This window comes from Chenopodium album, chromosome 16 (genome assembly GCF_948465745.1).
Source record: "Chenopodium album chromosome 16, dcCheAlbu1.1, whole genome shotgun sequence".
Taxonomy (NCBI): Eukaryota; Viridiplantae; Streptophyta; class Magnoliopsida; order Caryophyllales; family Amaranthaceae; genus Chenopodium; species Chenopodium album.
This window is the reverse complement of record NC_137849.1, coordinates 51,030,216-51,091,163: the sequence shown is the minus strand read 5'-3', so window position 1 is coordinate 51,091,163 and position 60,948 is coordinate 51,030,216. Positions and strand designations below refer to the sequence as shown.

The 60,948-nt window shown below is 34.6% G+C and overlaps 6 protein-coding genes across 28 annotated transcripts; 3 read left to right on the top strand and 3 right to left on the bottom strand.

Annotated features, from left to right (window-relative positions):
- Positions 1 to 953: 953 nt before the first annotated feature.
- On the bottom strand, positions 954 to 3,574 carry LOC145585889 (uncharacterized). Its single transcript, XM_081642599.1, has one exon. The coding sequence runs from the start codon at positions 3,455 to 3,457 to the stop codon at positions 1,274 to 1,276; it is 2,184 nt and encodes a 727-aa protein (XP_081498725.1). The 5' UTR covers positions 3,458 to 3,574; the 3' UTR covers positions 954 to 1,273.
- Positions 3,575 to 4,885: 1,311 nt separating this feature from the next.
- Positions 4,886 to 12,389, top strand: LOC145585887 (protein-tyrosine-phosphatase PTP1-like). Of its 3 annotated transcripts, none has more exons than XM_081642598.1 (9): positions 4,886 to 5,299; positions 8,310 to 8,406; positions 8,544 to 8,626; positions 9,015 to 9,152; positions 10,068 to 10,202; positions 11,040 to 11,188; positions 11,275 to 11,416; positions 11,866 to 11,951; positions 12,101 to 12,389. In XM_081642598.1, exons 1-8 carry the CDS (start codon positions 5,087 to 5,089, stop codon positions 11,947 to 11,949), a joined length of 1,041 nt encoding a protein of 346 aa, XP_081498724.1. In that variant the 5' UTR covers positions 4,886 to 5,086; the 3' UTR covers positions 11,950 to 11,951; positions 12,101 to 12,389. The 3 variants fall into 3 exon arrangements, with proteins under 3 accessions (XP_081498724.1, XP_081498723.1, XP_081498722.1); XM_081642597.1 differs by having other exon boundaries at positions 12,050 to 12,389; XM_081642596.1 differs by having other exon boundaries at positions 4,887 to 5,299; positions 12,059 to 12,389.
- Positions 12,390 to 15,931: 3,542 nt separating this feature from the next.
- On the top strand, positions 15,932 to 27,534 carry LOC145586955 (protein-tyrosine-phosphatase PTP1-like). 20 transcript variants are annotated; one of them, XM_081643943.1, is made up of 12 exons: positions 15,932 to 16,107; positions 17,083 to 17,168; positions 17,284 to 17,338; positions 23,637 to 23,723; positions 24,089 to 24,177; positions 24,615 to 24,684; positions 24,818 to 24,949; positions 25,192 to 25,326; positions 26,120 to 26,265; positions 26,347 to 26,488; positions 27,062 to 27,148; positions 27,248 to 27,534. In XM_081643943.1, the coding sequence occupies exons 7-11, from the start codon at positions 24,893 to 24,895 to the stop codon at positions 27,134 to 27,136; spliced, it is 555 nt and encodes a 184-aa protein (XP_081500069.1). In that variant the 5' UTR covers positions 15,932 to 16,107; positions 17,083 to 17,168; positions 17,284 to 17,338; positions 23,637 to 23,723; positions 24,089 to 24,177; positions 24,615 to 24,684; positions 24,818 to 24,892; the 3' UTR covers positions 27,137 to 27,148; positions 27,248 to 27,534. The 20 variants fall into 20 exon arrangements, with proteins under 20 accessions (XP_081500069.1, XP_081500058.1, XP_081500056.1 ...); XM_081643932.1 differs by having other exon boundaries at positions 24,089 to 24,197; XM_081643930.1 differs by lacking the exon at positions 23,637 to 23,723 and adding an exon at positions 22,247 to 22,455 and having other exon boundaries at positions 24,089 to 24,197.
- LOC145584532 (uncharacterized) lies at positions 19,022 to 19,855 on the bottom strand. The gene has a single exon (XM_081641356.1). The coding sequence runs from the start codon at positions 19,853 to 19,855 to the stop codon at positions 19,022 to 19,024; it is 834 nt and encodes a 277-aa protein (XP_081497482.1).
- LOC145584531 (uncharacterized) lies at positions 21,334 to 23,465 on the bottom strand. The gene is made up of 2 exons (XM_081641355.1): positions 23,429 to 23,465; positions 21,334 to 22,049 (listed from the first exon to the last, which is right to left on the bottom strand). Exons 1-2 carry the CDS (start codon positions 23,463 to 23,465, stop codon positions 21,334 to 21,336), a joined length of 753 nt encoding a protein of 250 aa, XP_081497481.1.
- Positions 27,535 to 30,312: 2,778 nt separating the features above from the next.
- On the top strand, positions 30,313 to 45,286 carry LOC145586954 (protein PSK SIMULATOR 1-like). 2 transcript variants are annotated; one of them, XM_081643927.1, is made up of 14 exons: positions 30,313 to 30,667; positions 30,826 to 30,872; positions 31,139 to 31,666; positions 33,435 to 33,760; positions 33,867 to 33,959; positions 34,047 to 34,134; positions 35,014 to 35,107; positions 37,057 to 37,154; positions 37,849 to 37,918; positions 39,438 to 39,541; positions 39,655 to 39,771; positions 43,902 to 43,978; positions 44,304 to 44,348; positions 44,439 to 45,286. In XM_081643927.1, the coding sequence occupies exons 3-14, from the start codon at positions 31,325 to 31,327 to the stop codon at positions 44,956 to 44,958; spliced, it is 1,974 nt and encodes a 657-aa protein (XP_081500053.1). In that variant the 5' UTR covers positions 30,313 to 30,667; positions 30,826 to 30,872; positions 31,139 to 31,324; the 3' UTR covers positions 44,959 to 45,286. The 2 variants fall into 2 exon arrangements, with proteins under 2 accessions (XP_081500053.1, XP_081500052.1); XM_081643926.1 differs by having other exon boundaries at positions 30,313 to 30,872.
- The last annotated feature ends 15,662 nt before the right edge of the window (positions 45,287 to 60,948 follow it).

Below are 60,948 nucleotides of genomic sequence, written 5' to 3'. Positions count from 1 at the left end.
TCACAATTGATAGTGAAGTTAGATTCTCCAGTATCTTTCTCGAACAGACCAATAATACTAATCTTGTCTTAGATATCTGTCAAACAATAGTAATTATAATTATACAAAGATCATAAACTTAATTTCTCAATAATGGATCAGTAAAAGCAAGGAAACAGACTTGAACCTTGAAGGGACAAAGAGCATGAACATCATCAGAACATGTGTTCAGGTTCCCAAGTCAGCTCAGCTAATTTGCACACACATTTAATTGATTCCATTATGCAAAACCCAATGTGTCTGAGTCTCACTAAATATGGCAATTCTGACTAGATGCACGCCAACTGACCCACCAATAAATTTACTTGAATTGGCTCCATGCCATGAAATAATAACATCAGTGAGGAACTAAAAGTCCATACCATGAGCAGCTGAGTACCTATAAAAATAGAGACCATATGCAGATAACAAAGAACCACAGTAATAACACCTGGGATGCCTGCACAGTGCACACATTACACTTTATGGAGCCACTCAATAACAGTAATGGACTTCGCGGAAAGCTTCTCCCAATAATCATGCATGAATGGAATTTATCTGTGAACAGCATGGTCTGGGCAATTAGAAAGAGCACCACTACAATGCAAAAGGTGGCATTCTAGCGCACTTAGTGGCTTGACAACTTCATCACCCATCAGCAAATATAATTAACAATGTTATCACCGCTTTAATAGCAATCTATATTATTTGGAAAAAATGGATGGTAAAATAAATCAGCAATATGATGGATTGATGGTTTATTGGTGTATCATAGACCACATATGTTTTAAGTCCAGCTAAACTAAATAGTAAGTACCATTCTATAGGCACTCTGACATTATTAATCTTCAGAGATTAATAACCCCCATAACGCAACAGAAATTTAGGATACTGTAGTTTTTCACAAGGAGCAAGACTGTTCATACACTTGTGATTATATTGCGTATAGATTTAAATAACATCAACACCGCAATGTAAACAATAATAAACATTTCAAGGATATAAATTTTGAAGGTGGAATGATATGGAACAACCAAGTCACAAAACTGGCTGGTTAATAACCAAAAAAGGAATAAAATACCGTTATTCAAGACTTCCACATTAGACACTGAATCATTTACAAAGCTATGTGTGATACAGTGACAGTAAGAGTGCTTTCTCGATGATCTTGATATTGGACTTGCTATCAGCTTAACGCATTCTTTCTGCAATGACTAATGAGTATGACCTATTTTTCAAGTTCTGGTGGATTATTTTAGGCCAACCTTTCACGAGAAGAGTTTCTCCCAGGCCTCCCCCCACCAGATCCTCTTCTTCCATTACCGCGGCCACCCCTTGAGCTCTCACCTCGCTCCTTATTATAGCTGCCACTGCTACCACTTTCACCCCTTGAAGCATTACTCCATGGCCTCCCCCCACCAGAACCTCTTCTAACATTACTGCGCCCACCCCTTGAGCTGTCAACTCGCTCCTCATTATATCCACCACCATTACCACTTTCACCCCGTGAAGCTTTACTCCATGGCCTCCCCTCACCAAATCCTCTTTTTCCATTACTGCGCCCACCCCTTGAGCTCTCAGCTCGCTTCTCATAACCACCACCACCACCACTTTCATTCCGTAAAGCATTAATCCATGGCCTCTTCCCACCCTCTCCAGGTTTTCTCCTGCCCTCATTTACCACGCCAGATCCTCTTCTACCATTATTGTGCCCACCCCTTGAGCTCTCAACTTGCTCCTCCTCATCATCACCACCACTTTCATTGCGGGAAGCTTTTTTCCAAGGCTTCCCCCTACCTTCATCAGAATCTCTCCTGCCCTCATTTGCCCTACCAGATCCTCTTCTTCCATTACTGCGCCCGCCTCTTGAGCTCCTAACTTGATTTTCCTCTCTAGCATCACCACTTTCATCCCACGAAACATTTCTCCAACGCTTCCCCCTACCCTCTCCAGGTTTTCCCTTGCCTTCATTTACCTTACCAGATCCGCTTCTTCCATTATTGCGCCCATCCTCTGCGCTCTCAGTTTGCTTCTCATCATCATCACTATCACTTTCCTCCTCCAAAGCATTTCTCCCAGGCTTCCCCCTACCCTCTCCAGGTTTTCTCCTTCCCTTATTAACCTTATCTATTGAGCTTTCAACTTGCTCCTCCACTTCTCTCTCTTTGTCCTCCTCACCATCACTGCTTTCATCCACATCAGAACCAGATAATTGCATATCCTCTTCAGTCTCTTTCTCATTCTCTTCCTCATTTTCTGCTTCCCCTTCCTTCACTGCTTGTTGCTTACCAGCATTAGGACTAGCCACACTTTTTGACTTCTTCCCTTCCTTCACCTTGTGCATCAGATGTATATATTTATTTCTCATATCTATCAATGGATGCTTGTCAATCAACAAACCTCTCTTAAACCCGTCCCTTAAAACCACAGTATGAGTCCCAATTTTACTTGAACGGTAAAATATGCCTGGATGATGAGCCAATGCACGCTTAAGCCTTGGCTTTATACCTAAAAACTCTCCAAGACAAAGCATGTTATCTCTCTCTGTCTTCTTAGTAACAAGAATATGGAGCAATTCGTGCAAAACCGCAACCACCCACTTATCAGACATATCAGTATTAGGCTGAAGATGAGTTGCATTCTCATAAGGTGATACATAAGGCAACTTTTGCCACTCATCCAACCACCTCTTCAGACTCTTATCCATCTCAAACCCATTAGAAAACTGCAAAGGAAAAGCGATTGGCATCCCTTTTTCATATTTGGGGTCCCCCTTCTTAGCCATCTTTTCAATAGCCGAAACCGCCAATTCATTACTCCAACACACCAATTCCAGCAAACCCTCAACCCTTTTAGGCCGGGTCTGATTAATCCTTTTCACTTTAAAATAATCAGGGAATTCAGGAACTAATGTATCAACATAATTATCAGGAAGACCTAAATCCCATTTAAACCTATCAATCAATTTCAAAGGAAATTCATTAATTCTACACAACATCAAAAGTTTCAACAACCTATCAGCAGCATCTTTCCTAAATGTATCACTATCATACATCAACTGTTCTTCAGCATCAAGATTCAAACTTTCTGGGGTTAATCTAACATGTGGGTGGACCCCAATATTAGCAGGAAAATATTCTTCAAAAAAATTAGGGTACTTACGAATAAAATCAATTGTTCGACATGGGATACTGAGCTTCTCTGTATGGTCAACAATGGAGGACAGAGGAAGAGACTTTGAAGGCTCTGATTTAAGCAAGTTCTTGAGATTAACCACATATTTTAGGTCTTTTTCTTTCTCAACAGCATGGTCTAACCCACGATCTGGAACAAAATTTATCTCAATGTTATCAAGAAAAGTTCTTATACATTGAAAATTGGAGGGATTTGGGTGGTGAGATATAAATATAAAGCGTTGAACTTTGGATTTTATTAGCATTTTTGTGGTTAAATTTGCAGAGTTTTCAGGGTTTGGGGGAAGTGAAGAATAGGAAATGGTAGTTTGGGGTTTAAGGAGGGTTTTGCCTGTTTGGCTGCTTGGTTGAGGATTGAGGAGTTTAAGGTTTGGGGGCTGTGATTTTTTGGACCAAACACACCCCCAAATTAGTTAGGTCACTCTAGACACTTTTACACCTTTTTTTTTTTTGGAAAGGTAAAATACATTTGTAAAATTATGAATGTTTTCTCACAAGATCATACCCTAATCTGTCTCAAAGTATAAAAATAAAAATAATTAAGGGGGCCAATATTTTGATGAGTTGGAGTAGAGTAGCCAAGAAGGGCAACATAATCTGCTGCTCGATTTCCTTCACGATTAATATTTCGAGATATATTAGCCGTAAAAAATTGTCTTCACTTTTACATCAATATTGCCTTGATAATCAATATACTACAAAGTATATCGCAAATTGATATATACTGTCAGTGTATCACTTGTAATTTAACATTCCTATCCCAAACTCATTCTCTAGACTTTAAAAACTAATTGGTAGGTTTATTACTAACACTTTTATGGCCACAAGACATTCACTTCAACTTTCAAAAAATTTGGTGAAATTAATTCAAAATTGTGTATTAGAACTGTCGATTGTAAAGATTTTTTGACTTTTTTAGACCCATAAAGTATGTAAGATATGAATCATGGTGCTTCTTATGGACCTCGCGATTTCGCGAAACCATGGGAGACCATTTAAGTGGTCGAAACCAATTTCGCCAGTTATAGCACATCTCTCACTATTGACTCAAGGTCATCGCGAGCCTTTTTTTTATCGGATAATCGTATATTGGGTGTATAAGGTTCCAACAAAAACCTTGTTAGTACTTTCGAATGCATCCCCACTTTTACTTAAGTTATTGATATTAAATTCTGAAAATCTCTGACTATATGCCAATATTGTAAATATAGCTAGTCTCCAGTTTAGTTTTCGGAGAATATTTTTGGACTCGAATGATTTAGTCTTCAAGTTAGACATCCAACAATTGAAGTAAATTTCATAGACTGCATGAGATCTTTTGAGACCATCTAAGCGGTTGAAACCATTTTTGCCTCTAATTAATCCATACATCCTATGATGATCAGTTGATCACACATCCCGTTATTAACTCATTGAAAAAAGCTCAAAAGGTCATTACCATGATGTTAGCTTAGCTTAACTAGTACTTCTAGTACTCGTTATTAATTAGCCAACTATGTTAACCATATTTCTTTACACAAAAAATGATTCAAAAAGCACACACCAAACACACCCCACAACACCCATACAATAATCTCCCACCATAACACCAAATCCACCAACACAAAAATCAAACAAAAAGAAAAGAGTGCGAAATCAAATTGACCCGCATAAATAAGTAGATAATCTATCTCTTTCGAAAATATCTCTTCCAAATCACAATTTTACAGGAACAACAGCTCACACTGTCTAAAATTTTCAGAGTTCCCACAAAAAAAAAAAAAAAAAAAAAAAAAAAAAAAAAAAAAAAAAACCTACAAGTTTGATCTTTTTTCATTTTCTCAACAACGGGGAACTCTGTTTCATCCCGGATTTGCTTCCGGAAAAAACCCAAAATGTCTGCTTCTTCTCCAAAACCTGCTTCACTTTCTCTTCATTCTTCTTCTGCACCATCTCCTCTTCCTCCTCAATCTGTCGATTTTTCAGAACATTCCCCTGCATTTTCTCTCTCTTCTGACCAGTTTCATAACTGTTCTCGTGCTCTTGACCTCTTCAAACAAAAATTGGACAATACCCAACTCATTCAACGCGAGTTCGATTCTCTTCAGGTACTTCTTATTCATTAATTTTACTCATTTCCCAGAAAAATAATTGATTTTTATGAAGTGGGTTGTGATTTATTTGGTGGGATCAGCCTAAATGTTGCAGTTTTAATTAATTTAGGGAGATATTTGATGTACTGTTGATTTTAGTTCAATGTTGAATGTTGGGTTGTATGTACTTGTAGGTTATTGTTGTATGATTAGAAGATATTTTGGATATATAATTAGAAGGAAAAAGGAGTTAATTGATTTTAATTTTGATAATGTTGCCCAATTCAGATGCTTAAAACCTAGACATAATTAGTTGATGATCGGCATAAAGTACATTGTTAAAAGAAAAAATGCTCCTAATTTTACCAAATATACCCTTATTTGTGGGGTGTCATGGTAACATCTACAGTAATTTTGCTTCTTTAGTGTCTTTTCGTTGCAACACTTTATGGAGTTAGGTATTAACACCATTGATTATGTGCCAAATAGGGGACTACATATACTTCTTATCTTCTTTGAGAATATAATCTACACTATGAATGCTAGGTTCTTTTGGTATAAGCTCCTTGAGACTTTGAGAGCAGGGTGAGTTAGGTCGATTTCTGTTAGGTACACCTGCAAGTTCTGTATTTCGATCTGTATTGGTTGGGATAGAGCTGTTACATATATACATGTTGTGGCATAGGGCATGATATGCTCTTTAGTGGACATTGTGGTTGAAAAGGATTGAATTGATTTTTGGGATTGCGAGTTAGCAAGTGCTTATGGGATAAAATTGTCTTAGTGGTATCTCTAATTTTCACTGACTTCAAGCTCCAGGGGCTTTCTCAGGTTTGTATTTTCTGATTTGACCTATACTGTTGTTAGCAATTGAGGATTCCCTACTTCCTTTTCTGTTATCTAATGTAAAATTAGTGGGAACGATCATGGAATTTTAATCAAACTGAGAAGCTTTATGTAGTACGAATTCTTGAAATAAGTGGCGGCATATTTTGATAGTATGAGTGTTGCTTGGAGAACTAAGTATTAGAAAGTATGAAACCATGCTGCCAACTGAGTGAGCAGTTTCTGCCTTTTGTGAATGGGGGCATGGGAATTGGTGGAGAGAATGGGTTGATGAGAGGGGTGTAGTGTTTGAATTTGTAAATATTTTTTTGGAGCAGGAAATATGTTTGCTTCAAGGATTTAACTGTTTTTTTTTTTGGAGGACATTTGCTCTAGAAGTTGTTAATAAAGTGTGCAGTGGCCTTTGTGAAGCTGCCAAGTAACATCAACTTTTCTCAGTGGCCATGTTTCTCCCATTCCAAGAGGAACTCCTTTCTGGATATTATGTTACAGAGTACTTCTTTCTCAATTGTAACGGTCATACATGTTTCTGTTGATAAGCTATTAGCTCAACCAAGCTCTACCTTATTAAACTAATTTTCGTTGCTTAATAAGAGAGTTAATCTATAGGAGATAATATAGTTATGTAGGATCTTGTTGAATTTGTCTCATTGTACATTTTATTAATATCAAGTATTTAAATGTTACGTACTTACGTGTATAGAACTAGAGATATATACGATTTAAGAGATGTCTTGGTGACCGTGAAAAGTCAAATAGGGAAAAAAATAGGGAAGAAGGGAGTATTTAATATTTACTATATTAGAATGGACTACTCATATCTTAGTCAAAGAAGGCACTTCTTTGATCCATGAATGTCTCATATCAGAATATCCAGTTAGATAGTCAGCCAGGTCAATGCATAAAAAGGGCTCAAGGCACACCTAGGCTTTTTGGAGTTCCTTGTGCCTAAGTGTGCCTCATTGAAGTGAGGCGCATATGATAAACAGTATAAAAAAATTTGAAAAAAAAAAAATCTTTGTGCGCCTCAAGCTGTGCCTCTTCACAATCGCCTCTCCTAGACCATAAAAAAGCGCATGACCCCTAATGCCTTGTGCCTCAGCGCTTAGGCGCGCTTTTTCAAAAACTGAGCCAGGTTGTCCAAGCGTGGACAGGAATGTTTGTGTTAGTGTCATAGATACAGCTATACAAGTAAGGTTCCGTTCTGACTTCTGAGTGATGGTTCTCCACCTAATGCTGTGCCTGTTGAGGGAATAACATGATTGTCAGTTTGTCACAGATGATGATGTGGTAAAAGGGGAGCACTGGACCAGCATGTTGCTAGAAATTCTTCTTCCTGTAATTGTGGTTTTGTTTATTTTAAGAGAACATGATGCCTTAAATGATGGTGTGCTTTTTGTAAAGCTTCAGCTTTTTGATGTCTTGAAGATGCAATATTACAAATGTTATGTTGGACTTAGAAGGCACCATTGTTTGATAAAGACGAGTCTGTCCTTGTTCATGTATCAAAGTTGAGTTTGGGCATTAGCCAAGATCAAGTCAGAATAATAGACAAATTGTTCCCAATATGAATGGTATGCAACCTTAAAGCAATGGCATATTACTTTCACTAATGGATAAAATCACTCATTTGTTAGATAAAGGTATTCAATTTGACAAATGAACAAGTTGTCATGATAGGCAAATTTGTTCCCATTGTGAATGGTTCGATGGTATGCAACCTTAAGGGTATGTGAATTTTACTCCATAGTTTTTCTGTGAACGGATATTATAAAATCCATGTTGCACATTTATACAAGGGTGAAATACTAGAATTTGAATATTATGTTGCTTGAGTGGTTCATTTCTATTTTGTTCTGTTGTGGCACTTGGTGGGACCTCATTTCCTCTAGTTGTATTTCTCGTTTCTTATTAATAAATAAATAAATAAAAATCTCTTTTTACTTGTATAATTTATTTATTATGGAGTTGGTCAAATGATTGTAGCCAGAAGATGAAACTTCTTTGCCCACTCAGAGGGCACTTTTTTCATCCAACTAGAAATGGAATAAGAGAGTAATATTTATTTTTGCGAATTATGTTATGCTGTATATTGTTTGTCCGCCAAATTTTGTTTATCAAATTCTGTTCAGTTTGATGCAGTTCCTATTCTGAGATCTTAAGCTTTTCTTGGGTGCAGGACAAAAGAATCAGATCATCTGACATGACAAAACTCTGTAGGGTGGCCCTTGACCCTGTAAATTTGAGCAAAAACCGCTACACTGATGTTATACCATGTAATTTCTAATCCAATCAATCTTTTTCTTTGAAGGTGTCTAGTTGTTTCATACTTTCACTGACTCTTTAAATCAGTTTGAATGTTGTTATGAATGAATAATGTGATTGACTAGCTTGTTTTTGTCCTTGTCTTCAGTTGACAGCAGCAGAGTAGTTTTGACCTCATGTAAGGACTATAGACCATCAGCCAAGGGTTACATTAATGCGAGCTTTATAAAAGTTAGTATGTGCTCTCCACCACTGAATTATGTAACCCTGGAGTAGTTGTTACTAATTTGTTTTATTACTCACTCCTTCCATCCAGACTTGATTGTTGTGTTCTGATTATTGAATGAATCACTGAATATAATATTTGACCATTTATATTTCGTACGAGTAATATAATACTCATGGAAGTGTTATCTTTTTATTTCATTTTTTTTGAAATTTTTTTTAGAGCAATTCAAACACTTTATTTGCATGAATAGGTGCATTTTATGTTGTAAATTGGCTTTCGAAATTGCTAAATTTTTGCAAATATTTTGTGTTTGGGACAGTCATTCATAGATGAATGGTGTCATAATAGTTTAAATTCTCTGTTTGACATCTGAATTCATATCAAATGTAGACACCAGCAGAAGATGCTGCTCAGTTTATAGCCACACAAGGTCCATTGTCACATACATTTGAAGATTTTTGGGAAATGGTGTTGCAGAATCGCTGCCCTGCGATTGTGATGCTAACACGGCTGGTTGACAATTACAAGGTACTTCACTGTGCCGTACACCATCTTATGTGAGTTGTGAGACCATACAAGGAAAGTCACTTGTGACTTTCCAAACTTTTCTCTAATCATATGCTATTTGCTTCTTCAACTCATCCATGTCTTCAGTCTTCATTAATAAGCAGAGCAAAAACGAATTAAAGTAAAATACACTTGACTGTTGTTTGTTTAGTGATACACATGTTGCAATTCCATCTGAATGTGTGGTTTGTGTGAAAATGAAAACACTGTTGAGGTTGCACTCCTATGCCCATAAAATTATCTATATATAGTATCCAAGGAGGCAAATACTTAATAAGGAGATAACTTTGATGTTAAATCAATGACAAACTTGATGTCATGGTGAATTAAAGCTTGTATGAAAGTTACCTATCTTAAACAATATGGCAAATGTTCAGTTAAATCTGATTTTAAATAACTAAATATAAGCTTATATGGATTGTTTCGTATAAAATTTATATGGATTAGAAAGGAAGCACATCTCTAAAACATCAGTAACAGAGATAATTTTAAGTGCCTGTGTTTGAAGTATATAATGTGTGAGGAGAGAGAAAAATCAAAGTTGGTTAGTTTAAGCTGCTTGTATTTCATTTGAGTATATGTTTTATTATATGCAGTGTGTTTATGAGTATTTTAGGCCTGCCACACACAGCTTTTGTAGCTTAATGCTGTATTCTGGGAAGTTATTGGTTCTGGATTATATATTCTCAATATCTTTTTTTTTTCAACGTTATTCTTCCATATATGTGATGGCCTATATTTTTGTAAAATGCACGCAGTGATTTATTCCTTCTTGTACTAGTTTGGGAGTGTGGATATCTTAATTGCTCTCCACGATTTTCCGTTCCGAACTCTGCTCTAATAGTGTGTATCTACATTTTTGGATTTTATATGCAGACGTTGAAGTGTGGTGATTATTTTCAAGCAGAGGATGGTCCTCGGGAATTTGGTAACATATCAATTGTCACAAAATGGATCAAGATAACTGGGAGCTCTTTAATTTTGCGACATTTGGAAGTGACCAAGGCAGAGGTAAGATCATTCTAAGTGTCCAAAATTGTTGTTCATTGTTGAATTATTGTCTTGAAAATTGAACTAGGAGGAACTAGAATAATTTTAAAGAACAAATATGCTAGGCTATGGCCTTATCTATTTTTTTAATTGATCTTTGGATTAGGAGAGAAATCCAGTGGAGTTTTTAAAGACGATCCAACCTGAACCATCCTTTTGAATTAACTGAAAGAGCTTTGTGATGAGTAATAAGAGAAAAGAGCATAATAAAATCATAGCTCTAGCCCTGACTACCCAAACTTTGTAAATAGTTCTCAAATTAGAAAGCAGATGATTAAACTACAAATAAGAAGGCTAATGATAAGCCAAACACTCACTAAACTATTTTATTCATCTTCATGAAGCAGAAGCACTAGCCATTTCATAGCTAATACAAGTTTCTTGTTTGCAATAATTGAGGAGAAATTGTTTCATACTCTTGGTGGGAGTATGGACTATGGAGTATGGATAAATAGAAACAGAGCAAGGAATGCTGAATAATCATGAATGATGAATATTGGATCATTTTGCTTTGCATCAAAGTGCTATTAGGTAATACTATTTGTAAATAAACTGAGAATGTATTGGAAAAGTCTACTTCTATTTGCTTCTTGAATTTGTTTATGAAAATTTGTGGATTAAAGACCAAGTACAATTATCACCTCATCAGATTTGTTCCTTGACAGTTATACTGGCAGTCTGGTAACTAAGCTGAATGCTTTTTAGTGTGAGCTTGTTCTCTGTAACTTGATGTACTTGATGAGACATTGATGATACAGTGACCAGTAACTTACTGTTGTGCTCATGTGGTTATTGCAGTCGGAAGAGGCACCATTGTCTGTTTTGCATATTCAGTATCCTGAATGGCCTGATCATGGTGTTCCCAAGGACTCAGTAGCTGTTAGAGAGATTTTTAAAAGAACGTATCATCTGCCACCTGGTTTAGGGCCTTTAGTGGTACATTGCAGGTATACTTCGTGCTCAGTTCCTAGTTTCTGCTCTCTAAGTTAATCATTGACCATTGATCCTCACACATCCTATTTTCTTTGCTCAGTGCTGGAATTGGTCGCACAGGAACATACTGCACCATTCATGACACACTCCAAAGGATTCTTGCTGGAGACATGTCTGCCTTAGATTTGGCCAATACTGTTGAGATTTTTAGATCTCAGCGAGTTGGAATGGTTCAAACACTGGTACTCTCTCTCTCTCTCTCTCTCTAGAAGGGGTAGGTGTGGGCACAACAGAAGGGGATATGGTAATTTCTAGTTAGCTATTTCGGGAGGAACATCCCCTATGAGCTTAAAAGGGACTCCAACCACAGGGAAACCCTTCCCCAAAATAGGAATCTGGATGTTACGGTCAATGAGAACCCAGTAATACAACCCAACCTTGAAGTTGGAAGAAGTGGGAGCACTACCATTGGATTTCCAAATAGTGGCTCTGCCACTTTTTTTTTTTTTTTTTCGTTACTGTTGACTTTGTGAACAAGTATCTCTTAGGAAAGAAACTGGTTTTACTATAATAGGATAATAATCTCTGCATTTCTTCTAATGCTGAAGTGTATGTTAATTGTTAGGATGTGAAGTAATGTCCTATGTCTATAAACTTAATACATTTTTTGATTTTTATGTCTTTTTTTTAGGATCAATATTACTTCTGCTACAAGGTGGTGGTTGATGAATTGGAGGAGCTGATATCAAGTTACAATCCTGAGAAAAGTGCTTGATGGTATGTATATCCAATTATTCTCATAAGATTGCTTTTATGTAAATTTTGCATCACAGACCAATTATTTTCTACTTCAGCTCAGAATAATGTTATTGCAGACTCTGCAGGATAGATCCTGTCCTTTTTATTTGGTTGCTTCGTTGCTGCAGCAAGACTGGCGCAGGCACAAAAGAGCAGCAGTGACTTCTCAAGGTAATTATTTCAACATGGGTATCTACAGAAGGAAGAATGAAGATTGCTTGATGTGCAACGTAATACTAAGCAGACTGTATTCAGAGTTTCTGTTTTTTAATCCCTGGTAGCACCAACCTTGGAAATTCGGATTCTTATGTACATTTAATTTCTGTGATTGTTCTTGTATCCATACTAATTAAGTATATAGCTATTCTTGTACTTGTATTGGTACATTTAACCTGGGAAAGACATTTTTAAATTTTATTGTTGTGAGTTTGTGACGATGCTTGTTTTTCTCAAATTTTTATAATCCCCCAACCCAAACAAATATTATTGGAAGTGTGGACATATTGCGAGTTTTGTGACTATTGTCCCTGTATATCAGTATTATCAATCACCAGAATTCAGTGTATTAAGTATCTTAGATTCTTAGATAAGGTTGGGCTTAATAACAATGCTGTTAATATGTAACAATCCAAATTTGATTTTAAGAGGCGTGCTTTATTAAATCTTCAATTAAAACTTTGGCCTTAACGTTAATTATGAGTCAAGTTTGGTTATTTTACCCATTGTTTTTACATATTAGTATCAATCATTGTGAATTTGTGATTATAACCTTTGCGATTGAAATTATTAAGTTACTAATTGATTATTATTAAAAGAAGGAAATTTGTAAAACCCACCTCTTTTAAAAAAATATTGCAAAAGACCACCAATTTTAAAAATTTTGTTGTAAATTACCACTTTTTAAGGCAAATTTATCAATTGTGTTTACATTGAATTGGTGGTAATTTTAAATTGTGAATTTTGTTACGACTCCGGCCACCCAGCCCCCAACGACAGTGTCGGCGCCGGCCTCGATCCCAACCCCTCCCCTCGAAAACCCGTCCTAGCCCCAATCCTGGCCCCTCCCCTCAAAAACCCGATCCCAGCCCCATTCCAACCGATCTGTTCTCCCCTATCCCATATTCTGAACGATCCTTTCTCCCCCGATCTCGATTCATGTTGTTTGGTGAGTTTGAAGGAGTTCACGCCCACCAATCAGCCACAAATCGCAAACCAGCCGCGCGAAGGAGTTCCTTAGCCACCCAAAACCACCATAAGCAAAACCCTAAAACCCATTTAAGGTGGTTTCGGGCTGGTAGGGGTGTCCATTTGGTTTTCGGTTTGGATTTAGCCCAAATCCAATCCAATCTGAAATAAATTTTGGTTTTTAATTTTCAAATCCAATCCGATCCGAATTACTTACCAAATCCAATCTGAATTATAATTCGGTTATTTGGATCCAATCCGAAAATCCAAATTAAAATATGTTGCTAATTTTTTTGGACCTAATACAATTATAAAAATAAACTTGCAATAATAAAATTTCAATTCTTGAAAGTATAGTAGTATATGATTCATACAAGCATTGAAAACATACTTTAACTTGAATAATATTAACAATATTGTTTTGTAAAACAACGCTTTTATAATTCGGTTATTTGGATCCGAACAAGGTCAATCCGATCCGATCCGAAAATCCGAATTTTCAAAAAAATTCAATCCGATCCGATCCGATCCGATTTGAAGTTTGAATCCGATCCGAATTGATAATTCGGTTTGGATTGGATTGAATTTCGGTTTTTATCCGAATAATGGACACCCCTACGGGCTGGTGGTTTAAGGTTAAGGTGTCGGTTTTTGGGTGGGGGAAGGGGAGGGGTTCGATTCCGCTAAAAATCGCCGGCGCCGACCGCCGGCAGGGGGAAATTGGCTAACGGGAGAAGCAAGGTGTTTTAAGGGTGTAACACCCCCGATTTACTATTAATAATAAACAATAAATAAAAGAAAAATAGACAACCTTTGAATAAAATTGCGGAAGCATACACCTAAATCGGAGGTATTACCGCCACACTTAACAACTTGTCAAGTGTTAAGGCTTACAAAAACCCAATAATTACAACCCAATAATCTAAGTGAGCTATTTATACAACTCTATAAATTAAACTGGTTATAACAAATTAATCGAAACACTTGAGCTTCTTTAGCTACGATCATCTCTTGATCAACCTATTACAATCTTGACTGCTCACCATTAAGGACAAATTCCAAAATGAATCGTCGTAGGGCTGCCATAAGAAAAAGACATGGCCGCAAACACAAGTAGCACAACAAAACAATACACACACGTCAGCAAAAAGTTGAGTAATCACCACACATCAGAATACAAAGAATAATATAATAATTAACATCACTAGATCAATTAAACAATGTAGTTCGAAACTACATTACACATTGTACTTTGAAAAAAAAATAACCTTTATCAACTCAACCTCGAATAATAATACAATCCTTCACTCAATTAACTCATAACCAATAAGTGTGCCATGCTCTTTGTTTAATACCTAGTCTTGGACATGAGTAATTCGAATAAATAAACCAACAAGTATAAAAACTTGAATACTCTCAATAATCAGAAAATACCTTGAACCAGACCACATACGGGCCAATTCCCACTGTAGGGGACCATAGAAAAATAAATAATAAAGATTGTACCTCATTCTTAACTCATGATCATTATCTCATTACCAACATGCCAAGAACCAAGGTATATAACGCTGAGCCTCAAACCAAGAATAAAATAATAATCTCAACCTTTTTGATCTCATACATCGATCAAATAATTATTCACAAACTAATACATAGTATCTCAATAATGGCACGAGTTCCCAAATTACATGATAATTCGATTCATAATATCTCAACTCTTAAAAAAAACACTAATAACCCAAATATAATCAAATCTCAACCCAAAAATAATAATCTGCATTAGCAACCCAAAAACCTCAATAAAACAATACTCTCTATAGCAACAACATTAAAACCCTAGAAATACTCAATCAATGCGACAATTAAATCATATAATACCACACACTAATCATATACATATAAATCATGATCATAAATAATTCACAAATTATAAAATTTACACATAACAATACGGAGTACAATTAATACTAACAATTTATAATCAAACAAATCAAAAAAAATTAATTAAGGTGGTGTGATTACCATTCTAGAATTGACACCCAAATATTATAACTATAGGCAAAACCAGAGCAACACCATCTCCGATCCACTCAAAACATGAGAAACCATAATGGGTTTGTAAAGTAATGATAATATATATAAGTATGAGATTGATCATCAAAGAATTACATTGGAAAATTGGGTTTGGTGATGATGCGATGGTGTATCAGTGATGAGAAATTGATATTGGCTAAAAAGCAAGATCTTCTTTGCTTGCTAGGAATACAGGATGGAAATCACGGCTATTATACATAAGAAAGAATAATAATTAAGCTAGGTTAACAAGTATTTATAGTTTTGTAAACAAAAATTCTATTAGATATAAAATAAGGTTTCAAACTTTCCAAAAATAAACTATGTATATAAGGAAGGTTACTTAACAATTAAAATAACTCAATTTATCAATAAAATATTATACGTATAATATCATAAAATATTCGAGTATTACAATCTACCCTCCTTAAAACAAGTTTAGTCCCCGAAACTTAAAATACAAAAATTTTGGGTATTACAAAGGGTGACTTTTTTTTAATAAGCTCAACGGAATTAGAATAAACAACGGAACAACGGATTCTATTAGGTGGTAGTGATTTTTAACAAACTCTGATTTATGTGGTAGCAGGATGAAAAAAAAATAAAATTAAGCCAATAGCAAATGTAAAATGATTTTTTTTTTATTTTTTTTTTTATAAGACCAAAAATAATTATCCATTTATCTACTGTACAATATTGTCATTCCATGTTGAAGATCAACTTGTACTTTCTCCAATCATTCATTTTTTTTATTCTTCATCTTGAAGAGAAATCACTCTTTTGGTTGAATCATCCATAGTTTGATTATCCAAATCCCATAATTTCTTTCATTTATATGGTTTTCTTTTTCTTCAAGCTTCCTCTCTAAGCATGGATGGTAAGAATTTGATTTAATTTGCTGTATTTTACTTATTCAGCTTTTGCAACTCTTTGATTAGTGATAATTTAGGGTTCCAATCATCTCAATCAAACTCAATTATTACATGACTGAGATTTAGGGTTTCCGTTTTATGCGATTAAAATTTTGAATTTTTAAGTAACTAATTGCGCTCAATTGTAGTGTTGAATTTCCTGAGTTGATTATTTTTAATTGCGTCAAATTGTGATAATAAATTGATAATTGAAATATTATTGCTAAGTTGAATTTAGGGTTTTAAGCCTGTGCTGTAATTCGCAGTGATTGTGATCAAACGAGCAAACGATCATGGATGACTGGGGTATGATTTTGACGGTCGTTTTGTTTTCCCCTTACCATTTCGAGTTTGTAATGCTAGCGATCATGGTTATTGCGTTTGTCTTGATTAATTGGCTATCTTAATTTTCTTGCTGAGTTTTGTTTTTTTTTTTTTTTTTAAAAAAAAATCCTCCATTATACTGTACCATTTTTACCAAATAAGAAATTATTCTGTGTGGTTAATTTAGGCTATGTAAAATTTTCCGAAGTTCGGTATACTATATCGCAGTAGAGCAAGCGTGTTGTCAAGGCCTTGCCGGGGTTTGAGTAGGGATTAAGAGGGAGCTTTTATCAGGTTATTAATTGAAAATTGCCACTTGATAAATTGTTATGTTTATCAAGGAGATAAACTTGGACTTTCTTGGTATGTTTGATGAGGGTAATATATAATAATTAGGTTTGGTATAAGAGTGAGTAAGAATGACCTTGAAGTTGTGGGAGTGAGAAATGACCCTAACCTCACAGATGGAAAGTGTAGAGGACAGAAACTGATTTTATCAAATTAGGATAATAATCTCCGCCTTTGTTTTATGCTAAAGTGTTTGTTAAGAATTAGGATTTATGAAGTAATTTTCCTATGTCTTGTAAACCTATTACATACATGTGCCCTTTATCTAGGATTAATACTACTTCTGCTACAAGATGTTGGTTGATGAATTGGAGGAGCTCATATCAGGGTAGGATCCTGAGAAAAGTGCTTAAAGGTATATCACCTTTATCTAGCTATTCTCATAAGTTTATACACATTTCGCACCATGTACCAATATTATTTTTTGTTCAGCTCAGAATTATCTTATTTATAGAATGTAGACTCTGCAGGATTGTCCTTGTTCTGCCATTATGTTGCTTCTTTGCAGCAGCAAGACTGGTGCAGGTATGGAAGAGCAGCAGTGACTTCTTGTGAAAAGTTTGAAGCTTTATTTCATTTTTCTGTAAAACAGAGAATTTTTGGGATTTGGTTTGACGGCGCAGCCACAATAATCACCTGGGCTCCTCACCCTAGATAGTATTCTCCTTTACTTATATAGTGTCCATACACCAATTACATCATACCAGCAAAGAAACAGACAAAAATTACATAATGCCAACACACACATAATGCCAGCACAACAAGAATAAAAATATCATTTCTCTACACTCCCCCCGCAAGTTGAGCTTGGGATAAATGACCAAGACCCAACTTGGAGGCTAAGAACCAGTGTTGTTGTGCTGGCAGAGACTTTGTCGTAATGTCAGCAACCTGTAAGGATGATCTGACATGCTGGGTGACAATCAATCCTTCTTGAATCTTTTCTCTAACGTAATAAGCATCAAGATTGAGATGTTTTGTACACTCATGAAAGGCTGAGTTATGTGCAGTATACTCAGCAGATTTGTTGTCACAAAAGAGTGTGACAGGCAGCAAGCATTCTTGTTCCAGATCTTCAAACATTCCAGTCACCCAAGCAATTTTTCTCGTAGTTTGAGACATGCTTCGTAATTCTGCTTCACATGATGACTTTGAGACAACCTTTTGCTTCTTTGTTTTCCAAGATATCAAGCACTTATCCTGTCAAAGACCTTCCACTATAAGCACACATTCCCAAATCAGCATCAGAAAAAGCCGTGAGCATTTGATCTCTTGTCCTTGGATAGAACAACCCAATGTCTACGGTTCCTCTCAAATATCTTACAACATGTAAAGCAGCCTTCATGTGTGGCTGTCTAGGATAACTTAAAAACTGACTGAGTTGTTGAACCGAGTAAGTTATATCAGGTCTTGATAGAGTCAAATAGAGCAATTTGCCTATTAATCTCCTGTAGCTTTCTGAATCCTCCAGATGATAACTTAACCCCCTTTGGAAAGGGGAAGCTTGTTGCCATGCAATCAGACATCCCAGAATCTCTAACAATGTCGATGGTGTATTTTCTCTGGTTTATCATGGTTCCATGTTCACCTCTAGCAACCTCGATCCCTAAAAAATATCTCATGTGCCCCAAGTCCTTCGTGATAAGAGCTTCATCAAGTCTTTGCTTGATATTTTTAATTGTTTCCTCATCATCTCCTGTCACCAAGAGATCATCCATATACACCAAAATGATACAAATCTTTTCATTTTGCTTCCAGAAGAAGACAGAGCAATCCATCACACATTGTTTGAAACCGTTTCCTAGTAGAAACCTTGTCAATTCAACATTTCATTGTCTAGATGCTTATTTTAATCCATACAGGCTCTTTTTTAATCTGCATACATTTCCATCTTCATGTGTCTTATATCCTGCAAGCATCTTTAAGTATACTTCCTCATCCACAAAGCCATGCAAAAAAGCATTATTTATGTCAAGTTGATGTAGGTTTCATCCCCTCAAGGTCGCTAAAGCAATTAGCAACCTTACCGTGGCGAATTTTGCCACCGGTGAAAATGTCGATTTGTAGTCTTTTCCTTTGATTTGCTTGTCTCCTCTAGCTACTAATCTTGCTTTCAATCTTTCAACATTCCCATCTTTATCAAACTTCACTTTATACACAACTTCACTTTATACACTCACTTGCTGTCAATAGCCTGCCTGTTTTCCTCTAGCAAGTCACTTCCCAAGTTTCATTCTTTTCAAGAGCTTCTATTTCCTCTTTCATTGCTTGAACCCAACCCGGGTGTTGACATGATTCTTTAGAAGTAAATGGCTCTTTAACATTAAGAACATTGTTCAAGGACACTACATAATCATCATCATAATATTCCTGATTCTCCAAACTGCAAATTACTAAATTAGTAGTTGCTCCTTCCTCTTCACTGCTTCTCTGCCTTTTTGTATCCATGACAAAATCATGGAACTTGGCTGGAAGTCTTCTTTCTCTTTCGGGCCTTTTTGGATCCGGTTCAACTTGATTGCCAACTGGTTGTTTTTTTTGGGTGAGATCATCAATCTTATGCCTAATTTCCTTATCTGATCCTTCTCCATATTCCTCCTGGTTGTTGTTATCATCATCTTGAGCATCAACATTCTCAAGAGGACTTTGTAATTCTTCTTCCATCTGTACACGCAAACTAATATACTCATCTTGAGTTTGTTTGAAAGGAAAAATCTCCTCTTCTAATCTCACATTCCTGCACACAAATATCTTGTTAGTTTCAAGATCATATACTCTGTATCCCTTTTGATTAACAGGATATCCAAGTAATATGCATCTCGTTCCTTTGTGAGCAAATTTGTCTCCTTTTGTGTGACTGTTTGAAGCATAACAGAGACATCCAATCACCCTCAAGTGATTGTAATTTGGCTTTCTATTCATAAGCCTTTCAAAAGGAACTTTCCATCCAATCACTGAAGTGGGAAGCATGTTAATAATATGAGTCGCAGCCAATATACATTCTGCCAAAAATTTGTTCGGTAATCTTGCATGAATCTTCATTGCTCTAGCTATCTCAATGAGATGCATGTGCTTTCTTTCAACACGACCATTTTGTCGAGGATCCTCTGCAACGCTTCTTTAATGTAAGATCCCTTTCATTCTGAACATCTGCGAGCACTCTTCTTGAAAGATTTCTGTACCATTGTCACTTCTTACTGTTTTCACAGTAGTTTGGAAATGGTTCTCTATATAAGCTAAGAAATCAGCTAGGATATATTTCACTTGCTCTTTGCTGTGTAGCAAATGAGTAGTCCAAGTGACTCTTGAATGGTCATCGAGAATAGTAAGGAAGTACCTTCCACCTGTTACAGCAACTTTACAACAACATTACAGCAACTTTTCTGTATGGACCCCAACGGTCAATATGCAATAAATCAAACACATTTACAGCAATCGAGTTATTAACGGGAAAAGGTAATTTATGATGCTTAGCCACACAACAAGTATCACGAAAAAAACTCATTCAAACCCTTACAGTCACATACTGATAAATGTTTCATCTTAGACAAGGAACCATGTCCTAGTCTTTGATGCATTAAGTTCAAACAAGGACTTGTTCTGGAATTTAATACAGTACTATTACATTTCACAAATCCACCTTGCTTATTCAACTCTATTCCTTGGTTGATCACTTGCTTCTCATTCCCTTGCTCGAGTTTGTATAAACCTCCCACCTTTCTTCCTCTTCCAACTATTCTCTCATCAGAACGGTCCTGAAACAAACATTCACCATCAATGAAAGTTACTTTCACTCTGTTTCTGCTCCATCAATCTACTCACTGAAAGAAGATTATGTTTGAACTCAGGAATATGCAACACATTCCTTATTGTTATTTTAGGACTTAAATTGATAGTCCCTATTTTCTTTACATATCTTACTGTTCCATCTGGAAGTGTTTCTTTATAGTTCTGAGCTCACTGAACATTGATTTACAGCTAGCCATCAACCATGATTGTTTTCCAAACATTTTATAATATGAGCAAGCATTATAGGATGAAATAATACCTGCAAAATTGCTCATTTGTTGCTTGGTTCCGGAACTTCCAGCAGCTTCTTGTTTCTTTGCATTCATTACTTTCAGAACTTGTTGCACAACAGCATTTGGTTCACCAGGGTCATCCATAGGTGTGTCCTGCACATAAGTTCTTGTGTGTTCATTGCATTTGCAGCATGACTAGTTCTTGTACCTTGGGAATTCTTTCCTTAGGTTTAGGTGGGTTCTTGAACCAGTCGGGGAAACCATGTAACTTGAAGCATCCCTCCAGTATGCCCCTTCATTTTACAATGTTCACAGAAGTACTTCCTCATTTTTTTCTTCCTTAACTCCCTTTTCTGAAAAATCTGACCTCCTTTGTTGTTCCTTCCCTGTACTGCAATTATTCTGATGGAAACTTCCCCCACCTTGCTTCGTTGCAGCCATGGCACTCACATCTGCTCCCATCTCCATAGCAACAAAAATTTCTTTCTGCTTCTCAGATTATTGAATCATATGAAATGCCTTGTTTACACTTGGCAATGGATCCATTGCCAGTATGTTCCCTTTCATATTATCATACCCTCTATTTAGACCCATAAGAAAGTCTATCACTTTGTTCTTGGCATCTCTCTCAACCAATTTCTTCAACATATTACAACTACATTTACTCATTGCATCACAACTACATTCAGGAAGAGGTTCAAGATTGTTTATTTCATCCCAATAACTTCTCAACTTTGCATAGTAATCACCAACACAGAGTTCATTTTGCTGTAAACTATTTAGTTCTTTCTTAAGCAAATATAATTGTGGTGCATTAGTTTCCCCATATCTTTCTAACAGTTCATCCCAAAAACCTTTAGAAGACTCACAAAGTAGTAGTTGTTGTGCTGTACTAGGTGAGACAGAGGCTGATAACCAACACCTTATCATGTAGTCATTTCTGATCCCTTTTTCATAATCATCAGATTCGGGAGAAGGTTTTGAGATCTTACCATTGATAAATCCCAGCTTGTTCTTGGCCCCTAAAGCCATTTTCACGCTTCTGCTCCAGTTCAAGTAGTTATTGCCATTGAAGATGATGCTTCCCAAGGTAGTGCTAGAGTGATCTGAACTTCCGAGGTAGTAAGGATCTGCATATGGTATTATCGTATCTTTGCTCATGCTGAACAGATTCTTGAGTCCAAAATCTGACTCAATATCTTGAATATTTTTCTCTTCCAGATTCAAGTAATAAAGATGAGATCTTTACAGATTTTGAGAGGGAATTTTAGAAAGATTAAAACTTTATTGTTTTCTCTAATTGGTTTCAAGATTTAAAAAAGTTTTCTTTGGTTTAAAAGATCAGAACCTGGTGATTGCTCTGATACCATGTGAAAAGTTTGAAGCTTCATTTCATTTTTCTGTAAAACAGAGAATTTTTGGGATTTGGTTTGACGGCGCAGCCACAATAATCACCTGGGCTCCTCACCCAAGATACTATTCTCCTTTACTTATATAGTGTCCACACACCAATTACATCATACCAGCAAAGAAAAAGGAACAGAGAAATTACATAATGCCAACACACACATAATGCCAGCACAACAAGAATAAAAATGTCATTTCTCTACACTTCTCAAGGTAATTTCCTTACATGAATATTCACAGAGGAAGAATGATGATTTCTTAATGTACAACGTACTGCTAAAATTTCCGGACTGTAATCAGAGTCTTTGCTTTTATTATTTCTTTTTCTGATTGCACCAACCTCGGAAAATTGGGTTCTGCCTTCTGCTGCAGTTTTAATTCATGTTCTTGTATGTGTATCTGTGTTTAATATATATTGTTTGTTCTTGTGCCCGTATCTGTACATTTAACCCTGGAGAGGCATTTTAAAGTTAACTTTGTTGTTGTTAGTATTGTTACTGCTGCTTCGTATTTGATGACTCTATATACATACAACATAGACCAGTAGATGCAAAGCAAATCGATCACCAGATTTCCCCGCCCCCCCCTTCAATGGGATGTAGCCTAGCTTATTTAAATGAAAATGTATATGTGTACATTGCGAATTTTATGATGGTAATAAATGACTAGAGATTGCTTTGTAAGTCTTCATCATATTGCTTTAAATAATTGATGAAGTTTGATCCTTTGTATTATTATATTCCCATTATAACAATGAGAGCGGCTAAGCTGTTGGTTATTATATAAATGGAGGTAAAGGCTTAGATTTAGTATTGTTTCAATAAGGTACGATGATTATATTGGGTAGAACATGAGTTGTTGTGGGTTGTTAGCATGTGATGATCAAGTATGTATTCTTTTTTTCTTTGTTTTGTACTGTAATAATAAAGATAGCATATTTTGTACGATACGAATTAAAATGATCAACTATAATAAGCAACTTGCTTAATGTATCAATTTGTTTGAATATCAATAATGCAAAATTCTTCACATAGCCATTAATTAATGGTACTTCTATATACTCCGTTTATAATAATGTAGAAAAGTTTGGGATGTCCTGATTAAAAAAGAAAAGTAGACAGACTATCTTTCTTATTTCCCAACTATAAATATGTTGAAAATCAAACATTAGAATAAGAGAATTTACCTGAAGACATTGAAAGAGAAGTAGCAATACCTTTCATTTTTTTTTTCCTTACACTCTCCCTATCCTTAACTTCTTAAGGATAAATATGGCTGCTCTTGTAGAACCTACTTCAGTTTCAGCTTCTTCTTCTACCCCTTCTCTGTCTCACCCTCCCAAATCCTTCGATTTCCCACAACATCCTCCTCAGATATCTCTCTCCCCTGAGCAGATAGAATATTGCAATGATGCTCTTCACTGTCTCAAGGAGAATTTGGGGCACCCTGATTTCAAAGAACGTGAGTTTGATCTTCTTGAGGTATTATGTCTGATCCACTACTTCATGTGACACTTTACAGATTAACCACTGTTTGATCTTTTTAAACATGAGTTTTTACCGATTTCTACTTCACTTTAAATAATTGCTGTTCACTCATTTTTAGTAAGTAAATGTCAGTTTTTGCATCAATATGAAACTTGCAAAACAAGTTTTTGCATTATGTTAGTAAACCTATAATTATTCCGTATATTTGTTAGGGTGGGAAATACTTGGTCCATCGCACCTTGCAGATTATGCTGTATTATGTGTGATTCCTCTCAATTTTTCTGCTCATTAATATTTTCTTCATTATTAGGTGGTTCCTACAATGAGATAGATGTTAAGCCAGCTCTTCTCTGATGCAGGTAGAATCAATGAAAGAATCTGATGTGGAAAAGCAAAAGGAAGAAATCTGTCAGGTGGCTATTCATGTTGACAATTTGAACAAAAATCGGTATCCAAATGTCTTACCATGTAATTCCTAATTCAATCAGTTAACTTTATTTAAAGATCTTAATCTGTCATTTCTCCAATTATAATGGATCAAACATGTACTACGTACTAGTTAACATTGATTTTTGGAATATAACTTACACAATTAAGATGGTTAAAGTAAATGTCTAAAGTTCCTATTCATTTTGACGTAGCAAACAGTTAGTGTATGTCAAATTTAAAGTTTGATGGGGAATAATCCCTCCATTACTGTGTAAGATTATGAGACTACAATACTACATTCATTCAATACCTCTTGAATCGACTAGGTTAGAGCCTCTTCAGTAGTTCAGTGGCATTGGGGTAATATTGATATGATCCGAATGTGTAATTACTGTTATATACTTGTGAATTGTCTAGCTGCGTTAAATATCTTTTTTTTTTTTTATTATTTTACAGTTGACAGCAACATAATTGTCCTGACAGACGGGGGTTACATGACACTTACATCAATGCAAGCTTTGTAAAAGTAAGTGATGTGCGCATTGCACTCTATATCTTACTAAGTAACCAAGCATGATCACTAGATTCACTACATACTTTTTTCGTAGTTTAATCTTTTTTTTTTTTTTTTTGGTCCATGAATTTTATGTCAAATTTAGTCTTCTGCAGAACATGCTCCTCAATTCATAGCCACACAAGGTCCATTGCCAAGCACATTTACGGATTTCTGGGAAATGGTGTTGCAGTATCGCTGCCCTGTGATTGTAATGCTTACACGGTTGTTTGAAGGGGTAAATTGCTTGCTGTCACCTTATAATTAGCATTCTATGTGACAGATATCTGGCACTGATGTACTTCTTCCAAACTCCCTTTGAATCTTTTGCTAATGCTGCTTTCAAGGTTCAACTCTTGAATTTAGGTTTGCATCTCAGGAGTAAAAAAACAAAAAGAAACTCTTTGTTGAACAGAGTATTTGTACTAGTAATCTATTTATGTGTAACTTTTGATTTCTGGAATGGAATTTCGAATGCAGAAGTTGAAGTGTCATGACTACTTTCAAGCAGAGAATGGACCTAATGAATTTGGCAACATTTCTATCGTCACGACTTGGATGAAAGAAACTGGGAGCTCCTTGGTCTTTCGGCAATTGGAAGTCACCAAAGCAGAGGTAAGGTCATTTTAATAAAAGAAATTAATTGGAGCAAAAAATAAAATAAAATGAAGACCTGCAGCATGAAACTTTGTTTTTAAGTTTTTTTTTTTTTTTTTTTTTTAATATCCAGTCTATTTTATTATGAACTAGTATGTTTTTTTAATGTATCTTTCTTTCTATGCAGTCTATTTTGATATGTAGCAAATTTTTTTATGTATCTTTTTTTATATTCAAGTAATAGGATAGTGTAATACTTGTATATAAAATAAGTGATTAAAAAAATTAAAAATTCATAGTTAGACCTGAGACCCGCTAGACCCAGTGGATCTGGTATGGGTCTAATTTATTTAGAGCCAGTGGATCTGATCTGGATCCACCTCCAAAAATCCGGGTCTGGTCTGGGTTTGGTTCTGGGTCTTGTCAGATTCGACCCATTGACATCCTTAGTTTTGTTCCTTGAACTCTTCATTTTACCTTAAGGACTCATGTCAGCTCTTTGATGATTTGACATATGGTTGTGGATGCTTGACAGTTTATGCTGGGCCAAATAAAGGAGTTTTATAGCCAAGGGCCAACTGGCCAAGGCTAATGCTTGGGCACAAACCTGAGTCCAATAATCATGAAAACTCTGGAACATTGAAATGAAAATGATTAGTACGCCTATGAATTCGCTGTTTGATAGTTATACAGTACTATGTTAACTGAAATTCTGAATTCATCCATATATGAGCTTTCTTTCTCCGGCATTTTTAGTAACAACATCCCTTGATGAGATGGTACCTCACTGTTCAGTTCACATTTGTTGCAGTCGAAAGAGGCATTGTCGGTTTTGCATATTCAGTATCTAGGGTGGCCAGATCATGGCACACCGAAGGACACATTAGCTGTTCGAGAGATCTTCAGAAGAATTTTTCATCAGCCTCCCAGTGTTGGTCCGATATTGGTGCACTGCAGGTAAGTAAATGACTTTGTTCTCCGGGGTTACTATTCCCTGGATAATTTCAGACTTTCTGACGTATTAGCTACTTTTCTCAGTGCTGGAATTGGCCGTACTGGAACATACTGCACCATTCATGATACAGTCAAAAGAATTCTAGGAGGAGATGAGTCTGCCTTAGAATTAGCCAAAACTGTCAAGGCATTCAGATTTCAGAGAGCTGGAATGGTCCAATCACTGGTATTGTCTCTTCTGAGTGTTGACGACTCTGTGATATTGTGTTTGGTCTTTTGGTTATAACTATTGCTTGGGTTTGTATGAAGCTATAAGATTGCATGATTAGTTATTGGAAATGCTGCAGTAGTCATGTTGAATAGTCCAACCCTTTGATGTTGCATTCTCTGTACAGAAGAATGGTCACTTATACATAGTTTTTATTTCTAAATAAGGATGTCCGTTAAAAGCTGTTTACATTTTCTGAAAGTGTACTTCATTCCTTAACAAGGAGGCACCTACTATTTTAGGCCTTCTCAATATAATAGTGTACTTTCTAGGATTAATATGTTAAATTTGGACTTCACTCCCTTGATTGTTATTGATGGAAAAGAAATTTAACATTACTGGTATGATGAAAACGTAAAAAATTATTCGCAATTAGTTCTCCTAAGGAGAAAGGCAGGTGAGTCAGACTTTCCAATAACGATCTTTATGTATTCTGTTTCTATCCTAATGCTGGGATCTTATACAATTAGCATGTAATTCCTCTGCTTCTATTATTCTATTCTTTACGTTTATAAGTGTGGATTTATCTAGGATCAATACAAGTTTTGCTACGAGGCTGTGATAGATGAACTGGAGGAGCTCATATCAAGAGGAAATAATCCTTAAGTGCTCAATATGGTATAATTTAATTGTTTGCATTATCTTTTCTTTGTATTTTCATCAAACTTCTGTCTTTTAGACAAAACTAGCATTATGGATCGTCTCTTTATGTTTCAGCTCAGGATTTTGAGTGATGTTCCGCCCTACAGAATCCATGCCTGCGTAGCCATTTTAAGCCTCTGCACCTGTTTCTTGGAACGCTGGTTTCTGCTGCAAAATCCAAATGGAAAACTCATGTTTTTGCTTTTAGAGTGTGTTTGTTAGATGGCTCCTATTTGCTTTTTCAGTGTGTTTGTTGTTGTATTGTTGTGTCGATGAAGTTGTGTATTTCAAGCTTTCTAGAGTGATTTACATTTCTTGGAAAATTAATAATATGATCTGCAAGAAAATTTCTTCTTTAGGTAGCTTGCTGAATCGGGTGATGATTGTTAATACTGCTGACTGAAGTAATAGTACTTGGCGCAAACTGATTATTTCAACTTGATTTATCGCATCTCTAATCACATTAAAATCCCACAATATACTCAATTAAGAAAATTGGCTTATAATCATGAATATTACCCTGTATAATTGATGAGTATAATGATTAATATATTCATTATTGGACACAAATTAAACTTATCATATCTACATCTACTTGTTTAAATTTATGCTTTATATCCTGCAAAAGGGGGTCCAAATTTTGACTAATACTTGCTTCTAGGGACTAGGATGATAGAGATTTCTCCAGAAAATTTATACTTTGTGCCAATTTGTCATACTTGACTTGGTCAGTTGGTCTTGTTTCAAAGTTGAGGTAATCGCAACAACTTGAATGAATTATGGATATGAATCAGAGTCACATCATAATGATTTATAATTTTTGTATAAACAATTATCAAACCTGAGAAGTAGGGTATATTCACATGCAAGTATGTAACCATTGACTTTGCAAGCATGTAAAACTGTACTAAATGCTTTGGAGTTTCGAACACCATGATAATCAATCATCGAATGATACTCATTTCTAAGAGTTTGCACCATTCTCTCTTTAAATTTACTACTCATATCACGTTTCAATTTGTCACTCTATGATTTTCAGACGCAAGACCTGAATACATATATCACCATAGTCATTTATCCCAAGTATAATTAAAGTGTGTATATGCCCTTATAAACATATGACCGATGATACAACTGCGCATCTAAAGCATCGTTGCAATCAATTTCTCTTCACGAGATTAAACTGTTTAACTACTACGGAGTATCTCATTTTCTCCACACGGGATTGAACTATTTCTCTATGCAATAGTCATACATCTTGTAAGGACCACTAACACATTGCTAGTCCTATACAAACTCTTCGAAATTGCAGGACAAATATTCCAGATCAGATCATTGAATACTAATTGGACATTAGCTCTTTGTGTGTAGTTGGAAATTGCTTGTTAGAGGCATGTTACTACTTACTCTAGCAAGTGGATCATGTAGTATGAGCCATCAAAATCTTCACGTATTACATGAAGGTATATCCAAATCTTAATGTCTTTATTACTACGGAGTACTTGTATTAAGATCATGAAAATATATATTATTGGCCCTTTGAAAAGTCTTATTCGAAGTACTTGATTACTTGTATAGATTTATATTATGGGACCTACGTATGAATCAGCAATTTGACCATTGAAATTCCATCATTAACAAACCGCTTAGTACTCACTCCCTCCGTCCCCAAAACTTCAACCCTTTTGGGTTGATTTCGCAATTATTAAGAAATTTCAATAAAAAAGAAATAAAAACATATTGAAAAGATAAATTTACATGGGGTTTGTAAAAAAGTAGAGAGATAAAACATTAAAAATACATGAAAAACAAAATTTTATATGGAAAGCTAATTTTGCACAAATGTTGTTATAAATTGGTGGGTATTTTATTGCAAATGGGTTGATCATTTTAAGACTAAAATAAGGCTAAAAGGGTCGAAGTTTTGGGGACGAAGGAAGGAATATATTTGTCTGTAAGGATTTGTATGCAATTTTTATGTTAAGACAAAAAATTATGCGGTTTGATTGTTTGCATTGCTTGTTCATGGGGTTGGACTTAAGTCTAACTTGGAGAGTACTTCATGCTTATTGATTGAATGAAGTCTTCATATAAAATTTGGGTGACTCAACATCCCTTATTTATACGGGGTAATAAACGAAATGGCGCAATAACATACAATGATCGATGAAAGTCATGGAACGGTATATATAATTAAGTGTTGAATGAAATGATGAGAGATGGTAGAGTTATAGTCATACTAAATAAAGAGTTAAGAGGTTAATTGTTGTTGGTAAAGATATAATTATAAAGGTTTTAGGAACATATTGAGAGTAGTTTAATTGATAAAATTATAAATGAATATGAAAGTATGGACTAAGGTATAATGTAATGTCAAATGTGAATTAGTTCATAGATTGATCTCAGCCGAACTTTTGTAAGTACTCTTTGGATTGATATGATCAATAGAAGATTTCAAAGTGTATTGACTTGAGCTTCTTGATTAGGCTGTGATTTTCAATTTGAACTAACCTACCTATTTACATGGTAACGATGAGAGGTATATGTAGAACTAGGTAGTTACTTAACATTAGTCTATTGAACTAACATTGTTTATTAGCAAGGCTAAAAGAATACCCAAAAAAAAAAAAAAAAAAAAACGAAATTCACATACTTTATTGACTATTGCATTTAAAATATGACGAAGATTAAAAACAGACAAGAAAGTGACCTTACCCATAGATTAGGGTTGAATAATTTCTAACTTGTCCGAGGAAAAAAAAAGCCGCAATAGATCGATCAATATATATAGTCCATATCCACCCTTTCAAATAAATTGTTTCACATATTCTATTATTCAAACATTCATACGAGTTGAATAATTTCCAAGGAAAAAAAGAAAGAAAGTCACAATAAATCTATATGTAAAATCCATATCCATCCTTTAGAAATAAATTGTTTTACATTTTCTATTCTTCAAACATTTATAAAGGCACTTAAACTTATAGTTCTCTTCTCTCTCTTAAAATCTAGATTCTTCGGTATCTCGAAGTATTTGGATCATAGACTCATAGTAAAGTGTAATATTGCATCTAGTGTACAACTCTACACTTTACTATGATTCAAATAAGTTGAAGGTTCTACTAAGGATTACTACAATGAAAAGAGGGGTTAATGGGTTAAACGACACGATCCAAGAAGTGCGAGTGGGAAAAGGAGGAAAAGATGTGAAAATGGTCAAAGGAGGGTGAAAAAAGTCTCAAAAAGCTTAACCATAGTTGCACAAAAAAGTGATGAATATACAGTGGAATTGCTCAAATTTTTGGGTTTGCTGTTTGACTCTCTCTCTCTCACCCCTTCTCTCACTCTCTCTCCTTCCTTTGCTTTGCTTTTGGTTTAGGCACCAGAATTTCTAGAGAGAGAAAGATTTTAGAGAGAGAAAGATTTTAGAGAAGTGCGCCTCCTTGCAGACCGTGTGACCTGGGCTTGGGGGCCGTGTTAATCTCCATTTTCATTGTAATAATTTCTTCTTAATCAAAGTTTTCATCTTTATGTTCTCACTGTTCATACTACTCTCTTTACAATCATTGTCATCATCATCATCCATTGCACCCCCATCAATTTCTTCGCCGTTTCTTTTACTCACTATCTTTCTTGGAATTTCAAAATTTTAGAATTTCTTGGTGTTCTCACTCAGATCCACACTCTCTACTTTTTCTGGGTATGTTTCCTTTCTCCCTTTCTGTATGTTATTATATCAATTTACTGCCTTTTTTTTTTTTGGGGGGGGGGGGGGGGTTGAATTTTTAGTTTAGTTTAGTTCCCTTTTCCTGCTTGCTGAAATGGGGTTTAAGTTTTATTAGTTTATGAACTATAGTTTGCTTAATTAGTTCGGTTTCTGTGCTTTTTTATTTTCTAATTTGGGGTTTTGATTGGGTAAAAATGGTATTTTAATTAAATGGGTATTGTTCGTTTTATGATTTGCAGCTTTGGACAACTGGATTTTTGTGGGCGAATCATTATTAAGAGTATTGTGGTAGATCAGTGCTGTGGGTTCAAGTTTTTGCTGCTGAAATTGGTGTTATAATCTTGGTTGTTGTGAAATTTGGTTGAGGTTTTATGCAAAGGGATGTATAGAAATTAGAGTGTAGTTTTTAGTTTTATGTGAATAAAATGGGAGGAATATGCTCGAGGAAGGCTACTGTTGATAATGTCCCGAGTAGTGGTTATTCGCAAAATGGTGGTAGCAACTACGGTGCTGGATTGGTTTTGGACTCTCATGCATTGCCTGGTAAAGATAACAGTGTATCAATGCCTCCCAATGGTGAGGAAAATGTTGATAAGCATACACGGGAAGACTTTTCGTTTCCGGAGATGGATGCTAATGCTAATGGGATCAATGAGAACTCTAATGGGATGTATACGGATGCAAATGATGATGGAATTCCGCGGTTCTCTAGGGTTTTATCACATAAGTCTAGGTCAACCAAGTCCAAACAGGTTGCCGTTGCAAAGGTGAATTCCTATCATGTGTTATAATAGCATGTTTTAAAGGTTATTATGCTGATTTTTTTTCCTGCTAATGTATGAATAACATTGATGCATCCACTCATATATCATGATTATTCCACCTTGAGTTTATCTGTACAGTGTAGTATATTTCATCACTCATCTTCATCTCAATTTATAAACTTGCTTCAATGAAAGAGAACATTGTAGCAGAGAAACTCTGGTAGGTACAGACATGTTTGGAAGACTGCTTCAGAACAAAAACATTCATTTTGTTAAATAGGAAAGCAGTAGGAAGATAGAGTTTGCTCCTTGTGGAAATTGCTATTTTATTTTATTATTATTTTTTTAATGTTTGTTCATTGGTATTATGGCATGCTTTTAAATTTTTTAATCAATTGCTCTACTGTCCCATATGCCTGCCTACTCTCCTTCAATGATGTTTACCTAACTATGATGTGGAACATAAAATTTAGTGCAACAAACTTGGATGGAGGGAGCTAGGAATGTTATGAAGAAGTTGGCCTTATAGGAGAGCATATAGCACTTTATAGAAGGGGAGGGTCTTGGTTGACGACTACATGGTATATTATGGCTGTGCTCTTTTCACCTGAAGAGCAAGGTTGTAGTGTACTAAAGTTAGGGCAATAAGGATGTGCTCTTTTCAGCTGAAATCCACTACTTGTCTGAATTGAACTAATAGATCTGACATGACCTTGTTATCTGGAAATTGCTCTCAATTTGTGAGTTGAACTTTCAGTTTCTTATCTGAACATTTTAGCTTTTATATGTACATAATATACTTTAAAGATATCCATTTGACGTCATTATAACATAGCCTATTAACACTTGCTGAAGGCTGCATTCATCTTTCATACCACTCCAGATATGAGATTTGCACGTCTGTTACATATATCGATCACTATTGTAAATATCTAGTTTATGTCCTTGAACTATCTTGAATGATGGAGGAAACATTACATTTAGCTTGAATTTCTGATAAAGAGAATTTGACTAAATGTACAGGGCAAATTCTTATTAAAATCCTATCACGTGTTTATATAATGTTTGTCCTTTTCCTGTGTTAACGAGTAATTTGAAGTCTTTGTGAGGATTGTCTCCATCCATCTACCTAATTTGTGAGACCAAGTGTGTAACCTTTGTTTACCTTTACTATTTAATATTTGATTTATATACATGTTTTCAGGGATTGCTTACTTGACAATTGAAAATTAAATCTGAAAGCTACGGGCTCAAGACCTCTATTTAGGGAAATAATCACATGGAAGCTAGCTTGCAAATTTACAGGGCAAATTCTTATTAAAATCCTTGGTGTTTAATGGTTTGGTGCCCTTGCATGTAGCCTGCAAATTTGACTTCTGAATTTAGATTAGATTTATAAATTCTTGAGTGAAAATAATCTTGTTTGCAACTCAAACTGGCTTTAAGTAGATTGATAGATAGCTATAATGAAGGGTATACTTGGAAGAGTTGTGGGTGCACCCCTGAATCCTTATATGTTTCTGTGGTCATTTTGGAACAAAGGATACTGTTTTTGTTTAAAAGATTTTGAATTTTTTACCTTAGTCTTGTATGTTTGACTTCTATCTGACATGATGGCATTTCACATCTTTGCATCAATTATAAAAGGCTCGAATCCCGTGCTCCAAAAATTCTGTTTAGAACTTAAGGGTAATCAAAAGTCAAGGTCTAGGGAATAGCTGCTGAGTGTTTTGTTGTTGAGGTAATAAAGAAATATCTTTTTGGTGAGCAGGTGTCTGAGGTGAGCTCTCGTTTAGGTAAAGCTGGCTCTGCTGGGTTTGGTAAAGCTGTAGAAGTTTTAGACACACTTGGTAGTAGCATGACAAGCTTGCATCTCAGTGGTGGTTTTGTCTCAAGTGTGACGACCAAAGGGAATAAGATTTCCATATTGTCGTTTGAAGTCGCCAACACAATTGTGAAGGGTGCAAACCTTATGCAGTCGCTTTCCAAGGAAAGCATTAAACACCTTAAGGAAGTGGTACTTCGCTCCGAAGGCGTGCAATGCTTAATATCCAAAGATTTTGATGAACTCCAAAGGATTGCTGCAGCTGACAAGAGGTATTTTAAGAACAGCTAGTTGTTTCTGCTGCAATCAACTTCGTTTCTTGAACCTGCTCTTTGTATATGCTTTTGCATGACACTTGTGTACTGATGTATTTCTTAGGGAAGAACTGAAAGTGTTTTCTGGGGAGGTCATTCGCTTTGGAAATCGCTGTAAAGACCCTCAATACCACAATTTGGATCGTTATTTTGAGAAGTAATGCTATTTTGATTTCTTTTATTGTTGTGATCTCTATAATTATCTGACATGCAAGATAATTCTGTACCTTTCTGTTCATCTTAGATTGGCTTCTGAACTCACTCCTCAAAAACTGAAAGAAGAAGCTGAGACAATAATGCAAACTCTGATGACATTGGTTCAGAATACTGCCGTGAGTAATCTTTGATTTTAGATCTGATTGCTTCATTATGGCATTGACCATGGGTCTTTTCAATTTTTATGCTAGCCTATTGTATGTCATGTCCTTTTCTCCTTGCTAACAAGTTTTCTCTTTACTCTTTACTTTACACCATCTTGAGTTATTCTAATATCTCCCTAGGATAAGAAAAAACTAGCTTTTCTCAAGCTCAAAACCTAATGGAAAGTTGAAGGATTATCCTGTACCTATTTTTCAGCTTGCAGCTTGCTAAGAAGGAAAAGGAGGATTGTCCTTGGATGTGGGACATTTTTATCACTTTTGTGGACGTTTAGATCTTTATTTGCCTTGTGCTGATCTTCTAGTATATGCAATTGCTAATGAACAGTTCTGCAATCAACAAATTCTTATTGCAACTATATGCTTACAGGTCTATAATATCCTGTTGATTTCTGTCAAAAAGAGATTTTTTAAATCACAAAATATCGTCATTATTAAGCATAATCTGCTGTTAGCTCTCATTATATGGCCCTATGATATGTTGAAGGTGCAAAGTAAAACTCATGAAGTATCAGTCTAATTGGAATTAAAATTATAATTTAGTATGTCCTGATGTTAAATATCGTGTTCTTTCATGCTAGAATTGTGTCTACTGTCTATGTTAATGCTTGAAGTGGCTTACTTGGTTGTTAAATAAGTGATTATCTTATACTACCGATATCCTGAGCTCTACTCGCTTTCTGTTTTTATCATAGTTTCTACTCACCTTTAATTTATGTACTCTTTTTTCATCTCCTATCCCACCATGTGAAACCCTGTGAAATCTAATAATACCCTATGAAAAAAAAAAGCTCATAGTTATTACTTTTACAATCAATGTTAAACTTGATGCAGGAGTTGTATCATGAGTCACATGCTTTGGATAGATTTGAACAAGATTATCGGCGGAAACTACAAGAGGAAGATAACCCCAGCACAGCTCAAAGAGGTATTATCAATTAGTTTGTTTGATATCATGAATTTAACCTTTTTCCAATTGTGGATGTTTGTACACTTATAATATTTTTTTACTTGGTATGTTAATCATGTGCAATGCTGTTCTCCTAGTAGAATTTAGAAGATGCTGTGCAAGATGATTGTTTGGATTGTTACGAATATTTGTTAAATTGCATTTCAACAGGTGTTAATTGTTTTATGACCTATATGCCTTCCTGTTTTCCCCTGCTGGCTTCCTGTCCAGTAAGCATAGGGAGAAAAAAAAAAAAAAAATACAAGACCTATATCTTGAGCCCCGGGGGGGGGGGGGGGGGGGGGGAGGGGGGCTGTAAGAACTGGTCTGTTTATGTTCACTGGATGATGATAAAAGTCGAAAATTGAGATATCATTTGCATTCCTTGCTAGCTTGAAACCTCCATGCTATCTGGACCTGAAAAATCCCTGGTTCTAATCTGTCCATCAAAATCTATCACAACTGAGAAACTTATCAGATTTTCCCATCAAAATCATGTCTGATTTATCAGGTCTATCACATCTATAGATTAAACATTTATACCCAGATGGATCTACCACTTGGAGGCAAGAAATAAAAACTAAAAAGCTGTGTCATATACGCATGGGATGGGCGGGCAGGCCAGCATTCTGGCCAATTGTCTTCTTTAGTGACAACGACTATTTCCGAATCTTCTCTCCTCTTACATGCACCTGACCATTTTAATGCTGATTTTATTACTATTGTTAATCCTCTCTAGTGAAGCAAATGGAGTTGCATGAGAATTAGGTATTTGATCGTAAAGGGATGGAGGAGGATTTTTGTGGATGACTATACGGAATAATCACTTTTGGTTGATGTAGCCGACCATGCTTATGAGATTAAGGCTTTGATTGATTATTTTTATATTCCTCTACCCTCTATAACACGGTAACAACATACTTTTTTTTTTTTAGAAAATAAAAAAATTTGATGTCCTTTCCTCTCTTTTGTAGTATGTTGGTTTTAATATTTGCTTACAATAACAACCACAAAACCTTAGTCCCAAAAGGTTTTAATATTTGCTTAATGGTTTAAAAATTAGAGCATTTTATCTTAAGGGCATGCTTGGATATGGAGTAATATATTAAGGGGGTAATAGAAGTCAAACTTGTAAAAACATATGTAATTAGAGGTATTGTTGTAGGAGACAAAGTGTTTACAAATGAAATAAGATAGTTGTGCCATGAGGAAAAGAGGGAGATAGAGGAATTATTATCCTCATAATGAGGGTAATAGTTACCCACCCTCCCCCTAGTGTAACTCTTACCCCCAAAATGAGGGTATTAGTTCATCTTTCTTCACCTCATACTACACCATCACTACATATTTTTCCTTACAATCACACCATCACTATCTCCTCCTTCCTTATATTCACCTTCATTTTGCTTAGTTTGACTTTTATTACCCTAGTAATACATCTTCCTCAATCCAAGCATGCCCTAATAAGATAGTGGAGTTTGGTTGATTAAGTGTGACTAAAAAAGGAAGATGGTGGGGTTAAGTTGATTGAATGATTTGATTAAGTAAATAGATAGAAGTAAAACGAGAATTATATTTGGGGATGGAGGGAATATGTATGGTCCTACCCCCTACGCATATCTAATATTGGGTGGTGTCCCTGTATCTTATGATTTTAAAATTACTGTATCTGATACTGGGATCTATTCCTGTAATTGACACTGATGCTTGAGTCCTGGATATTGCATATTATTTGTTCGGATATATCATTTCGATGCTCATTGATGTGCCTTACCCTTCTCAATATGTTGCCTTCTTTTTGCCTGTTACCACTGTCATATCTGGATATTTGTATGATGCATGTAATCTGTAAGTAGTTCAGTATTGATTTTCTTGTCTAGTAAGGCTCAGTGTCCATGAAAGTCATTTGCGGTGTTAATTTCTTGCAGGAGACAGCCTGGCAATTTTAAGGGCAGAGTTGAAGAGCCAAAGAAAGCATGTCAGAAGTTTGAAAAAGAAATCGCTTTGGTCTAGGATTCTGGAAGATGTAAGCAGTTAGAGCTTATGATTTATACAACATAATGCTTTCTTGGTGCATGTGTCCTGGGTTTAATGCATTCAACTTGCAAGTGTCACCTTGGTCTCTGGATCCCTATTAGTAAAGCTATATTACACTGAAGTTTTGTTGATCAAGCAAGTATTAATTTTATAGGGGTTTAGTTGTGTTCAAATGCTGCAAGATGATGTTAGAATTTGGTATCTTGTTCTTGCGTTTTGTATGAGGTGTTTGAAGAAAATTAAAGGGTTGGGCATCAGTAGCTTGAATGAGGATTTGATTCATTGCATCATTAGGTGTGGAGGAAATAAGTGAAGGTGATTTTTTTTTTGTCTGTGTGCGCACGTGTAAACTTTGTCTTTCTCTGTTTTTTTCACTCCTATGTGATTTGTGAGCTCTATGAAAATACGTACAAAGATGACAAATTTGTTATTACAGTATTATGTTTGTTACTCATACTGTTTATTCCTTTTTTTTTTGGGTTTCAGTTTCAGGTTCTTGTAGTGTAGTTTTATTATAAGTTGCTTCTCTGATACATTATGATTTGCATAAATGCATTAAAAAGAATGAAAGCATCTTACTACTCACCTTCCCCTACTCTCCTCCCAAAAAAATGGAAGAACAGAAAAATGTAACTTGTGCTGCTCGCTCTTGTCTGATTGAGTTTGTCTCTTGATTTGTGTAGGTGATGGAGAAGCTTGTGGACATAGTTCACTTTTTACATTTGGAAATTCATGAAGCCTTTGGAAGTGCTGGTATGTATTGGTAATTTTAAAGCTCATTCAGATGTCGTTTACATTCCTGCCTGGACATTTAATACGAATAAAGTGGATTGATCAGCAACTGATCCTCTTTCTGGCCTTTGCTCAATCCCTGGTTGGGAATCCAAATTCTAAACTGTGCACTTTGTTACCTTGTTAAAAGACTTTCATATCCTGGTCTGATCTTCGCCGTTCGAAGCCTGATAAAGTGATTGTGCTGCAGGAAACCAATGTAAGAAAGATTAATAGGACATTGTAGATTTATGGAACAGAAGTTCTTTAGAGTCAATCACAAAGTCTCCTAAATGGTATTTTATCCTCAGTCAGGTCATTTGTACTGAATGACCCCCCACTCTCCTGCATGCGCCTGATCACCAGGATCTTTGATCCGTCTCCATAGCTCATATGGCCTTGACTGAGGATCACCAGGCCCCCCCTTTGCACAGTTTTTGCTTTTTAGGCAAAAAGAGAATGGATGGATTTAAAATTTTAGTTATGAGGCGGATTCAAGATCCTTTGTTTGTAGCACCTGTTTTGTGCCTAAGGGCATTTCCGGTCGTTTTTAATTGGGGTGGCAATTTGAAGTAAAGAACTGCAAAGGAGTGCAATTTTTGTATTGGTTTGAAACTTTGAATGGGATCAAACTATGAAAGATAATCAAGTTAAAAACATACATTCATTCTTAACTGTAATCAATCAGCCACGACAAACAATACTGAAATCACAAAGCCCCATCTTGAAATCTGAAAAAAAAAATAAAAAAAAATAAAAAAAATCCTATTTTCTTCTCACTTTGTTTTTAAATTAGGAGGGAGGGGGGGGGGGGGGGGAGGGGGACGGGGAGGGAAAGAGAAGAAAGATTATATTCACTTTTATCGTTGTCATTTTGTTCTAATTGTGAAAAATTAATACAACATAAACACTAGTTACACAACACTTTTGTAAATTTGGACTGACAATCTTCACTTCAAAAGCTCAAATTACTACTTCTGCAGATGTCAGCACTCAGCAGCACTATTACTCCAATCAACTGCCTATTTCATTCTTTATTATATGCCGTTTTATATATCGATGCACTATTTTTTGTTTGTTTAAAATGCCAATGTACTATTACTTGTTAGTTTTAAATACCAATGCAATAACTAATACTTGTTATAAGCCTGTGCAAAATCTTAGACGACAATTTAAACTAGGTTATTTTAAATTTTTTATTATAATGACAATGGATTGTTAACGCGACCATGTATGTTATCATAACTTTTCATAAACTTTGAGTCAATATTAGCTTTTAATTTGTCTAGGGACTGGAGCATTGTCGTTTTTTGGATTTTTTTTTTCTTCCCAGGTTTGGGTCTTGCATTGCAACTTTAGTAGTACAGCTAGTTCATTTTGTATTTTGTGAGATTTGCTTACGAGGTGACTTTTTTACAGATTAATTAATCTATATTTGCCAAAGAAGTACATGGGTTTATTAGTAAATGCTGATCTAGTGAGCTTCAATGTGATCTTGCAGATGGAGATAAGTCTGTTAGGACATCTTCAAACAATCATCAAAAGTTGGGGTCAGCTGGCCTGGCCTTGCATTATGCAAATATTATTACACAAATAGATACTCTTGTGAGTACCCCCCCCCCCTCTTCTCTTAACTGGTTGCTCTCTTAAGTATATATTAGAAGCCTTGTAGATATCGTAGATCATTTCAAGTTTTCTAACATTATCTTCATAAACAGTTCTCTCGCTCAAACTCTGTACCGCCGAACACAAGGGACGCTTTATACCAGGGATTGCCGCCTAACATCAAATCAGCTTTAAGATCAAAGTTGCAAGCATTTCAGCTCAAGGAAGAGGTACTGTGCTTTGTTAGAGGACAGTTGTATTACACTCTTAATTCCCTTTCCCTGTATGTTTTTTAACTACCCTACTGTGGTGCAACTAATCTACCTGTGCAGATGCATAATTTTTTACAGCAAAAAGGAAATCATAGGGTGTTCGTCTACTACCCTGCTCCACGACATTCTTCTGTCTTCATTTTCTAGAAAATCCACACCCAATATAGTTTACTTTCTCCAAGAACAAATAAAATTGATAAACTGTTGAAGGCCTTCATTTTGTACAATGTGTTGAAGGCTGGTGAAGCTACATGTCAATCAATCAATCAATCAAAGCCTTAATCCCAAAAGTGGGGTCGGCTAACATGAACCAAATTTGATTATTCCGTGTAGTCATCAACATAAATCTTTCTCCTCCATCCCTTACGATCCAAAACTTCATCCTCACGTAAATCCATGCACTTCATATCCTTCCTCACTCCTTCCAACCAAGTCATCTTTGGTCTCCCTCTTCCTCGTTTAATCCCTCCATGGTCCCACTCTTCCACTCTTCGCACCGGTGCACCCTCGGGTCTCCGTCTTACATGTCCAAACCAACGCAGACGATTTTCCCTTAATTTATCTACAATGCCCGCCACACCTACTTTCTTGCGAATAACCTCATTTCTGATTCTATCTCTTAAAGTGTTTCCACACATCCACCTTAACATGCGCATTTCCGTAACCTCCATCTTTTTAATATGCTCTTTCTTAGAAGCCCAACATTCTGTACCATAGAGCAACACTGGTCTTATGGCAGTCCTGTAGAATTTTCCCTTCAACTTTAAGGGAATGCTGCGGTCGCATAGCACTCCCGTGGCCGCTCTCCATTTAAGCCACCCTGACTTAATCCTGTGGGTCACGTCTTGATCAATGTCACCATTCTTCTGGATGATCGACCCTAGGTACTTAAAACATTCACTCATGGTCAAATCCTTTCCATCCAAACTCACCACTTCATTGCTTGTCCCCCTCTGAGTGCCAAAACGACATACCAAATATTCAGTCTTACTCCGACTTAGCTTAAACCCTCTAGATTCCAACCTTTGCCTCCATTGCTCCAACTTGACATTAACCCCATCCTTAGTCTCATCCACCAAAACGATATCATCTGCGAACAGCATACACCATGGAACCTCATCTTGAATTGGTCTAGTTAATTCGTCTAGAACCGTTGCAAAAAGAAAAGGGCTTAATGCAGACCCTTGATGCAATCCGATTGTAATAGGGAAATCTTTTGTCAACCCTCCGCATGTCCTCACATTTGTTGACACATCCCGATACATATCCTTAACTAGGTCTACATACCTTCGTGGGATACCTTTCTTCAACATTGCCCACCAAAGTATCTCTCTTGGCACCTTGTCATATGCCTTCTCTAAATCAATAAAGACCATATGAAGATCTTTCTTCTTTACCCTATAAAACTCCATCATTTGTCTTATCAAATGGATTGCCTCCATAGTAGATCTCCCAGGCATAAAACCAAATTGGTTATCTGAAATGCTTGTGCATGCCCTCAACCTTTGTTCAATCACCCTTTCCCACAACTTCATAGTATGGCTCATAAGCTTAATTCCTCGATAGTTAGAACAATCTTGAGCGTCTCCTTTGTTTTTATAAACCGGGACCAAGGTGCTCTTCCTCCAATCTTGTGGGATCCTTGTAGCCGTCCATATCTTGTTGAAAAGGTTTGTTAACCAATCAATACCAATCTTACCCAAACACCTCCACACCTCTATCGGTACCCCATCAGGGCCAACCGCCTTCTTAGGTTTCATCTTCCTCAGTGCAATCTCCACCTCTACTCTCCTAATCCTTCGCACATACTCCATGTTGATTTCTTCATCACTCATAGAGGTATCTCCTATCACAACTCCATTACTTCCATTAAATAATTCATCGAAGTACCCCTTCCACCTGTCCTTGATGCCCTCCTCTTGCCCTAGGACCATTTGGTTCTTATCTTTGACACACTTCACCATGCCAATATCCTTCCTTGCCTCTTGTCTTCTCTTTGCCATCTTATAAATGATCCTTTCTCCCTCCTTGGAATCAAGCTTTTCATAAACCTCCTGATATGCCTTTTCTTTTGCTTGGCGAACAGCTGCCTTTGCCTTACTCTTAGCCTCCTTATACGCTGCAAAGGTTTCATCACTCCTACATTTTCCTAAGGCTTGATAGCATTCCCTTTTTTGCTTAATTACTGCTTTCACCTCTTCATTCCACCACGAAGTATCTCTCTGTACCGAAGTTCTTCCCCTTACTTCCCCTAAGACCTCTTTGGCCACTCTTAGGAAACAGTTCTTCATTCGTAACCAGGTCATGTCCGGATCCACCTCTCCATCCCAATCCGCTTCTTCAATTACCTTTTCTGTAAAAACCTTAGCTTTTGCATCCTTTAGGGTCCACCATCTTATCCTTGGTTCTTCTTGTCTAACTTTTTTCTTCGCCTTCTCTTTCAGACGAATAGTCATTACCAATAGCCGGTGTTGGGTGACCACACTCTCCCCTGGGATAACCTTACAGTTTATGCAACTTTGTCTATCTATGCTCCTTGTGAGCAGGAAGTCTATTTGAGTTGCATTTGCTCCATTCCGAAAAGTTATCAAGTGTGAATCCCTCTTCTTAAACCAAGTATTAGCCAAAATTAAATCATATGATTGGGCAAAATCCATAATAGCTTCACCACCGGCGTCCCTCTGCCCATACCCAAAGCCTCCATGGACACTCTCATAGCCATCTCGGCTCGCCCCAACGTGCCCATTTAGATCCCCTCCAATATATAACTTCTCTGAGTGGTGGACACCCTGCACCACCTCGTCTAGGTCCTCCCAAAATTGTCGTTTCTCTTCTGCATCTAAACCCACTTGGGGAGCATAAGCACTGATAACATTCACAATCTCCTTGCCACATAGCAACTTCAGCCTTATCAACCTATCGTTCTTCCGATAGACCTCGATCACCTCTTTTGCCAACCTCTCATCGAGAACCACACCAACTCCGTTCCTAGCTCCACCATTCCTTGTTCTGTGGCTCGTTTCTTGCCCAACATACCATACCTTATACCCCAAAACCAAGCCTCGAGCTCCTTCTCCTGTCCATCTTGTCTCTTGGTTCACGCGTCGTCTTTTCATTACTTCTACCAATTCTGCTGATTTTCCCGTAAGAGACCCCACATTCCAAGAACCAATCCGCAAACTAAATTCTTTTCTCCCACGCTCCCTCCTGATCCCAACTCCAAGTCCTTGATTATTTGACACCACAATTGGGCAATATGGCGCGTCGCTTCTGGGCGACGACCTAGCAACCCTTACATACTTATCACTGCACCCGGGTCTGGGAAGTGCAGCGCGTCGCTCAGTAGGGAACGCCCCAATGGCACGCCCTTGCTCATTTGACACCACACTCGGGCAATGTGGCGCGTCGCTTCTGGGCGACGACCTAGCAACCCTTGCATACTTATCACTACACCCGGGTCTAGGAAGTGCAGCGCGTCGCTGAGTAGGGAACGCCCCCACGAAAATATCTGTTTGGCTCATGTCATGGGATGTGACGAAGTTTTATACTGGCTGTCACTGGCCTACCGTAACCCTCCTCCTTTATCCAGGCTTGGGACTGGCAGCGGGAAACCCACTGGCGGAGTTCTGGTGAAGCTACATGCTTTTACCAAAATACAAAGTAAATATTTTCTGTAAAAAATTATTCTGGTGGAAAAGCTTCAATTCTTCAACGCAGAGGATTGTTATGGTAATGAAAGAGTTTATTATGGATGTACTCTTTGTTGGGACATCAAGATTTTGTGCACTAGAAACACTACCCAGTGCTGGTCACCAATTAAGGAAGTCAGTAGTCTTATAGCATGAGCCGAGCAGATGATAAGCAGCCACAATCTTGTTTAGTTCATTTTCCACTTTTTTAGAGCATAATTACCTTCGATATGAGAAATTGATCAATATGCCACCCATATGGACTAGGATATAACTATAGCAGCTTATGTTGTCATTTGCGCAATTGGTTCTACAACCTTGAAAGTCAGTACAGCTGAATATTGGTCTAGTTATTCTTTGCTTGATTTTATGTTGTTTAATATTTTCTATCTCTTGCAGCTTACAGTCCAACAAATTAAAGCCGAAATGGAGAAGACGCTGCATTGGCTTGTTCCTATTGCTACAAACACAACAAAGTGAGCCCTTCATATCTGCATTACTCCCCTAGCCTCCCCACCTTTCGTTGTAAAAAAAGTTGTAAAATCACGGTGATTCTGCAGTAGTTTTAAGGATTAAAATAAATTATATTTTATTTATCTATATATATTGTTAAAAAAAATGTGTTTAAACTGTTGGTTATTTTAGCGTGAAAAATAATAAATTGATTTTGAAGTACAAATAAATCACCTAATAATACTTATTGTTTCTAACCAAAAAAATTATTTTCAAGAAGACTTGTGACATCTAATTTACAAGTCCTAATATAATCCTAACCTTGTTTTCCGCAATATGAATTTGTAGAGCACATCATGGATTTGGTTGGGTTGGTGAATGGGCAAACACCGGGTAAGTCGAATACTGAGACTCCTGTTTCTTATACTTGGATATCTCCAATAAAATAAAAATACAGTTGTCTAAACTCTTTAAGTTTCTCAGTTCGGAGGTCAATCGAAAACCAGCAGGCCAAAATGACTTGCTCAGAATTGAGACACTATATCACGCAGATAAAGAGAAAACCGAGGCTTACATCCTAGACCTAGTGGTGTGGCTTCACCATCTCATCAGCCAATCTAGGTCTGCTTCGAATGGTGGCACACGATCTCCTATCAAATCTCCGATGAGGTCCCCCAACCAAATGACCCTGCAGTTGTTTCCCCAAAAGACTAACTGTCCATCTCCTACACTCTCTATTGAAGACCAGCAAATGCTATGTGATGTGACTAGAAGGAAACTTACTCCAGGTATTAGTAAGAGCCAGGAGTTTGACACTGCTAGAATTCGCTTGAGTAAGCATCAACGGTTGAGCAAGAGCAATAGCCATTCTCCCACAAGAGAAACTAAAAGAGAAATTTACTCCACAAGACGACCATCATCTGTCCCAATTATTGATTTTGATATTGACCGGATGAAAGCCTTGGATGTTATTGACCGGGTGGATACTTTAAGGAGTTTGTAATTATGGCCTATATAAACAAGGTGAGATACGAGTTGTGGAGGTTTAATATGCTTGTGATTTTTGAAAATGATGGCACGCCTTCAGACTACTCTGGGAAAGCCGGTATTAACTATAAAGCGATCGAATCCCAATCAAACGTGTAACTGAAAACAAGAACCAGATTCGAGGGAGAGGAGGGGAAGGATGTATTGTATGCTTCAGAGGTTTCAGATTTCTGCAGAGGTTAAGGCAGCATGTTTTTTGTCAGTTCAAGTTGATGTACAGAATACTTTGATCACACCAGAATAATTGAAAAAATATATATTGGTTCATTATATTCCTTTTTGCATCTTTCTGAAACAAACTATTCCCAATAATTTTGGGCATCACATCCCAGCAGGTTACAGATACAAATCCTTTCTAGTTGATACCCTGTTACAGTCTTATCTAAGGATGCAGACAATCTCTCCCTATCTTCGGATTCTTGTTCTTGGATAGACATACACAATAGCCATGTTTTAAGGCCTAATCCGTGATCAAACCAGTTCCGTACTCATTGTCCTAACCTCTTGTAATTAACGATTAACAACAATCATATTACAGGTTCCCCACGACTCACATATTGATGCTCTTTAGTCTTTACACAAACTTTACGAGGAAAGCGAATCGTACAACGCAATCTACACAATGAATATCGTCCATCCAGGTAGTAGTAAAAATGGAAATGGGCGGACCAATACTATGTTGAAACAAATGCTAAATGCCCAACTACAGGAGAAATTGATGGCAAACAAAGGCATGTTCAACTGTTTCAGGAGTATTGTTAATGGGAAGTCATATCATAAAAATAAAAGTGGTTTTCACGAATTTAGCCATCAATTACATAAGCATCACACCAACGATTTGGTGGGCCTTTTTTCTAGAAACAATTTTGTCCATGTTTAGTGTTAATCTGTCCCCAGTCTTCAACTACCAAAACTGGAACTGCCATTTTCACATTTATATTTTTTTAAACCATATTATAATTTTTTTTTAAACTGTGACCACTAAATTTGGTAAGAAATAACAAAAAAAAAAAAAAAAAAAAAAAAGTAATTAATAACTATAAACCATATACTAAAATTTAAATTTTAAACTATATTTGGTAAGAAATAGTAATTATAACAATTGTAACAATTTTGATTTATATATTTTATAATGGGCCCTTTATAACGGAAATTATGGGCCTCTTTTCCTGGGAGAATGAAGGTGGGCGGTGGATTTTGTGGGTCTAAAAGATGATGTGTTATTATTTCTATTTATCAGATTAAAAATACTAACTACCCACTTTAACCTAACTAGAGAAAATAATACTTTGTATAATATTTTTCTACGTGTAGTTTTCGTGGTCGTTAATATATAAATTATCATTATCATTTCTTTTTGTTTAGAACGGTACACATGGGCCTAGTCCTGGGCCATTCTAACAATCTCAGGTATCAAACCGTGCTCAGTCGGCAAAATGATGTAAGGCTTTCGGCTTGCCATTTGCCACCCAACCATTTCTCGATTCTCTATTGATAGCAACTATGCAATTCCGTACATTAACACGAATACATTTGATTATATGCATTACTTTCTCTTCGAGTCATGTCAAGTATACTACTATATGAGTATCTTTGTTTATAGAGGGAGTAGGTTTAAAAGATGGGGGTTCTTTGAGTATATTGTTAATGATGTTAATTAAAAGTGTAATTTAAACCATTGTCTTTTCATTAATAATATTAGATTTGGTGTTATTGTTTGCACCTAACAGTAGATTTTTAGGGGTACTAAACTTTTTTAATTTTGAGTCAAATTCATTGTACTTTTTTGTAAGTAGTAATCACAAAGATTATAAAATTTTCTTGATTGATAGAAAAATACAAAATTAGGAATGCGGAATGTTTTATTTGTCTTGAGGTAATCAGGCGTAAACCGCGTAACTATCACTTTGTAAATTTTACTTGTAGTATTACAACTCTTTTTTTGTTTTTATTAATACTTTTAATTAGATTTGTACTTTAGCATCAAAGAAAACTTGCTTCATAATCTTGCTTCTAGAGATCGTGTTGCATAAGATTTAGGAAACATATTGCAGCGAGATTGGCTCCTCCTAGTGGATCGGAGTATGTAATTTTTGATTCTTTCTCCCAAGGTATCTTGGCGGAACTTGATTTGCTTTGATCAATAAAATGCCGATCCCGTTCAAGAAAAAGATTTAGGAAACATATTTGAATGTTCCTGACTAAATTTACCGGTCACTAAAAGCACGGATTTTTGTAGTGTAAGCAACCTCAATGCTGAGGATCCACCTCGGCCATATATAACTTTGCCTAAAATTATACAGTAACTGTTACGATCATGTTATAAGTTGAATTAAACTTTTAAAAAAAACGGGTGTATAATAATTATCGTACATCCTTTTATAAAAATAGTCTAAAGTGATCAAAAGTTACCCCTGAAATGAATAAAAGTTACTCTAATATGCATAAAGTAACCCAATACAAATAAAAATTATCTACGCTTTCTTAATAAAGAATCACATCTTAAGTGACTAAAAATCAATTATTAGTGATTGAATGTAATTAAATGACCTTTATAAAACTTTTCTTGTTGTCTATTTATATAAAAATTATATTATGTTTAAAGTTACTCAAAAAAGGCAAAAAGTTACTCTAAAATTAGCTAAAAGTTACCCTTATATTGCTCGATATACACTAATATTAGTGTAAAGCGGGTGTATACAAAAGTTTTACTATACAATAATAGAAAAAATAAATAAAATTGCACTCTTATGTGAATGTGTTCACCAATTTAATGAGCTGGATATAGGATAAGATTTTATTGTAACAAGTTTCAACCTTGAATCTAAATAGTAGAACTATTTAGAATGTTAAAATATAAGAAGTGTTATCTTATAGACTTTCTGTATCATAATTTCTAATCATGTTGATAATTGTCATCCTCTAGTCAGACTTACGTGGACTCCTATTAGTCTTCTTAAAGATTGGTTTAATTATATGACTTTTATTGCTTGATTTGAATGGTCTCACTATTCTTACCAAATTTCTCACTGTGCATTTGAACTTTCGACCCCCACAGTAAATTGAAGTACATGTAGTACATATAATTTAAGGGGAAAAACAGTAACGATTTTATTTAGTGGGATAAACGTGAAATTAAATTCCCTATATATCTATTCTATTTACTATTGTTGGAGTGTATTACAACTATTGATTCACTAGCTTATGCAATATGTATACCATGCACATGAGAGAATTGAGAATAATAATTTTAAGATGTCACGCCATCACATGAATCACAGGCACGTACAACACCAATGCAACTAAAGGGGTGCACACAAGATGGTGTACATGGTCGCTACGACCCTCTAGACTACATATATACGATAATATGATCAATGATTTAATTTGAATAACGACAACATACATGATATATATGTATATATGGCTAGAGTTGAGGATATATCTAGGTTCATGGGGTTGCACCTCTTTTAAATAGCATACCTCATGTACATGTCCACGGTCCACCTGCAGCTCATGTCCTATGCTAATTAAGATTCAGTAGTTGTCCTCTCTCTTTCTTGTCAACTTGATAAGCACTAATGTCCATGTCTCATTATTTCCAATCGATCATCGAAATTTAAAGAAAAATAAAGTTTAAACCTTGAATTGATCACAGCCATATAATGTATAATGTACATGAACATCAACAAAATAATGATCGTTTTATGTATCGAGCAATAATTATATTGCAGGGACATAAAAATTAAAGTGATGAAAAATATATCATACGAAGTATATGGTTATATGCTCACAATCTTTATCAAATGATGAAATGTATTTACTTATCAGAAAAACACTAAGAAAACCTTATTGTAAAGTTAAGGCCAAATGTCATGTGAATATATGATTACAAAGAGAGAATGTTGGAAAAAGTATGGGAATAATATGACAAGTAATGGTCACTTCACGTCTACGTATAAGGCCAAACTTCATGCCCTTTCTCACGCCCAATTTTTTTTACTTGCCATTAAATTTTTACATCGATCAAGTGTTGTTTTGCCATTTTTGGTGCTTCTATAACTTTGTTTGACAGGCACAGCTACGATAATTCAAGCAATATATTAGTTTGTCAATAAATATTTATGAAGATGAAGCACTCGAGGCACGAACCCGGGGCATGGCCATAGGATTTAGAGTAAACGTCCATGGACTGATTTCATGCTGCTAGTTTTAATTTAGAACCTCTTTATGTCATCTTTAATTGTGTGCATGCAAAGCTAGAATTTTGTTGACTTTAAACTTTGGACCATTGGAACCTTGAATCAATAATTGGCATAAATTCAATTTATTATAGAGAATTATATTTTAAAAGAATATATTTATCTATGAAAAAAATATGTTGGTCCAATGCTTTTGAGATTGACAATATAATAGAATTTAAGTTGAGTATATTATTTTGTTCAAAGAAAAAAAAAATGTATACTATATTATTTATATACATCGTACTCAGACTTTACTACTTTAGCCTTAACCATTAGGTCAAGACTTCATTGGTATATTTAATTTACTTTGAGTGACCCTTAAAAAAGAAAAATTACTTTGATTGTCTATAAAAATGTTGTACTTTGGTCACTTTGCATGATCGATCCAATTGTTTAGAGAGTGTTTTTAAGAATTTTTTGTTAGTAGATAAGCAAATTAAACGAAAGTACTTATCTCAATGTTGTGTAGACCAATTGACAATTGCCGCGTCGTGGTAAACCACTGACCTAAAAGACGATTCCGCGCTACCCCGGTGCAGTAGACATCAAGCGGTCGCCCTCCAGGATAAGCACGGCGCCGGAATTTGTGTGCACTCACAAACCCGACTGGAATTCAGAATACTTGCCCAAAAACCGAAGGGATATATTTTAAGAGAAGGTAAGAAGTTAAAGATGGATGGTTTTGTTGTCATATCTTTCGGAGGTGAATAATGTTGATTTATAAGGCAATGGAGGGAGTAAAAACAACCAGCAATTAAGGGGAAATGGTCATCAATCAAGTGGTGTAACATCCACCCATTAATCCCCAATAAGAGCTAGCTTTAATCAACATTAAAAGGGTAACGGCTAGTTTTAAGTAACAACATTAATCAGCAATAATGCCCATTAAATTAGCAATAAGAGGAAGCTAAAATTAAGGGATTCCAATAGCCATTAAATCCCAACAGTCAAAAGAATAAACACCGTAACTTTCTTGGTTTTACTTCAAGAACTTCCAACATTTTTTAACATAGCTTGAAAAAAAAATTAGGGGATTTCAAATATTTGGACATGATATATTGGACAAAATTCAATTATGTAAAAGCTTAATTTTTTAAAGTTTTAGTTATGGTTAAAATCCTTGACTTATCTGCAATTTTTGTAGAATTTTACTTTTATAGGAGTGAAATTATATACATTTGGTATGCTCACGAATTACATGCTCACTAATTATATAAGGCATAAGAAAAAAAAATAATGCAAGAGAACAAGAACAAGTAGTGCTTAAAAATATAATGCTTCAAAAATTAATGTTTCTCCCATTTTATGAAAATAGAAAATTTAAATAAATTAATAAAATGTTAGAATTTGGAGAGTAGAGTCAATGGAGAAGTGTGGCTAGTAGCCCATAAGCTCAAAGATCCGCCTGTGAAATGATAAAGTGGTGCAAATTTGACTAGACAAAGCAAAACGACAAGTAAGTGAGTGTAGTTAGGAAGGAATGTGATGCTAACATCATTGCCTTCCAAAAAGGACCCAAATTATTGCATCTCCATCATATGGGCCCTCTCTTGGCCCTTATTCCAACTCCTCCTTGAGTCATACTCTTTGCTTGTGCTCCCATTTCTTTATTTTCTCTTCGTAATTTTAGGGTTTAATTTTGTTTTATTTATAATATAATTATACGGATTATTTTGTTTTGTTTTGAAATAATTGACACACTGGTCTGGGTATAAAGTTGAAGAAAACATTACGTGAAGATCATAGAGTAATTTTGAGAGTGAATAAAGTAAGTGGGTCAATTAAGGTGACAGTAAAACGTTATAATAATGGTGGGTCGTGTCCAGATCAAAAGTGAGTTAAATTATTTAAATCAGTTAAATAAGAAAAATGTGTTCGTTATTCTATTTAGATTAGTCAATATTACGGGGGGATTCTATTTATTGGATTTCATTCCACTAATATGATATATATCAAAACTTATTAAAAATTATTTTCGCTTTAAATTAAAATTCTTAGTGATGCTTACTAACCTCGATAAAATTGTTGTTTCTCAAACTAATGCGAGTATAATTGAATTATGCTTAAACAAATTAAAATTCCTTCCTGTTAATTATCATAATGGATCTATCATATATATGCTCCTAAGGATATGGAAACTCGATCCCGTGACCACGGGATCAAGCATAATGTAGACCACTCAAACTCTTCAGTACTAAGGTAGGAATTGGTGCATTGGTGTTTCTTTATTGAAAAGGTAGTGTTTAGTTTGTTGGAGGTAACACTTGAATGGTGTGGATTGTGGAATAACACAAAACAAGTATGTATAATGCAAGAGCAAATAAACAGATACTCCTAGTAGAAACCGGAAAATGGAGGTCCAATAAGTAAGGTCCCCCATTAGATAGAACGAAGGATGGAGAAGTAAAAACTAACATAAGATCGAAAGTTGAAAATGGAAGCATCCATCAATATGATTGTCTCTAACCCCACCACTAATTGTAAACTCCATGCCAAAAGGCCGCACCATGCTAGCTATGTGTTGCTCGGATCTTTTTTTTTTTTTTTTTTTTTTGCCCACTCCCATGCCCTAATTCCATCAGAAAATGACGTTTGTCGTCTTTCCATACTCTTAACAACTCTATACAAGATTTACCTTAAATAAAAGGAGACACTTTTGGTCCGGGGCTTATTTTTATACTTTCCCTGTTCCGAAATAATTGACACAATCAATCTTTATACGCATGCCCATGCACTAATTAATTTGACCTTATTTATATATAATTAAATATTAATAATAATTATAATAAAAGTTATATTATAAACTTTATATGAATACATATCTAAAAACATATTTTATGATAAAATATATTTTTATTATGTTAGTAAAAAATTATATTCAAAGTTAATACTAGTATAGAAATAGTGAAAAAAATCTAACATCATAGTTTTTCTGAAATGGAGGGAGTAGTGTACCAAAGAGGGTATCCTTATCTTCATAATCACTCTCTGTATCTTAAACGAGTAAATTCAAATGATCATCCCTTTCACTCCCTCTCAAACACTTCAATTTTTCCTTATTTTACTATTAACATTCCATGCGTTTCACGGAATCAAAAAGGTAATTGAATAACATGTCCAATTCTCATAACGCTTCAATTTTTGATGCATCCTTCTCTTCCCTCTTCAAGTTTCCATGTGTATGAATGAAATACATACCAAGTTAGGGCAACTACAGTTAGTCAACTAATGGTAGCATGAAAAGATTGACGTCACAAAAATGTATCATTTTTTTACTTGTAAGTCTCAAATCAAAATTGACCACCTCACAAAAGAAGAAGTACAAAATATAGATAGAAAGAGAATTTGCTTTAATTTTGGGGAAGGAAAAAAACAAATTTGATGTAAGTTGGACTTTAATTTATGATGGAACAATTGAGAAATTTGAAAAGTGTTGCAAAAAGTAGTAGAAATTTAATTTAATTAGCTATACTATTTATATTTATTTCATCTTAATCTTGGAAGGCTGCTACTTTCACAAAGTTGCTATTTAAGTAACTCTTCCTTATCCTATTCTATCACTTGCTTCAAATTAAGTTAATTAATTATCACTAACATGTTGTAAAAAGGTAAGTTTAATCAGAAATTCCAGCTAATATACCTCAATTATTAACCATTTTTTTTAATCAAAGATTGGAGTGACGTAATTGGACCTTTTGATGATCTTATAGTCAAATTCAATTGTTTATATGTTGAGTTTAATGGAATTAGCTTGTGGACTTCCAATTTCCATAGTATAGTGCGTGTCTGCTATTTGCGTAAAAAAAATAAAATAAAAATACATACTATTAGGTTAAATTTATGGATGTCATTTATTTTATAAACTTGGTGATGACATTTTCTCAAGAATAATACTAGCATCCTAAATTTGATACCTTCATTGTCAGTTAGTTTGTCACAAATCTACAATGATTTCAGTGCCTTTTGATCCAATTGAAAATTTTATGTAATTATATCGATGTAATTGAACCAATATTGTAACATTTGAATACTTAATTATAATGGTACGTAGTGTTTATTACCAATATTAACAAATTTGCATACCATACACCTTGATAATTTAGTGGAACAAGCAAATTGAACAACTAATGATTGGTATATTTATGAATTCTTACATAACTATGCTTCCTAAAAATAGATAAGTACAATTTTAAACAAACTTAAACTTGACTTTTACTTTTCTTATGCCTTTTGTCTTTATCTATAGATCCTTAAAGAATAGTTATAATGTCATGAATTTGCTTTGAATAAGAATATAACAACATAACATTATGTGACTGATAATAATTTGACATTGATATGATATCAATTTCAACGGGGAACTTATGATCATCGTTCTATATGCTATACTTGTGTAGCTCTTTTATTTATCCAAAGAATCTAAAATTTATATATGATAATTAAATTAAAAACGGATTTTATATTTTATTTTCAATTGGAGCCTTTGAATTAGATACGAAATGGTACATCAAAGGCACTTTATTTAATATTACATGGATATATGTACACTACTTTTTTTTTTAATTTTTTTTTTGTGCTCCCTAAAAAAATGGCATAATTTAAAGTTATATGAATATGATCTTATGCTCTAGTTCTCTTTGCTAAGCTACTCCTTTTTTTTCGGCTTATATTTCATGCACTAAAAAAAAAGAAGATAAATATGCTCTATATTTTACTACGTATATATTACTATTATATTGGTAATAATTCAAGAAAAATTCTTAAGAAGATTCCATGATCTAGATATTTATCTTCATGTTACTTAATAGCAAATTAATATCACTTTTGAACTTATGTTGTGAAATAAAATGCTATATATCTAAGGAATACATGTTTAAGTGCTTTTGCTTTGAAATGGTTTCTATTTAAGCATACACTTTTTAAATTATGTTTATGGATAAGAATATAAGATCAACAAAATCTTGGTTGAGATAGTATCATCACAGTATAATTTGTGTTTGTAATTATGTGATGATTTTTTAGAGTATGGGTAACTTTAATTCGAACGTCCCAAATTTAGCAAGTTATCTTAGACTTAAGTTTAAACTGTGATTTTTTTTGTTTAATTATTTTTTTCTGAATTAAGTTTAAACTGTGATTTATACATATCAAAACCAAATGTTATTATGTAGTCTGTACTACTCATAATAATTTTTTTAAAATGTTGTACAAATTAAATCAATATTAGACTACAATCATTTAAAAAAAAAAGATAAAAAAAATCTTTATTGAGTAATATCAAATTAAAATTTCAAAACAAATTTATGGTGAAATAATAATATCAAGGACGTATTGTAACTAACTTTGAATTGCTTTAACAAACTAAAATATTTTCAAAGGGAGGACGTAGTGTTTAGCAAAATGTAGTTGTAGAGGTAGCTATTAGCTGTGAATCTGTGATAGTAGATGTTAGCTATATGTGTAGTTGTTAATTGTCATTCTGTCAATTAATTGTTAGTTGTGAAAATAAATGATTAAGTATTAGCGTTTGGCAAATTAGTTGTTAACTAGCTATTAGCTGTAAATTTCTATAAATATAGAAGAAAAATTGCAACATCTACTTAGTTTTTCATTAAAGGTAATAATATTAACTTTTCACAAAAACTTTTTCAATCACTAAACTCAACTCCCCCACTACATTGCCAAACATTCATACTTTTTACTAAGTAGTGATTAAAATAAGTTAAACCACTATAATAATCTACACAGATGCTAGTGCCGAACACGCACTAAAAAAGTACCATTTTTATAATTTTTTTTATTCTCTTAAAGAAGGTAAACTATTTTTACAATTTGTAAATATAGGGTTTTTAGGAATTTTATTGTCTTTATATACTGTATTTAAGATCCTTTAATGACCTATAATTGAGACAAGGCTGATGCCCGGCGATTGAATCGTTCTATTACCCAATCAAACAAAAATCGTTCGAGTTAATTTCGGTCACTCCTTCGTAAGAAATAAAAACTCAATCATTTTAATACTTTAATCTTTGAGTGCTAATATTAGGAATTTAGGATTAAACATAATTAACAAGAGATACTTATATTATGTATAACGGAATATATTCATAGAGTCATCATAGACTAGTGGCTGTTTTATCTCCTTTTAAAAGTAGATGCTTATTATTCATCACTTTGATATAATTGGACTAATATTGAATTTTTCTAATTTAAGATATGAATTAAAATAAATATTATTGAACATTGATATGAAAATATCTACTTAACAAGCAATTAAATGTAATTATGTGTACCTTTATTCCAACTTAGATAGTACAAAACAAGTTTAGAAATGTTCAAATAAAGTTCAAATTGGTTTAAGATAAATAAAATTCCAATTATAATAAATTCTAACACATTCATGTATAATTTTGTTTAGTGAAAATAATTTTAGATAACAATACTTCAGATTATACAAGTTTAGGTGATTTCATATAATTATATAATTTTATTAGCTAGGTAAAATAAATTGAATCAAATAAAGCCTAAATTAAAATAATTCCTTTGTCATTTTCATCGTCCCAAATTACTCGATAAAGTAAAGGCCAAAGTCTTGTCTATTTCATATGATATTTTACAGTGTTAAATATGATAATATGGAGAACCTTATCATTCATGTTACGTTACACAATGGATTATTAGTGTTTTGATTCTCCAATTAATTACTTGATTAGTTCCAAGTCCTTTCGAAGAAATCATTCAAGGCTAAATTAAAGTGCATAGAATATATTAGGTCACTAAATCTACGAGAAGATGAACCTAGTTCTAAGAAGAATATATAAATATCAACATGGTTCAATAATTTATGATCGATCCGTAGTCAAGTGGACACCATGCATTAGAACATCAATAAGGAAGGAATAACGCACTTTTTTGCACCCATAAGATCTCATCACTTCTTCGATCACTTTTTTTATCATTGTTGCGGATATTATCTATCAATATGAGTAAGACATCATGGTATTTTGAAACATGCAAAAATTCTCTAGTTTTAATTACGCTCATAAAAATGTTCTTCAACTTATCTATACTCTATACTTAGTATTTAAAAACTCTAACCACAAAAATCCAAGGAAGCCACGTGTCATCATCCTACTACATTTCCCCATCATTTCTATTTCAACCCAAGAAAGCCACGTGTCTTCCTATAAAAGAGAACCACAAAAAGCCAACAGACTCACTTTATCTTTTCACTCCAGCCTTTCCATATCTCTCTTTAATTTTAGTATTGATAGCTTCAACTTCTCCAATTCTCTCTTTAATTTTAGCATTAATCCGGCTCAACCTTCCTACTCCTTCATCTAGCTTCACTTCGAATTAAATTACCAATTAATATCTTTACTCAAGTTTTCGGTTACACTTTCCCCCAAAATAATTTATTGGTATTATGGTATATCTCCAAAATAATTTATGCAATTCTAACACTATATAACAAAGTTACTTCATTATCATTCACATGCAAATTCAGATTTAGTGAGAAACTCTCACCTTGTGATTTTTTATTTTTATTAAATTTTTATAGACGAATTAGTTATTATATGAAACCCCCAATTACTAAATTTGGGAAATTATTGTGTGTTTTGCAGAGAGATCGATGGGATGGTGCTTGCGAGTTGCGAGAGGTAAAAACTAAAAAGCTCTTATACTGATCTTATATTGTGAATCTGACATCTCAAAGGGATGTATGTTAGGCTTGCTAATTTTGATTTACTAATTAATCTAAATAAATACTCTGTATCTAACTAAAATCACATGCTTTAGTATAATTTTAAATATTAGTACTCCGAAATATTCCCATTAGAGGTAGTTGATAGATTATTTGCCAAACCACTTAGAATTTATCACTTTTTAGATAAGAATTCAACTATTAGCTATTATAAAATTATTCTTTTTTTTTTTTTTTTTTTTTGACAAGTACTACTTATTATGAAAGTTATGCAAATACTACCTGTATGTTACGGAGTACTTAAATTCATATTACTAAATTGGGATATTATTATTATTAATATATATATATATAGGTTCGGCGTGACAGTGGCAGAAAACCAACCAAATGAAGACACAAATGTTTCTCAATAAGCAAAAACCTCAGTTTGAAAGATGGAAGGCCCCAAGTACAAAGTAAAAAGAAATAAAATTAAAAAAAAAAACTAAATCATGACTTCAACATGATGGATGCTAACTTTCTAATTATTTCATTTCATTCTTTACCTTATTGCAAAAAAAATTACTCTTTCTTACTTTATCAATTGTATGAGATTATTGTAAATAAGTCATACAAGTACTTTTTATTTACTATATCGCTATACCGGTCTACCTTACTAAAAAAAAATTCACTCTTTTTTACTATATCAATTGTATGCTGAGAGGGAACATTATCAAATACACGATATATTATGCTCAATATTCAAATCCCTACCTTATAAAAAGTAGAAAATAACTCTTAGGAATAGTGTGCTACCAATTATACCCTCACTATTGTGTACAAAATTGTGTGCAAAATGTGTATTTACTTTTTTACCCTCAATAATATGTTTACTATCATTAATACATTTAATGTTTTTTTTTTCATTAAACATATATCATCAATTAATTCGGTTTTTTTTAACAAAATGTATGTAATGCTTTTTTTTATTAATTAAAAAAAAAATTAATGCTTTACACTTCATATGATATTATTATTATTATTATTTAAAATGAAAAAAAAAATTGTATGTACGAATAGATGATTTATTACCAACTACCAAGGGACTATTTTATCTAATTGTTGCCTGAATGTTAATGTTTATGCGAGTTGCAGGGTGTAATTGTTTCTCTTTTTTAGTTTCATATAGTTAATCTCATATAATTTATGTAGAGTAATTACTAGGTTGGGTAAGAATATAGACTTTCAAATAGTAAATGTTCCGAAAAATTGTTCTACTATTGCATATGTAATGTTAAATTACTTCTTTTAGTATATAATGTGTGCTCTATGATTTTTGAATTGTATTTAATCCATTTCTAATTAAGTTTGTAGATGTTTTTGCAATATTACACTGTTGAATAATTGCATAGATGTTTCTTGAAGAAAGGTTGTGCAGGAAAAAACGAAAACTTTAAATACACATTCCATTAATTTATCAAACTATTTTCCCTAAAATCCCAATGTTGCGAAAAGTTTAAACACAACCCAATATAGACATCAAGAAAGGGCAAATCACTTCGCGCGCATCGCGCGCGTCGACTGCCCTAGTACATATAAAATTAAAATATAATATCCTTATAATAAGCCCGCACGTCGTACGGGCCCAATAGCTAATTTCATTACGTTAGGAAATATTAGTTACTCTATCTGTCCCAAAACACCTTATATCTATTCATTTTAATTTTTTGCACTATTTATAATATACTTAGGGCCTGTTCATATTTACTTAATTTCAGTTCAGTTCAGTTCAGTTCAGCTCCAATCAGTTCAGTTCAGTTCAGTTCAGTTCCAATCAGTTCAGTTCAGTTCAGTTCAGTTCCAATCAGTTCAGTTCAGTTCAGTTCAGCTCTTAATTTCCCTCTCACATAAAATATTCATTTCAGCTTAATTCAGTTCAGTTCAGTTCAGTTCAGTTCCAATCAGTTCAGTTCAGTTCCAATCAGTTCAGTTCAGTTCAGTTCAGCTCCAATCAGTTCAGTTCAGCTCAATTCAGTAAATATGAACAGGCCCTTAATCTGACCATATTTTTTTACTAGTACTCCCGTATATAAAAAACTCAACTTCATTTTGTTCCATAGACAAGCTTAAAAGTGTTTTCAACAGCCAAACTCATGTCAGTCAATTCGTTTTGTATATCCTAGAATATTTTGGCCTGGGTAACGTAATTAATGTCAATCAACGACAACGACCACTTTTATCACCCTCAATCATGAAAAACATCAACAAACACTACCTTAGCTAAAGAAAAATTGTTACCTATGTCATCCATCAAATTGACAAACAAATTAAATTAAGGAAGTTAGAAATATCTCAAGACAATTATATACGACTGTTACAACATTATCGATCATATATATACCATTATACCAAAACCTAAAGAATCCTGTTGTCAACACGACAATTATATACTGTTACAACATAATCATGCATATACCAAAGACCTAAAGAATCCTATTGTCAAGTAATTGTCTATGTTTCTATGTCTTCTCTAGCATCCATATACCATGTAACACGTATAAATAATGAAAAGGGCGTGTGGCTTTGTAATTGTAAATGTAATTAAATACACCATGTTACTTAGTAATATAAAAGGTATACAAAATGTTGGTATATACTCGTCAAATAAAATACATTGATGTTCATAGACAATTAAAGTTTTACTGTATATGTTACCAGAAGTCACGGCATTAATGGGTCTCCAGGTTTTTTTTTATTACAATCATCAATCACGTATAACGTACACCTACCTACAATATAATGGTACTTCTTTGAAACTTTGGTGTTGCCAAATAATACTCGCACGCATATTTATCGCGAACTCATCATCTGATTACGTATGTTCCCAGTGCACACTACAATTTTTTTTATGATGCTCTTGATATATTTGCCATGTTGCAGCAGACTAGCCAGATATACTGATGAGGGCGTTTATTAATTATTTTGTGCTCCCGTGTGTGTCACGTGTCACAAATTATGTATATATAATGTGTATATGTCGTACACACATTGAATTGTGACGTGTATGCATAGGTGCATGGTATGTATATGTACAATCGGATGTATAATAAGTTTTTTGGTGTTTAGAGAGCCACAAGAGCGGGGGTGAGAATCGATTTCAGGATCTCCTGAAATTGGAAAAGGATGTTCTAACCATTTGAGCTATCCCTCACTCTCAGGATGTATAATAAATTAAATGTATATTTTAATTTGATTACCAACATGACTAATATATGTATATCCTACTTTATATGAACAACTGAACAAGTATCATCAGGAACATATGCATCTTTCATTTAATCTAAAGAATAAAAGAAAATTTGCTCAACATGAGTTGAACTTTAGTACTAGCTATCTAACACATATGATGGTACGTAGCCTATTGATCAGACCTTATATTATATCTCAAAGAGAGAGAATATGACCTGCCTACATATATACTATATTATCATAGATTTTTCTTATTCAAAATCAAAAGTATATTTATTTATTTATACAAAATTAGGCGTGAAAAATCATTTGATACAATCCCTTACTATTGATGAGTTCAATAGAGATCTTCAAATTTCTCGCCAATTTGTTTCTCCTCAATTACACATGTGTAAATCATTTGATTCATCAGTCATCACACTACATATAAACGTCGAACCAAATACTATACATTAATCGTTGAGTGAAATAGTTTAACAATGAGGAGTCTTATAATCAATAATTATATCAATCAATACACTTACTGAATTATAAAAAATCATCAAAATATCTTTATACACATTAAAGTCTTAAAAATAATTGTCGTAAAGTGTGAAACGTATTTAAAAAAATGGACGTGGTTGTTAGACTCAAGTTCGTTCAACGGTGCAAGTTGATCTTACGCTTTATTATTGAAATTGCAACGATATACATTCATAGTAATATCTTTGTATTGTGGTGTTGACTTATACTGAGCTTTTAGTATGAAGGTGCCAAAAACCATAACTAC

Bases quoted from the DNA above. Each gene is read 5' to 3' on its own strand.
- LOC145584531 (XM_081641355.1), bottom strand. From the start codon at position 23,465: ATGAAAGGTATTGCTACTTCTCTTTCAATGTCTTCAG. The intron at 22,050-23,428 runs GTAAATTCTCTT...TGAATCTGGAAG, and splicing joins TTCTCTTTCAATGTCTTCAG to AGAAAAATATTCAAGATATT.
- LOC145585887 (XM_081642598.1), top strand. From the start codon at position 5,087: ATGTCTGCTTCTTCTCCAAAACCTGCTTCACTTTCTCTTCATTCTTCT. The intron at 9,153-10,067 runs GTACTTCACTGT...TTTTATATGCAG, and splicing joins GGCTGGTTGACAATTACAAG to ACGTTGAAGTGTGGTGATTA. The intron at 11,417-11,865 runs GTACTCTCTCTC...TCTTTTTTTTAG, and splicing joins TTGGAATGGTTCAAACACTG to GATCAATATTACTTCTGCTA.
- LOC145586955 (XM_081643944.1), top strand. From the start codon at position 24,893: ATGGTGTTGCAGTATCGCTGCCCTGTGATTGTAATGCTTACACGGTTG. The intron at 24,950-25,191 runs GTAAATTGCTTG...TTTCGAATGCAG, and splicing joins TTACACGGTTGTTTGAAGGG to AAGTTGAAGTGTCATGACTA. The intron at 26,489-27,061 runs GTATTGTCTCTT...GGATTTATCTAG, and splicing joins CTGGAATGGTCCAATCACTG to GATCAATACAAGTTTTGCTA.
- LOC145586954 (XM_081643927.1), top strand. From the start codon at position 31,325: ATGGGAGGAATATGCTCGAGGAAGGCTACTGTTGATAATGTCCCGAGT. The intron at 35,108-37,056 runs GTATTATCAATT...AATTTCTTGCAG, and splicing joins CCCCAGCACAGCTCAAAGAG to GAGACAGCCTGGCAATTTTA. The intron at 44,349-44,438 runs GTAAGTCGAATA...TAAGTTTCTCAG, and splicing joins GGTGAATGGGCAAACACCGG to TTCGGAGGTCAATCGAAAAC.
- LOC145584532 (XM_081641356.1), bottom strand. From the start codon at position 19,855: ATGAAGATTCATGCAAGATTACCGAACAAATTTTTGGCAGAATGTATA.
- LOC145585889 (XM_081642599.1), bottom strand. From the start codon at position 3,457: ATGCTAATAAAATCCAAAGTTCAACGCTTTATATTTATATCTCACCAC.